The sequence below is a fragment of the Moschus berezovskii genome, chromosome X (genome assembly GCF_049115385.1).
Source record: "Moschus berezovskii isolate FMDL1 chromosome X, NW_MosBer_1.0, whole genome shotgun sequence".
Classification (NCBI taxonomy): Eukaryota; Metazoa; Chordata; class Mammalia; order Artiodactyla; family Moschidae; genus Moschus; species Moschus berezovskii.
In genome coordinates, this window is record NC_142488.1 from 2232232 (window position 1) to 2304320 (window position 72089).

A 72089-nucleotide genomic window follows, 5' to 3' on the forward strand; every position below is an offset into this window, starting at 1 on the left:
GCCAGAATACTGGAGTGGGTAGTCTTTCCCTTCTCCAGGGGATCTTCCCAACCCAGGGATCGAACCCAGGTGTCAGCTTCTTTATCAGCTGAGCCACAAGAGAGGTCCATGTAAACCGAAGCACTTCAAAATAAGGCCAACGTGTATTAAGTGCTGACATGATAAACTGAGTCATCAAATCTCTCTTTATTGTCCTTGGACAGTTAAATCAGAATGTCATGCTTTTAGACACTGGTCGGAAGTGGCGGCTGGCGGTAGAGACTTACAACAGATATGGCCAAGGGTCTGTCTTTTCTTATGACTTCATATATTATTCATTTTGTTACAGGAGTAAAGAAACAACGGGAAACAAAAAGTAGCGGCAATTTTGACGAGATACTGAGATCATAAAAACCGCGAGGCGTGCTATGGAGAACCATTTTATTTCCCACTCACAAGTGCATCTTGGAAAGGTGCTTAAAACCATATGCTGCTGCTGCTAAGTCACTTCAGTCGTGTCTGACTCTGTGTGGCCCCATAGATGGTAGCCCACCAAGTTCCCCATCCCTGGGATTCTCCAGGCAAGAACACTGGAGTGGGTTGCCATTTCCTTCTCCAATGGATGAAAGTGAAAAGTGAAAGTGAAGTCGCTCAGTCGTGTCCGACCCTTAGCGACCCCATGGACTACAGCCTACCAGGCTCCTTTGTCCATGGGAGTTTCCAGGCAAGAGTACTGGAGTGGGGTGCCAAAACCATATGGGCGTATCTAAATTCACAAACGCAAAATTAGATGCTATTTCCACTTCTGTGTTCCATGTGTAGAGGAAAAAAACACTTTGCAGTAACTGTTATCTGCCTGCCACTTCCTATCAATATTCTGGGCTCTTTGAGTTTTTTATTTTTATTTATTTTCAGGCTGAATGGCTTACGGGATCATAGATCCCTGAGCAGGGATCAAACCCAGGGCCTCGGCTTTGGAAGCTCAGCGTCCTAATGACTGGACCACCAGGAATTCCCGTTACTCTGTATTATGTTACACACATGGCACATTACTTTGTTTTTCTTCCAAGTGGTTGAGAAATTACAACTATATGACCACCACAAGAGTCCGTCCTACCCCATGACACACAGAGTGTTTTAAAAATAATTATCCCTGTGAACATATCCCCAAGATCCATTTCTATATTTATATATGTATTTTAACACATTTCAATTAACTTATTCATTAAAAGTTGTTAGAAATTTCCCCTTTCAGTTATATAAAAACTTGAGTCAAAACTTATTGGGGAAGAAAAAAATCTTTAATTACTCTAACATTCAACACAGATTTGAGTTACAATAAATATCTCCTTAGTTATTTAAATTTGCCTGACTTAAAAATACACTGAATGTTGACAAGTTTCTTTCTATATTAAGTCTGTGGATATGGTAACACATGTTTACTTTTTTTAAAAAACTTCTCACCAAAAATTAATAACGTTCATTTATTTTTTAACCTGTTGCTGCATTGTAATAGGACTTCAACTCTGCCTGGAACTTATAGAAGTAGGCAAGTGTAATAAAACCAATGAAAAGGATTTTCCTGAAAATACAACTTACAGAGATTTTAGTGCAAAGCGCAGTCTCTTTCAAAAGTACAACGTGGGAGATTTTAGTAAAGTCATTCAGAACTGTTTCACTATTATCATTGGTTTCAACACATACGGATGGAGGAGCCTGGTAGGCTATAGTCCATGGGGTCGCAAAGAGTCGGACAGGACTGAGTGACCTCACTTTCTTTTCGTTCAACACACACAGTCAAACCAGCCAAAGTTTTCATTTTGTAGGACAAGCACGGAAACATTCCATTAATACAATCGTATCTTTTACCTACTCCTAAAAATCAGAGGAGATGGCTGGATGGCATCACCGACTTGATGGACATAAGTGTGAGCAAATTCTGGGAGTTGGTGATGGAAAGGGAAGCCTGGCATGCTGCAGTCCATAGCGTCACAAAGAGTTGGACATGACTGAGCGACTGAACTGAACTGAAAATAGTAATATTTCCAATATCTTGCATAATGGCCAAGGGATCTTCCAGACCCAGGGATGGAACCCAGGCCTCTTGCATTGCAGGCGGATTCTTTACGTTCTGAACCACAAACAGTAATGTTTCTGACATTTAGCATGCCGGCCAAGGGGATATTCCCCATCCAGGGATGGAACTCGGGTCTCCTGCATTGGAGGCAGATTCTTTAAAATCTGAACCACAAATAGCAATGTTTCTTATATCTAGCATACTGGCATATACACTATATCCACATAAACATGATGACAAAGAAGGTTTTAATTTTTGGTAGCGATTTAGAATCAGTGAACAGGATTCTTTTCATGGACGCATATAAAAGCAGAAGTGATGTTGTATGTATGTGTTTATATGTCTGTGGCAAGGAATTCTGTTCCTAATGGAAACACAGAAACCCTGACTCAGAAATCAGGATCGGATCTTTTCTACTCTGACCTCACTTGCAAATTTACATGTGTTTGATAACACATTTCTTCTTCAGAGTTTCTTGGACACCAAGGAGATCAAACCAGTCAACCCTAAAGGAAACCAACCATGACTGATGCTGAAACTCCAATACTTTGGCCACCTGATGGGAAGAGCTGACTCCTTGGTAAAGACCCTGATGCTGGGAAAGATGGAAGGCAGGAGGAGAAGGGGACGACAGAGAATGAGATGGCTGGATGGCATCACCGACTCGATGGACATGAGTTTGTGCAAGCTCTGGGAGTTGGTGATGGACAGGGAAGCCTGGCATGCTGCAGTCCAAGGGGTCACAAAGAGTCGGACACGACTGAACCACAACATTTCTTCCATTGGAAACTGTAATAAATCTTACCACTTTGCAAAGTGGACAAGCTGCTTTCAGTAGCTGGCATTTAAGGATGGATGGTGATGTAATATTCTTCTTTTTTTTTTTAATTTGGGGAGGGGCCTCAGATTTCCTTTTCTCTCCTACAGCAGGCGTGTATCAAAGAAGCCTTTTATTCCCACAGCCAACTTTTGTTGGCCTTATCTCCTTCTTGCCTACCCTTATCTTTGCTTCACAAACTTTAACTACCAAAATGCAATGTGTTTTCCTTTTTCAATGCTCCTGTTCACTGCTATCTACCTTAAGCTATCATTAAGCTTTCTTGCTTTGGATGAGAGTGGAGCTTTTGAAAGAAAGACGAAAAGAGCCCTATCTTACTTCTTTGCTGTGATCTAACTGGGCGACTCTGATATCTCTCGGCATCTGTGACCTTTCAAACCATATCAGCCACACTCATTTGCAGACAACAATCTGTTCTAGAAATAAGTACGATTCTATCCACGAAAGCTTATACACTGATGCCACACCTTACAATCAGGTTTCACATCATGACCATAGAGCTTGTCAAAGGAGTTCTGTTAGTGTCAATCTCAACTTCTTTTCAGGCAACAACACAGGTGTGGGTTGCCACTTCCTCCTCTGGGGGGATCCTCCCAAGCCAGGGATCGAACCCACGTCTCCTGCATTGGCAAAGGGGTTGTTTACCAGTAAGTCACCAGGGAAGCCCTCTGTGTTGGTTCTTAACTCCATAATGAATGAAAATATAAATGACGTATCTCAGCTTTACCTCCCAAATGGCCCTGAACTATTGCCATGACCATTATCACTCTTCCAATTATTGCTCTTCTTACTTACCAAACCCAGTGTTCCGACTCGCACTGTTCAATAACCAAAATGAAAATGAAGGCTAGACCTGGAATTTGAATGCAGTTAACATTCCCTCTGCATTTCACAACCAGGCTTCTAAACGCTTCGAGTTCTTTAGCCAACACTTGTGTGATTGAAAACAATTGTGAAAACCGTGACCCCCGAGAGTCTTGTGTTTCTATTTCTCATCGGGTTAATCCCAGTGGAAGCATTCTGTGAGTTATCTTTGAATTTTTCTTTTTTTTCTAATATTACTGGCTAATCAGGTTTAACTGTTAAGAGTCATTTAGTTCAGTGTGAAGAGATCTCTTTTATATACATGGTGCGTGCTTAGTCATTTAGTCGTGCCTGACTCTTTGCGACCCCATGGACTGTAGCCCACCAGGCTCCTCTGTCCATGGGATGCTCCAGGCAAGAACACTGGAGTGGGTTGCCATTTCCTCCTCCAGGGGGTCTTCCCAACCTAGGGATCGAACCCAGGTCTCTTGCAGTTCCTGCGTGACAGGTAAATTCTTTTATAGCTGAATCACTCCCAGGGAAGCCCCTATGTCATTTTTTCGTAGTCAATTATTCGTATTTGGATTTAGGTAGATTTTCATTTTTCTTCTACAAGTATCTCGTCTCATTCTGATGAGTTACTCCGTGATAAACCAACCATCTCTTCCTATGTTTAAACCCAACTTAGACACTCATTTTTATACATTGCTGGATTCTACTTAAAATATTTAGCTAAGGATTTTTACATAAAGATTTACTATGGGTTTTCATCTACAGCTGCCTTTTATTGTAATGTCTTTTACATGCTGTGATAGTATAATACTCATCTCCTCAAAAGAGTTAGAGAGCATTTTCTCATCTTCTATTTTCTAGGTGACTTTGCATGCAATTCCATATTTTTATTCCATAAATTTTCATTTCATGTTCCACCTGATAAGCCATTTCTTCTTCAAGTCTTCTTTGGAAACTATTTTTGTTAACTGCAAATTATATTTGTTAAATATACACAGGTTTATATGCTTAATGTTTCCTTCTTGCATGAGATTTAGTAATTTGCTTCATTGATTCTCCAAATTGTCAGATGTATTGGTATTAACTTGTTCATAATAGTCACTAATTATTACATCAATATTTATGAAGTGCTTAACAGTGACCCTATTACATCTATTTGTGTCTTATCTTTTATTTTCCTGACCAGATGGCTAGAAACTATGTAATTCTGTTGAACTTTCCCAAGGACCAGCTTTTGATTTAATTGGTTTCATTCACTGTTTAACAGTTCTGTCTCTCACTGATTTGTTTTTCTTCTGGTCTTTGTAATTTCTTTCCTTCCATTTCCTTGGGATTTAATTTGCTCTCATTTCTAAGGCTTTAAAATCAGAAGCTTAGCTAATTTTCTCTGAGACTCTTCATTTTATTCTCTTTCTAATGCAAGAACCCCAGGCCCAATTTTTCTGCACCTCCCAAATTGCAGTATGTTTTGTTTCATTTTCACTCAGCTCAAAACAGACTCGGCATTACAAATCCCATCTAAAATACACTCACTTTTATGAGAAAAATAAAGTGCAGCTCCCTCATAAAATAAAGGAAGAATAAAATTTACAAAGGGAAAGAAAATGCCACGTGGTTATTTTCTACAGACCACCAGCTCCAATTCTTTTTAAATTTTTAAAAAGGAGTATTTGTTTGTTTGGGGGGGGGCTTCCCTAACGACTCAGGTGGTAAAGAATCTGCCTGCAATGCAGGAGATCCTGGTTCGATTCCTGGGTTGGGAAGATTCACTGGAGAAGGGATAGGCTACCCACTCCAGTATTCCCGGGCTTCTTTGGTGGCTCAGCTAGTAAAGAATCCACCAACAGTGCAGGAGATCTGGGTTCGATCCCTGGGTTGGGAAGATCCCCTGGAGAAGGGAAAGGCACATGGGCTCAGTAGGTATGGCTCCCAGGCTCTAAAACACTGGCTAAGTAGCTGTGGTGCACAGGCTTAGTCGTCCCAGGGCATGTGGGATCCTCCCAGACCAGGGATCAAACCCGTGTCCCCATCAGCAGGTGGATTGTTAACCACTGGATGGCCTGTGAAGTCCCTAGCTCCAAAGCTTGTGAAAGACAAAGGCAAGCGAAGACTAGCTTCCAGTCTCCCAACCAGCAGACAGGCAGTGGGTGAAACATTTTTAACACCCAGGAGCCACTCCCGCCAAGTGTTCAGAAATCCTTTCTAACCGAATGGTTTTACCAGGTTATCTCAATTGCGGATCACACCACAGTGAGATAAATGACAGGCTGGTGTTTCAACGTGTCAACCAGGTCTGAGGTTTGCTACTTGCAAAGAAGAAATATTTCTCCCCTGGGGTCTTTTTCTGCTTCCTTGACCCCCCGCAGGCTAGAGCAGAGTAACCCGTTCCAAGAAGGACAGCGGTGATATTGTCGGACTGGCTTCCCCGTGCTGTGCAAACAAAGGCAAGCAATGGGAAAACACAGGACAGGGACCAGTCAGCATCTCCTTAAAGTCTGCTTTTCCCTAATTTAGGACGCCCTGGGTGGAAGACGGATCTGTGAGTCTATGGGGAGGGCGTTTTCTGCAGGGGCTTTGAGCCATGCTCTACATCTGCATTTATCCTGCAGGATTTTCTTTCTTTTTTTTAAAATCAAAACCTGGAATTTTCATTAATGCACAGGCTGTGATTTTCAAGGATAGTTCAGTGGACATTTCTTCCTAGATCTTTGTATCACATTAATGCATTTTTTTTATTATTACTAAAATTTTTATTGGAGTATAGTTGATTTACAATGTTGTCTGGTTTCGGGTGTACAGCAAAGTGAATCAGTTATACAATTTACCCACTCTTTTCTAGATTCTTTTCTCGCATAGCCCATTACTTAGTACTGAGTGGAGTTCCCCATGCTATACAGTTCAGTTAGTTCAGTTCAGTCGCTCAGTCGTGTCCGACTCTTAGCGACCCCATGAATCACAGCACGCCAGGCCTCCCTGTCCATCACCAACTCCCGGAGTTCACGCAAACCCATGTCCATCGAGTCGGTGATGCAATCCAGCCACCTCATTCTCTGTCGTCCCCGTCTCCTCCTACCCCCAATCGCTCCCAGCATCAGAGTCTTTTTCAGTGAGTCAACTCGTCGCATGAGGTGGCCAAAGTATTGCAGTTTCAGCTTTAGCATCAGTCCTTCCAATGAACACCCAGGATTGATCTCCTCTAGAATGGACTGGTTGGATCTCCTTGCAGTCCAAGGGACTCTCAAGAGTCTTCTCCAACACCACAGTTCAAAAGCATCAATTCTTCGGTGATCAGCTTTCTTCACAGTCCAACTCTCACATCCATACATGACCACGGGAAAAACCATAGCCTTGACTAGATGGACCTTGGTTGGCAAAGTAATGTCTCTGCTTTTTAATATATTATCAAGGTTGGTCATAACTTTCCTTCCAAGGAGTAAGCGTCTTTTAATTTCATGGCTGCAATCAGCATCTGCAGTGATTTTGGAGCCCAAAAAAATAATGTCTGACACGGTTTCCACTGTTTCCCCATCTATTTCCCAAGAAGTGATGGGACCAGATGCCATGATCTTTGTTTTCTGAATGTTGAGCTTCAAGCCAACCTTTTCACTCTCTTCTTTCACTTTCATCAAGAGGCCTTTGAGTTCCTCTTCACTTTCTGCCATAAGGGTGGTGTCATCTGCATATCTGAGGTTATTGATATTTCTCCCGGCAATCTTGATTCCAGCTTGTGCTTCTTCCAGCCCAGCGTTCCTCATGATATACTCTGCGTATAAGTTAAATAAGCAGGGTGACAGTATACAGCCTTGATGTGCTCCTTTTCCTATTTGGAACCAGTCTGTTGTTCCTTGTCCAGTTCTAACAGTTGCTTCCTGACCTGCATACAGGTTTCTCAACAGGCAGGTCAGGTGGTCTGGGATTCCCATCTCTTTCAGAATGTTCCACAGTTCATTGTGATCCACACAGTGAAAGGCTTTGGCATAGTCAATAAAGCAGAAATAGATGTTTTTCTGGAACTCTCTTGCTTTCTCCATGATCCAGCGGATGTTGGCAATTTGATCTCTGGTGCCTCTGCCTTTTCTAAAACCTGCTTGAATATCTGGAAGTTCACGATTCACCTGTTGTTGAAGCCTGGCTTGGAGAATTTTGAGCACGACTTTACTAGCGTGTGAGATGAGTTCAATTGTGCGGTAGTTTGAGCATTCTTTGGCATTGCCTTTCTTTGGGATTGGAACGAAGACTGACCTTTTCCAATCCTGTGGCCACTGCTGAGTTTTCCAAATTTGCTGGCATATTGAGTGCAGCACTTTCACAGCATCATCTTTTAGGATTTGAAATAGCTCAACCTGAATTCCATCACCTCTACTAGCTTTGTTCGTAGTGATGCTTTCTAAGGCCCACTTGACTTCACATTCCAAGATGTCTGGCTCTAGGTCAGTGATCATGCCATCGTGATTATCTTGGTCGTGAAGATCTTTTTTGTACAGTTCTTCTGTGTATTCCTGCCACCTCTTCTTAATATCTTCTGCTTCTGTTAGGTCCATACCATTTCTGTCCTTTATCGAGCCCATCTTTGCATGAAATGTTCCCTTGATATCTCTAATTTTCTTGAAAAAATCTCTTGTTTTTCCTATTCTGTTATTTTCCTCTATTTCTTTGCATTGATCACTGAGGCTATACAGTAGGTCCGTATTAATTATCTATTTTATATAGTAGTGTGTACATGTCAGTCTCCATCTTGCAATTTACCTCTCCCCCAACTTATTTCCAGGTAATCATAAGTTTGTTTTCTATATCACTAACTCTATCTCTGTTTTGTAGATAAGTTCATTTTCACCCTTTTTTTTTTTTTTCAGATTTCACATGTAAAGTTAATACTTTTTAATAGGGCAACAGAAAAGATACCCTAAGTTCAACTTGTAGACATTTAATGAAGTGTTGTTCAGTCACTAAGCAGAGACTGGTTCTCTGAGACCCCGTGGACTGCAGCATCCAGGCTCCCCTGTCCTCCACTATCTCGTGGAGCTTGCTCAAATTCATATCTGTTGAGTTGGTGACGCCATCCAACCATCTCACCCTCTGTCTTCCCCTTTTCCTCCTGCCCTCAATCTTTCCCAGCATCAGGGTTTTTTCTAGTGAGTCAGTTCTTCCCATCAGGTGGCTGAAGTACTGGAGCTTCAGCTTCAGCATCAGTCCCTCCAGTGAACATTCAGGACCGATTTCTTTTAGGATGGACTGGTTGGATCTCCTTGCAGTCCAAGAGACTGTCAAGAGTCTTCTCCAGCACCACCATTCAAAAGCATCAGTTCTTTGGCGCTCAGCCTTCTTTGTGGTCCAACTCTCACATCTGCATGTGACTACAGGGAAAAAAATCACAGCTTTGACCATATGGACCTTTCTCAGCTAACTGATGTCTTTGATTTTTAATATACTGTCTAGGTTTGTCATAGCTTTTCTTCCAAGGAGTAAGCATCTTTTCACTGATTTTGCACTTACTTAAATAAGTGTATTTATTCAATTGGATTTCAGTCCAAATATTTGGACATATTTCAATCCAAATATTTGGATTTTTTCAATTCAAATAAATGTATTAATCTATAAATAGTCCAATGCTGCCAGACTTTCAGCATTAAGAAATAACACCCAAGACGCAGATATCTGAAGACTTGTAATACTTGTTAGATAATAAAGTGATAATTGCCGTGAGTATCACATGTGTGCCGCAGACATCATTTTCAAATTGGCTTAAAATCCCTAAGTCTTTTTTAATGTGTTGTTCTTCATACCTTTAAGGGAATTTATTTTGACTATTTCAGCTTCATTTAGGAATAAATGAGAAATAAAATCGTACTTACATATACAAGCTTCACAACATGCTCAAATGGTATACGTACACATTCTGACATGATTACCACAATTAAGCTAACTAACACATTCAGCACCTCGTTTTGTTACCACTCTTCTCAGTTAAGGGAAATCTTCACTTGATCTTGATCTGATGTCAATTTGTTATTAGGAAGAGACAGATGATGACAAATAGAACCTCCACATAAAAATACACGTTGCTGATAGTTTCCAGACACCCTGTTTCTCTCCACTGAGCGCAGCGTAAAATGATGATTTTCAAGGAGGGGTCATTTGATAACGAGAAACAATAAAGCTCAAAACGTAAGTGCATCTGCGCTTGCGCAAACCGGGTTATGTCTGTTGGAGCATGACACACAAATTGCAAAACTTGGTAGAAAACCATATAGCAATTTTGGGTTAGGTATACAGACCCCCCCAGAGAAGGCAGTTCAAATGGTAAAGAATCTGCTTGCAGTGCAGGAGACCCAGGTTTGATCCCTGGCTCGGAAAGATCCCCTGGAGGAGGGCATGGCAACCCACTCCAGTATTCCTGCCTGGAGAATCCCATGGACAGAGAAGCCTGGTGGGTTACAGTCCACGGGGTGGCCAAGAGTCGGACACAACTTAGCGACTAAAAACACAGACACCCACTTAAACAAATACACGTACATGGAAGATCAAAGAATTAGTATGCACAATAGTGAAAGCTGGAAGCCGTTCAGATCATCAACAGATGAGGCATATACCAATTGTGTTCCATAGCTTCAATGGAATGCAGGTCACACACAGAAAAATGGGTCACTACAAATGTTTTGAAAACACGCGCTGAGTAACATGAGCCAGACACACAAGAGAAAGTCCAGACACACAAGACACAAGGGATAATTGCATTCCTACGGAATGACCTCAAGAAGGAAACCCAGAGGGACAGAAAGCACACTGCTGACTGCCAGGGGCTGCAGAGGTTATTTTTTTGCAGCCATCCGTGGTCTCGGAAGATCCCACATACCATGCAGCAGCTAAGCCTCTGCACCACGATTACTGAGTCCCTTTGCTACAACTCCTGAAGCCCGTGTAGCTCCAGTCTGTGCTCTGCAATGAGAAAAACCACCTCCGTGAGAAGCCCGAAGCCTGCAGAGCGATAGAGAGCCAGCACGACCAGAAATGAACCGGTGATGAAAGGAAAAGAAAGCAGTTCAGTTTTCTCTTGGCCAGCTCCAGGCAGACCCTAGTCAACCATCCCATTTCCTAGGGTTCAGCGGTCCTACAGATAAAGCAGCAAAGTCTCCACACGCTCACCATCAATTGCTAAGTGAGAACAGAATGGGGACGACCTCATGGCTTCTTGACTGCAAGCCGGTAACGTCAGCAACGGGGGAATGTTCTACACGAAGCGGTAGTCTACTCCCAAGAAAGGCACAGCCCTCCGTGTGGAGAGTTTCCCGCTATATTCTGACCTGCCCTGGACTACAACAGCATCCTGAGAACCATGTGTGTGTCTAAGAGCAGAAGGGGGATCTTTTTCATTTCCAATGGCTTGATAACACGGATAGACATGTGATTGTGAAGCCAGCTGCCATTCCATCCAAAGTAAAACGGACTTTGTCTCCTACCCTGTGGGTGGGGATGCACATTAGCGCAGCCACTCTGGACAAGAGTTCGGAGGTTCCTTGAAAATCTAAAAGTAGAACTGCCATATGACTGGGAATATATCCAGACAAAACCATCACTCAAAGAGATCCATGCATCCCCATGTTCACTACAGCACCGTCTACAACACCCAAGACCTGGAAACAACCTAAGTGTCTATCAACAGGTGAACAGATAAAGAAGATGTGGTATATATATACAATGGCATATTGGTTTAGTCACCAAGTTGTGTCCGACTTTTGCAACCCCGCGGACTGTAGCCTGCCAGGCTCTTCTGTCCATGGGATTCTCTAGGCAAGAATATGGGAGGGGTTTCCCATTTCCTTCTCCAGCAATGGAATATCACTCAGTCATAAAAAAAAAAAAAAGAATGAAATAATGCCACTTGCAGGCACCATGGATGGACCTAGACATTGTCATTCGAAGTGAAGTAAACGAGTCAGATAAGATCAATTTGACATGATATCACTTATACGTGGAAACTGCAAAGAAATGAGTCAGTGAACTCATAAAATAGAAGCCGATTCTCAGACTTACAGAATGAATTCATGGTTGCTGAAGGGGAAGGATGTGGGAAGGGATAGTCAGGGAGTCTGGGATGGACATGGACACACTGCTGTGTTTAACATGGAGAACCAGCAAGGACCTGCTGGACAGCACAGGGAACTCTGCTTAATGTCACGTGGCAGCCTGGATGGGAGGGGAGTTTGGCGAACAATGGTTACATGTATATGTATAGGCCTGAGTCCCTTTGCTGTCCACCTGAAACCATCACGACATTGTTAACTGACTATATCACAATACAAAATAAAATTTTAAAAAATTTAACTTTTAAAAAAGGAGTTTGTGTTATAACATTGTGGTGTGATGTTCTCTGAATTGGATTTTATCAAAATATGCTGCAGACTCTCAGACATTTCAAGATCAAAGTGTCTGAGAAAGAATATTGATTTAATGCAAACAAAAGCACTAGTGAAATAAAGCCCAGTGGAGTTAGGCACAAATCATGAATCACTTCATCAGAAAGATTCTCAAGTGTTTTTCTGTTACATGTTTTAATAAGAATTCCTCCTTTATCTTAACTAATCTAGCTCTACCCCCAACAATTAACCTAATCGGGGAACTATTTGAAGTAATATCAACGTTTTCATGTAGGGTTCACTCTCATAAATAGGAAAAGAAACTAACACTAAAAACTATGCAAAAATAGTGCAATTTCAAATCTTCCTAAATTCCATTTTAATTAAAAACTCTCGATTTTGAAATTTTTATTTACGATTAAACCATTTGAATGCTTTCTCTTGATGAACTTCTCCAAATGTCTCTTCATTAAGCCTGTTTGCACTGGTTTTCAGATTTTAAAGTGCTCGTTTTATTGAGGCTCTGAACATTGTGTACTGTGAAAACATTTAATGGTTCTTCAGGCTGCTCCTAAAGCTACTGAAAAATGGGGAGGCACACGCACGGTGGCAGGATCCTAGGAGATCATAAAGCCTACATTTAATGCTGGAAGATTAAGCTCCATTTTAACATTTCCTCTAATCTACTTTTCTAATTTATGATAAATAATTTCTCCCAGTTAATTGGCACCGCAGTCTCTAAGCAAGCTATAAAGCAAATTTTCTGTGGGTCCAGAAGGTTCAGAAACACTGTACATGCAAACTGCTATGCCTAAGATAAATAAGATACAAATTAGAACACAGCCAATAATTTATAATAACTTTAAATGGACTATAAGCTACAGGATACTGAATCACTGTGTTGTTGGGATATCAAATTCTAAATCACCTCCAATGTTTAAAAAGTCCACAAAGTCACAACTGCAGACGCTGTCAGGCATCCATATGAAACAGGGTGATGCTTAGCCTTTCGGAAAAGAATGTGGATACTGAGGCAGGTCTGGTTTGGAGACCAGAGTCTGGGAGCAGGTTTTGGAAGAAGGAGTTGAATGCACAGCGTTAGCAAAGATGTTACCAGGATGGATGGGTGAGATAAGGTAAATGTTAGGATTCAGAAGGAGCCGGAGCTATTCCAACATTTTGGGGCTTCCAAGGTGGCCCTAGTGGTAAAGAACCCAGAGGGCAATATAGGAGATGAAGGAGACGCAGTTTTGATCCCTGGGTCGGGAAGATGCCCTGGAGGAGGGCATGGCACCCCACTCCAGCATTCTTGCCTGAAGAATCCCATGGATGGAGGAGCCTGGCGGGGCTACATTCCATGGGGTCTCAAAGAGTCAGACACGACTGAACGACTAATCCAAGACTAACTTTGGTAAAGAATCTTTCTGCAATGCACGAGATGTGGGTGCGATCCCTGGGTCGGGAAGATCCCCTGGAGGAGGAAATGGCAACCCACTAGAGTATTCCTGCCTGGAGAATCCCAGGGACAGAGGAGCCTGGCGGGCTACAGTCCATGAGGTTGCAAAGAGTCGGACATGACTGAGCATGTGCGCGCGCGCGCACACACACACACACACACACACACACAGACAACATCTTGAGAAGGATAAAGGGAAACCAGAAGCAGGTTCAACTACAAAGAAATCAGGTAACAACACGTTGAGACAGGCTTGTGCATGTGTTCATTGTACTCTTGTGAGGACGTGAAATCCAGGATAAAATTTCTGTAGAACTGGGAAGTCTGGGGTTGGCATGGTTTGGACTTGCTATGAAAGGCGATCTTGTGTGACGGGTGATCCTGTGTGTAAAATGCAAGCTATGACCTGGGGACGTTCATAGAAGGAGCGCAAGGACAGAAAGAAACCAAGGAGGAAAGACTAAAAGAGCAATTACCCAAGGAAAAGAAAAATGATCCCGACAAGGGACTTCTCTTGTTTTGTGGGTAGAAACATAAGTTGGTACAGCAGCTACGTAGGGCAGTATGGAGGTTCCTGATAAAACTGAAATATAACTACCATATGACTGACCCAGAGGGGCTGCCCAGGTGGCGCTAGTGGTAAAGAACCCACCTGCCAAGGCAGGAGACCCAAGAGATGTGGCTTCATTCCCTGGGTCAGGAAGGTCTCCTGGAGGAGGGCCTGGCACGTCACTCCAGTATGCTTGCCTGGAGTATCCCATGGACAGAGGAGCCTGGAGGGATACAGTCCACGGGATTGTAAAGAGTTGGACATGACGGAATGACAGCAAGTAGACTCTTGGGCATACACGTGGAGAAAATCGTAATTCAAAAAGACCCATGCACCCCGGTGTTCACCGATGAACTATTTACAGTAGCCAAGACACGGAAGCAACTTCAATGTCCTTCAACAGATGAATGGATAAAGAAGATGCAGTCCATACAGACAATGGAATATTACTCAGCCATGAAAAAGAAAGAATGACATCAGCAGCCACATGGACGGACCCAGAGTTTATCAGACCAAGTAAGTCAGAGAAAGACAAAAATATATGCCATCACTTAGATGTAGAATCTAAAGTCTGACACAAAGGAACTTATTCACAAAACAGAAAGAGACTCTCAGACATTAGAAAGAGAGCCGGCATTGCCAAGAGACAAAAGAGAAGCAGGACGGATGAAGTTGCAGACTGCAGTTAGCAGAAGCCAACTATTAAATGTAGAATGGAGAAGCAATAAGGTCCTACTGAACAGCACAGGGAACTATATGCAATGTCCTGTGACGAACCACAGCGGGGAAGAATATTAAAACAGGAATATGCGTATCTGTGCGTAACGGAGTCCCTTTGCTGTACGGCAGAACTGAACGTTCACAGTGTAAATCAACTATAATGCAGTAAATTAACTTAAAAAAAAAAAAGAAAAAAATTCCCACCAAGGAAAGAGTGAGGCTCATTTGACCCACGGGCTTTTGTTGAATCCTCTGTAGTACAGTTTATTGCTTTTTCTCTCAAGTCTGATTTCCATTGAAAATTCTTAAACGTAGTGAAAGCAGCGTGGTCGTTTCACCCTCAATCTTTGGCAAATGACCCTGCTTGTCAAGCAGAGACGTTCAACCTAAGTCCTTGATTCTCAACAGTTAACTCAGGAGGCCTTCATTAATTTAACTGATGAGTGTTAAACGTTTCAGTCTCGAAGTCAACGTAAAAATGCAAATTACATCCTAGAAAATGATCTGGCAATTATGCCGAATCATATAACACACATTAGTATCATTTAACTCGTATATTATGAGCGAAGAATTTGCAGTAGGGGAAAAATATATGTGTTATGGACCCAATCTATCGTGTTCATGCAAGAATCTCCTGCAGTTGATTTTTCACTGGGTCAGAGAAAACAGCGTTCATTGCAGGATGGAAAGCCTCTGTCAGTTTAATGTATCTGAGACCCTGTCTTCAAAGCAAAATTTTAGGGAGACTACTTAAGCGAAGAGTTGACTCACTGGAAAAGACTGATGATGGGAGGGATTGGGGGCGGGAGGAGAAGGGGACGACAGAGAATGAGATGGCTGGATGGCATCACTGACTCGATGGACATGAGTTTGAGTGAACTCCGGGAGTTGGTGATGGACAGGGAGGCCTGGTGTGCTGTGATTCATGGGGTCGCAAAGAGTCGGACACGACTGAGCGACTGAACTGAACTGAACTTAAGCTTAAACTGTACTTTGCGTGTGTGCAAGTGACTTAGTGGCTCAGTTGTGTCTGATTCTCTGCAACCCTGTGGACTGTAGCCCACCAGGCTCCTCTGTCCAGGGGATTCTACAGACAAGAATACTGGAGTGGGTTGCCATGCCCTCCTCCAGGGGATCTCCCCAACCCAGGATGGAACCCAGGTCTTCTGCACTGCAGGCAGACCCTTTACCATCTGAGTCACCAGGGAAGCCCCAAATGATAATACGAGAGGTGAATAACAAAGCTTATTTTATGGAGAAAGAAGTCAATCAGTTGGGCTTCCCAAGCATCCAAGGGGTCAAAATCCAGCCGCCATGGTGCGGGACACAAGAGACATGGGTTTGATGCCTTTCCAGTCCACCTGAAACTACAGCATTGAGTCGGTGATTCTATCCAAGCATCTCATGCTCTGTTGTCTCCTACTTTTCCCTTCAATCCTTCGCCACATCAGGGTCTTTTCCAATGAGTCGACTCTTCATGTCAGGTGGCCAAAGTACTGGACCTTAAGCATCAGTCCTCCCAATATAATAAACACCCAGGACTGACTTCCTTTAGGATGGACTAATTTGATCTCCTTACAGTCCAGGGACCTCTCAAGAGTCTTCTCCAACACCACAGTTCAAAAGCATCAATTCTCCGGTGCCTAGCCTTCCTTATGGTTCAACTCTCACATCTGTACACGACTGCTGGAAAAACCAAAGCTTTGACTAGATGGAATTTTGTCGGTTAAGTAGTGTCGCTGCTTTTTAATATGCTGTCTAGGTTGGTCATAGCTTTTCTTCCAAGGGGCAAACTATCTCTTAATTTCATGGCTGCAGTCACCATCTGCAGTGACTTTGGAGCCCAAGAAAAATAAAGTCAATCACTGTTTCCCCATCTATTTGCCATGAAGTGATGGGACCAGATGTCGTGACCTTAATTTTATGAATGTTGAGTTTTGAGCCAGTTTTCTTGTGGTATGTGTGTGTGTTAGTCGCCAAGTCATGTCTGACTCTTTGCGACCCCATGGACTGTAGCCCGCCAGGCTCCTCTGTCCATGGGATTCTCGAGGCCACAATACTGGAGTGGGTTGCCATGCCCTCTTCCAGGGGACTTTCCCAGCTCGGGGATTGAACCCTGGTCTCCTGCATTGCAGCCAGGTTCTTTACCATCTTAGACACCAAAGATAATAATTCCCTAATGTGAGTCTACATATTTTATGTAATTCTGATGCCTCAAAATAAATGGTAAATATACGCTTTCTAGGGGGATGACAAGCCTCTGTGAGGTCAGAGAATTCAAGATCAGGCGTCTCATCTTCAGAGTAAACACGAAGCTTCAATATCTCTGTTTCCAGCAGGTTGCCTGCCTTACTCCTTCTGACTCCACTTTATCATGTACAAATGCTGCCAGTGGTGGCGGAGTGTCTGAAGATATAAAACCTTCAGGAAGAAAACATATTTCAGTCCCTTATTAATGTTCCAAGGTCTGCGTATTTTTCATACCTGACGCATTTTGAATGTTATGAAATGCAGGCATGAAAGATGGTAGACAAATATTTCTCAGGCTATACATCACATTTGGTGGTTCCCGGTGGAAAACGAGCAGTATTTTTTAGAAAGCTGATGATGTCAGTCTGCAGACATCTTTATGAAAGTCAAAGTGTTAGCCGCTCAGTTGTGTCTGACTCTCTGTGACCCCATGGACTATAGCCCTCCAGGCTCCTCTGTCCATGGGATTCTCCAGGCCAGAATACTGGAGTGGGTTGCCATGCCCTTCTCCAGCGGATCTTCCGCACCCAGGGATCGAACCCAGGTCTCCCACATCGCAGGCAGATTCTTTTCCATCTGAGCCACCAGGGAAGCCCAGACACTTATAAACCTACTTTTAATTATATTATTCTTTGGGTGGCACTGATCCATGTGTGCAGACTTTGCCCAAAGGAAATCTGACCCAGAGTTTACTTAATGAAGCTGAATTTTTTTTTTTTTTTTTTTTTGCATTTGCTATGCTGGGAATTCTAGACAAGGAAACCTGTAGGTGATTTCTGCTAACAGATACGTGGCGAGGGCAATGGCAGCCCACTCCAGTCCTCTTGCCTGGAAAATCCCATGGGCGGAGGAGCCTGGTGGGCTGCAGTCCATGGGGTCGCTAAGAGTCAGACACGACTGAGCGACTTCACTTTCACTTTTCACTTTCATGCACTGGAGAAGGAAATGGCAACCCACTTCAGTGTTCTTTCCTGGAGAATCCCAGGGACGGGGGAGCCTGGTGGGCTGCCGTCTATGGGGTCGCACAGAGTCGGACACGACTGAAGCGACTTAGCAGCAGCAGCACCAGCAGATACACAGATGACTTTGAGGCGGTCTTTAACCGTGTTTGTTGGGCTTCAAAGGAGTAGCGTCTCACTGAGAAACAGAAATAATGACCATGCTGCAGAATGTATGCATTTATTCAACATGAAATTCATCTCCTTTATAAATCTATAAGAAAGAACTTCCCTGGTGGTCTAGTGGCTGAGAATCTGCCTGGCCATGCAGGGGATGGGGGTTTGATTCCCTGTCGGGGAACTAAAATCCTACGTGCCCTGGGAAAACGAAGCCAGCATCACAACGAAAGGTCATGCATGACATGTGCGGATGCCAACTGCCTCCACTAAGACTTCTTTACAAAGTCAAATATACAAATTTTTTTAGAAAACAATCTGTATAAAAACGAGAAACACACAAGTATGCAGACATATCCCTATGACAACCTTTTCCCACCCCAGTAGACGAGAACTTTCAAAGGGGCAAGTTTTTGCATTCCATGAACTATTTGCTCAAAAACGATTTAAAACAGAGTGAACAGTCATTCTATGACATTTTTAGATACAATATAAAAGTTTATAAAATGTTTAATCGTCTATGATTAGAAAAAAGTTTTCCAGGATGAGCTTAAATGTCAAAGTGGTTAAAAGTCCGCAACCAAAGCAAGCGGCAAATGCAGAAAAAAAATGCAACGTGACTATAAATGCAGGAGATGACCTTGTATCATGAAAACAAGAAGGCTGATACTGCAACTTACGGAAACAGAGAGTAATTCATTGGTTTATAGGAAATGGGAAGAATGATTTACAATGTTCAGAATGAATAAATTGTCTCTGTGATCACAATTTGAAACCAGTTAGTGTCCACATCACATCTATTTTTAGGATGTGATGAATATTTGTGTTGCATTTTGATGCATTATAGAACAGTTACTCTTTCTTTTTTATGCTCAATAAAGTTGAAATTACCAGACAATTTGCATAAAGTATATGCATTATCTGATCAACAACTCTTCCTAACAGTTTTCACGACTGCACTGTATTGGATTTATAGCAAGCATGAAAATTCAAAATGGGGAGTACGACAAATGTAAACTGTCCCACAGCCGTGATCACAAACAGTTAGTCAAAATGCAAGTCAAAAGTACCCACGCTCAAGACTGTGCATGTTGGGAATAAACCAGTTCTGTCAAAAGTCGCATGGTTAAGAAAGAAAAGAGACCCCATAAATAGTAACCCATATGCATTTTACTTAAAATGAAAAACTCACCATAAATATCTGTATCTTTTTCATATTGGAAAATAGCTATTTCCTAGTTTATGATAAAAATTGTAGCCAAGATAAACTCAATGAGTCAGACACGGCTGAAGTGACTTAGCAGCAGCAGCAGATTTCCAACACAGCTTTCCATTTCTCCCTTACCCGCACTTAGAAATGAAACAGGTGAAAATGCTGGAGAGGGTATGGAAAAATGGGAGCCCTCTCACATTGTCGGAGGCAACGTAAACTGGTGCAGCCAGTATGCAGAACAGTATGGAAGTTCCTCACAAAGCTAAAAGTAGAATTACCGGAGACTCCAGCAATCCCATTCTAGGGTATATATTCGAGACAAAAGCATAATTGGAAAATACATGCACCCCAGTGTTCATCGTAGCACTATTTAAAATAGTCAAGATATGGAGGAAACTTAAGTGTCCAGTGACAAAAGAATGGCTCAAGATGTGGTACAATGGAATATTACTCAGCCATGAAAAAGGAAGCAATACCGCCATTTGTAGCAACATGGATGAGCCTAGAGATGATCATAAGAAGTGAAGCAAGTCAGAGACAGAAGGACAAATACGGTACGATATCACATATACGTGGAACCTGAACTATGACCAAAATTGAATGGATGTACAGAACAGAAATAAAGTCGCCATCAGAGAAGAGATCTGTGGTTGCTAAGGAGGCAGGGGGAAGATGGGGCTGGGAGTTTGGGGTTAGCAGATACAAACAATTATAAACAGGGTGGATAAACAGGGTCCTACTGTAGAGGACAGGCAGCTATATTCAATAGCCTGGGATAAACCATCAGGGAAAATAACATGGAAAAGAATATTTCTATGACTGACTCACTGTGCTGTAACACAGAAACTCTGTGCTTAGCTGCTCAGTCATGTCCAACGTTTTTTTTTACCCATAGCTCTTCTGTCCATAGGATTCTCCAGGCAAGAATACTGGAGTGTGTTGCCATCCCCTGCTCCAAAGAATTTTCCAGACCCAGCGACTTAACTCAGGTCTCCTGCATTGCAGGTGGGTTCTTTACCATCTGAGCCACCAGGGAAGCCATTGTAAATAAACTATACTGCAAGTGAACAAAAAAAAATTTTTTTTTAAAAACTTACTAATTGAACTTCATCATAATAAGCAAAGCTGTTCAAAGTTATATTTTCAGAAAAAAAAAAAAACAACCCTTAGTAACAACAACAACAAAAAATGTGGAGGTAGAAATAAAATATCACTTAATTGACTTTGTTTTCTGTGAAGGTAAAGCAACAAAAATTTCCTTACGGTGCGTTGAAGAAGCTGAAGATCCCAAGTTGATAAGGAGCCTGTTCACTATACTGGGCACTTGTGCTGGATTATTTAATATTTTGACATCATTTTACTCAATACATAAAAACTATGAATCAAAGACATTAATTAGCTCTGAGTCTTCAGAGCTAGCAGTCACAATGGTCCTCTGATTTCAGTAGGATCTTCCAAGTATTTCAGTCATTCTGTAATGAAACATGAACTCTCTGAACTTCTCATTCAAAAGAAAAAAAATACCGAAAGGCTCCCTATTTCCAGAGGCTCAAGCTGGTTTTAGAAAAGGCAGAGGAACCAGAGATCAAATTGCCAACATCCTATGGATCATGGAAAAAGCAGGAGAGTTTCAGAAAAACATCTATTTCTGCTTCATTGACTATGCCAAAGCCTTTGACTGTGGATCATGATAAACTGTGGAAAATTCTGAAAGAGATAGGAATCCCAGACCACCTGACCTGCCTCTTGAGAAACCTGTATACAGGTCAGGAAGCAACAGTTAGAGCTAAACATGGAACAAGAGACCGGTTCCAAATAGGAAAAGGAGTGCGTCAAGGTTGTATATTGTCACCCTGCTTATTTATCTTCTATGCAGAGTACATCATGAGGAACGCTGGGCTGGAAGAAGCACAAGCTGGAATCAAGATTGCCAGGAGAAATATCAATAACCTCAGATACGCAGATGACACAACCCTTATGGCAGAAAGTGAAGAGGAACTCAAAAGCCTCTTGATGAAAGTGAAAGAGGAAAGTGAAAAGGTTGGCTTGAAGCTCAACATTCAGAAAACAAAGATCATGGCATCTGGTCCCATCACTTCATGGGAAATAGATGGGAAAACAGTGGGAACAGTGGCTGACTTTATTTTTTTGGGCTCCAAAATCACTGCGGATGCTGATTGCAGCCAGGAAATTAAAAGACATTTACTCCTTGGAAGGAAAGTTATGACCAACCTAGATAGCATATTAAAAAACAGAGACATTACTTTGCCAACCAAGGTCCGTCTAGTCAAGCCTATGGTTTTTCCCGTGGTCATGTATGGATGTGAGAGTTGGACTGTGAAGAAAGCTGATCGCCGAAGAATTGATGCTTTTGAACTGTGGTGTTGGAGAAGACTCTTGAGAGTCCCTTGGACTGCAAGGAGATCCAACCAGTCCATTCTAAAGATCAGTCCTGGGTGTTCATTGGAAGGACTGATGCTGAAGCTGAAACTCCAATCATTTGGCCACCTTATGCAAAGAACGGACTCATCGGAAAAGACCCTGATGCTGGGAGGGATTGAGGGCGGGAGGAGAAGGGTACGACAGAGGATGAGATAGTGGGATGGCATCACCGACTCGATGGACACGAGTTTGAGTGAACCCCAGGAGTTGGTGATGGACTGGGAGGCCTGGTGTGCTGTGATTCATGGGGTCGCAAAGAGCTGAACGTGACTTAGTGCCTGAACAAAAACAACCACAAATACAAAAGACTTGACTTACACACCACTGCACTGGTTTCCTTGGTCATATCGGTAACAGTATGAAAACTCCTTCACCAAGTTGCAAATAATGCAACCTGTTTCTGTTTAAATACTTTAAAATGTCATCACTCTGCTGTATTCCTGCCAGGTAGTCTGAACTGGTAGAAACCAACCATACTGTGTTTTGTAAGAATGAGTGATTCAACTCACTTCTGGGTTTCATTTTCTCAAAGCCTTCTTTCAAAACAGTATATGATCTTGAGGGGGTAAGCAAAAATAAATTGAGGTCCCCTGATGACTGGGGCAAGCTTTCCTTCTTTATAAAGAGGATTATGTTTCACTGTTGGTGGCTTATAACAAAACTCACTTCTTCAAAGCTGCGTCTATTGATGTCGAAACAACTGTTCTCATACAAGACAGACTGTGAACATCTGAATAAATGCCAAGAGTTCAGATCAGACGCCTTTAAAGGCAAGATGGGTTTTCTGCCCGTGTTGTATCTCAGCGTCTCACACAATGCAATCTTCGAAGATCCACCTCTTTCATAATTAAATCGCGCCCTTAAAACTTCCTAGTCTTCATCTAATTTCAGAGCAGTTTTAGCAAAAGCACACATCTGATCACAAAGAACACTTCAACATAGACTTATTGACTGAGAGAGCAACTTATGGTTCCCAGGGGGAAGGATGGGGGAAGGGACAGTCAGGGAGTCTGGGATGGACATGGACACACTGCTGTGTTTAACATGGAGAACCAGCAAGGACCTGCAGTCCAGCACAGGGACCTCTGCTCAATCCTCTGTAACAACCTTATGGTCCCCAGGGGGAAGGATGGGGAAGGGAGAGTCAGGGAGTCTGGGATGGACATGGACACACTGCTGTATTTAACATGGAGAACCAGCAAGGACCTGCTGGACAGCACAGGGAACTCTGCTCAGTCCTCGGTAATAACCTTATGATTCCCAGGGGGAAGGATGGGGGAAGGGATGGTCAGGGTGTCTGGGATGGACATGGACACACTGCTGTATTTAACATGGACAACCAGCAAGGACCTGCCGGACAGCACAGGGAACTCTGCTCAATCCTCTGTAATAACCTTATGGTTCCCAGGGGGAAGGATGTGTGAACGGATAGTCAGGGCGTCTGGGATGGACATGGACACACTGCTGTATTTAACATGGAGAACCAGCAAGGACCTGCTGGACAGCACAGGGAACTCTGCTCAATATCATGTGGCAGCCTGGATGGGAGGGGAGTTTGCGGGAGAAGGGATAGATGTATATGTATGGCTGAGTCCCTTTGCTGTCCACTCAGAACTATCACAACAACAAAAAGTTCAATAAAATAATCGTAAAAAAAATCACAAATAATCATGGGAAACAGAACACTTTCAATGGTACATCAAACATGAAAATTTCTTTAAGAGTTATAACTTGAGTTCAGCACTAATAGTATTAATCATGTTTCAAGTACCGTGCTTTCTCTGGGGCAGCATTTTCATCCTGGGGAGTTATCAGCTAAATACTTTACAGGAGATGAACCATTCTCGAGAATATTCCCAGGTGAGTTTGCTCTGGGGGCCCAGATTCTTATGTTAGTGTCTAATAAAAGCTCTCAGAGATTCTTTATCCACGGTAGGTGTCTATCGTTGCGTAAGCAGACAGATGGGTAGAGTCCAGTCCAAGGAGGGCATCCTTGTACATCATTTCATGACATTCTCTCCTGCACTTTTCTCTGTGTGTCTGCCTGCCTGTGGGCTTCTCCGGTGGCTCACCTGGTAAAGAATCTACCTTCCATTCGGGAGACCTGGGTTTGATCCCCGAGTTGAGAAGATCCCCTGGAGAAGGGAAAGGCTACCCACTCCAGTATTCTGGCCGTTAGAATCCCATGGACTCTATAGTCCACGGGTTTGCAAAGAGTTGGACACGACTGAGCCACTTTGACTGCCTGAGTGTGGACCTCCCCGAGATGGAAGCATTACTGTGGTGCAGACCCAGATGCCAACATGTCTCATGTTTGTTCCCAGTCTCTCAGGGAAAGCAGGCTTATTACAAGGAGGGCTATTTTTAAGAGCCTCACTTGCAAATAAAGAGATGCTTAAGTAATCTTAAGCACTGACTTTATGTGTGTGTGCTAGCTGCTGAGTCGTGTCTGACTCTTTGTGACCCCGTGGACTGTAACCCACCAGGCTCCTCTGTCCATGAAATTCTCCAGGCAAGGATATTGGCATGGGTAGCCAGTTCCTGCTCCTGACTTTCTCTTCTAAAAGGCTCTAAATATGACACTAATTGACTTTATAGGCAGATAATAGAGGACGCATAGAAATGTACAGAGGTAATAGATGGAGGACAGGCAGAAGACAGACACGGATGTTTAAGATCATCTAGCGTTTACGTTTGTGCGTGACCTGAAGGTCCAAGCACCCGTTTTTTCAGAAGAAACTAGTCTGTTCCTCTGCACATTGTTATTTCATAAACATCTAAAGCCCTACATTTCTTCCACATCCAGCTGCCTTTGCAGCCTCTTCTTAAGAACCGCTCTGGCTTCTGAAGTGCTCCTTTTAATTTCACACAAGCACACACATACTCACACATCACTCATTCTCCCCACTGAAGCCGTAGCATCAACAGATGCAGGCACACGGACAGACGCTTAGCAGGACACGTTTCTCCACGTCCCAGACTCCAGAGGGGGCAGCGACACGCAATCCAGGTCTGCGTTCCAGCTCAGCAGACAAAAAAGAAAATAAGCGTGTGCCCAAAGCAAAAGGTAGGAGGCATGCCCTTCCCCAGGTGCAGAAACTCTGCACCGTGTACTGGGAAAGCAGCCTCTCTGGGAGAAGGAAAGTTCGCAAGCGAGTGCATCCATCATGTAATAAAGAAGTGGCACACATACACCAAGGAATATTACTCAGCCAGCAAAAAGAATGAAGTGGTGCCAGTTGCAGCAACATGGTGGACCTCGAGATGATCATACTAACTGAACTGAGTCAGAAAGAGCAATGCAAATACTATATGATACCGCTGATACGTGGAATCTAATACATGGCACAAAGGAACTCATCTATGAGATAGAAAACAGACCCACAGACGTAGGGGACAGACTTGTGATTGCGGTGGGGAGGGACGGGGTGGGAGTCTGGGATTAGTAGAGGCAGACTAGTGTATATACAGGATGGATCAATGACAGTGTTCCCCTGTAAAGTACAGGGAACTATCTTCAATATCCTGCGATGAAACCATCACGGAAGATAACAGGAAAAAGAGTTATATATATAAAACTGAATCACTTAGCTGTACAGCAGAAAGTAACACAACCTTGTAAATCAACTATACATCAATTTCTGCTGCTGCTGCTGCTAAATCACTTCAGTTGTGTCCGACTCTGTGTGACCCCATAGACGGCAGCCCACCAGGCTCCCCCGTCCCTGGGATTCTCCAGGCAAGAACACTGGAGTGGGTTGCCCTTTCCTTCTCCAACGCATGAAAGTGAAAAGTGAAAGTGAAGTCGCTCAGTCGTGTCTGACTCTTAGCGACCCCATGGAGTGCAGCCTACCAGGCTCCTCCATCCATGGGATCACCGACTCGATGGGACATGAGTTTGAGCAAGCTCCGGGAGTTGGTGAAGGACTTGGAAGCCTGGCGCGCTGCGGTCCACGGGATCACAAAGAATCAGACACAACGGAGGGACTGAGCTAAACTGAAAACGTGAAAAGATACCAAAACATCCATCATGGCTAGCCGGCGATGGTGGAGGGGCCGTCTCTAGATGGCCATAGAAACCGTGCACCCATGAGGTTTGAAGAGTTTAATGTAAAGCGGTCTTAAAATAATCAGATGGCTTCCCCCTTGATTCCAAGTTTTCAGAGAAGCAGAGAGGAGACGAGAGCTCCTAGGAGAAGCCAGGATTTATGGCTTTCAGAGTAAAGCTCATACAGGCTGAAGACTGACAGCCTTGAAGGACAGACCACGCACTCTGCAGTCTCTAGCTACTGAGCCCTGTCCCTCGTGGACAGAGGAGAGAAACACGGCAGCAAGGCGGTGGGCAACTTCTGTGTCCAGTTTCTATCAGAACGTAGGTATTTTTCAGTCTTCTTTGCTTTTCTCTTTCATCACCAATCTCTTTTTATCCCTTCAATTTTCTGCAGCCCCCCTGTTAGATATATTTACATACACTGTAAATGTATACATTTACATAATTACATGTGTATACATTTTCATAATTGAGACTACTTTAAATGCTCTGTAGCAGACTTTTTCACTTGAAAATCACGTCACACAACACTCCTTTAATTGATTCCTTGTTGTTCAGTTGCTCAGTTGTGTCCAACTCTTTGCGACCCCGCAGACTGCAGCATGCCAGGCTTCCCTGTCCTTCGCTGTCTCCCCGACTTTGCTCAAATTCATGTCCGTTGAGATTTATAATTGGACACTGAGATTATCTGCAGCAGGTCTGCATTCAAAATGCTGTGAACCTTCTATCATAAAGAACACTCAGCTCTTGGGCACATTTCTAACGATGCACTCCTAGGCATGGAATAAGAATTTTACCAAAATAACCATTTCTGCATCCCTTCATTATCATGAATTTCTCTCAAAAATATTGGTGATAGCAACACATATTACATTCACAGTGATACAGTGTTTGGATTCACCTTTTTGTTTGCAAATATAGCAACTAACATTATCAATGGTTAAACTTAAAAATGTATTTTATTTTTAAAGCATCTGTGATGGATTCTCCGGTTCATCAGACAGGAAGAGACAGCATTTGATACATATACCAGCATTGCAAAACACGACTATATTTTTGAACCAGTAGCTGTACAAAACAAAATTATTTTCACCATGTTGACAAGGGTAAACCTAACAGGCACCTGAAGGTAGAAGGAAGCTGCTGATGTTATTAATTAATGTCAAGTTTGACCTTAAGTCCTGAGTCTCAGGGTGATCAACATGAAATTTGGGGACTTTAACCATCTCCCCACCTTGGGCGTGAATCTCTATGGAACAGCTCTTAAGGTTTAAAACTATGTCTCCAACTTTATTTCTTATAAAGGATCAAATTGGTGTTTGTTTCATAGCAGCTGGTCTGTGTAAAATTTTCATGTTTTATTTTCAGTGAGGACACAATACCATTTATATATATTTTTTCTCCTTTTACCAGTGACCTATCTCCAGTGAAACATCCTAAGCCACAGTCATCTTGCTAAACATCAGCCCTGCTCTACCCAATCCAATTTAATCCCAGACATAAATCCCTGTACCAGTTAAAACGTTGGTTATGTATCATTGCACACATTTCTTTTACATACAGACATAAAACGTACAGTGCTGAATATTCATTGGACGGACGGATGCTGAAGTTCCAATACTTAAGCTACCTGATGTAAAGAACTGACTTATAGGAAAAGACCCTGATGCTGGGAAGGATTGAAGGCAGGAGGAGAAGGGGGCAACAGAGAATGAGATGGTTGGATGGTATCACCGACTTGATGGACGTGAGTTTGAGCAATGCAGGGAGTTGGTGATGGACAGGGAGGCCTGGAGTGCTGCAGTCCACTGGGTCGCAAAGAGTTGGACACGACTCAACAACAACATCATCAGGACACGTCTGATCTAGTGGTGAGATGAGTGGTGTACTATTAATTGTCTAGAGCAGAGATTCCTAACAGATGCAGCTTTGGTCCCAGAGCCTGGAGTACATTTAGCAACGTAGGTGTGCAGTTTAGGTTGTTCCAACTGGGGATGCTACTGGCCTCAGGGAGGGAAGAGACCAGAGATGCTGCTAAATATACCCAACTGTGTGCATCCCCCCAACACAGCACAGAATTATCCAGCATCAAACGCCACCACTGTTAAAGCCCAGAAACCCTGCTTTAGCACTAAAGCTAAATAAGACATGTGCAAAACGCACTTATAAACACCATAGGTCCATGAGCCTCTGTAAAGAGGGGCAAAGGTCTGGGAAATTTCGAAAGACGGGGAGGGTGAGTATATAGACAGGAAATCGAACTGTAGTTGCATCTTCTTACCTCTGGGTCCTCAAATGAGCAGTCTGCGTTTCACGAAAAGAGGAGCATTGAAGGTAAAGAAAACCGGATTCGGGGGTCCTGAGGTTCAGTGGGCCGGGCTTACCTTTGCAGGAGCACGCGGCCAGCGGTGCGCGGTCGTGGGTGGACACCAACCTCCCGGCAGAGTCGATAGATGGATGGAACCTTGTGATCAATGCGAAGCTACGCGTATAACAGGGCATTGCATGAGCCCCCGGAAAGCGAATACCCACCAGCAGGCAGACAGTGAACCCTGGGCATATTCCAGCGTTTCCCTAGGCAACGTCCTGTTTGTAAGGACAGCAGTGGAGTTAGCACACTGTCTAACAAACAGGGGCTCCGTAAGAACCTAGAGGGGACAGGTGGGGAGGGAGATGGGGGGACATCTATGGCTGATTCACGTTGATGTTTGTCAGGAAACCACGAAATTCTGTAAAGCAATTATCCTTCAATTAAAAAAAATACATAAAATCAGATTAAAACAACAACAGTGTTCTAGGCTGAAAGTTATGACCGACCTACACCACATATTGAAAAGCAGAGACATTACTTTGTCAACAAAGGTCCTTCTAGTCAAGGCTATGGTTTTCCCAGTGGTCATGTATGGATGTGAGAGTTGGAGTATAAAGAAAGCTGAGCGCCGAAGAATCGATGCTTTTGAACTGTGGTGCTGAAGACTCTTGAGAGTCCCTTGGACTGCAAGGAGATCCAACCAGTCCATTTTAAAGGAGATCAGTCCTGGATATTCATTGGAAGGACTGCTGCTGAAGCTGAAACTGCAATACTTTGGCTACCTGCTGGGAAGAGTGGACTCATTTGAAAAGACCCTGATGCTGGGAAAGATTGAGGGCAGGACGAGAAGGGGATGACAGAGGATGGCATCACCGACTCAATGGACACGGGTTTGGGTGGACTCCAGGAGTTGGTGATGGACAGGGAGGCCTGGCGTGCTGCGGTTCATGGGGTCGCAAAGAGTTGGACACGACTGAGCGACTGAACTGAACTGAACTAGAGGCAGTGACATCTTTCAAGCGGTGCCCCTTGTCCAAGGCGGGGCACAGAGTCCACCCCAGTGGTCTAATGGCTAAGACTCTGTGCTCTCAATGGCAAGGGACCCGGAGCTCGATCCTTGGTCGGAGAACCATGATCCCATATGCCCCAAAGGAGACCCAGTGCAGCCAAATAAATATATATTTTCCCGAAAGACCAAGAGTGCAGTCCAGTGGTTAGACGGCAAAGAAGCAGGTTTTCATGTTTCACTTTTCCCTGACAACGTGGGTAGAATAGCTCTTTTGCACAAGCATGGTTGAATCTATGCAGATTTCCTTCCTTCGCCGTGGGTATACCTTTCGAATTGTCAAGTCTGATTGCTATGGGCTCAGTGGTCAAGAATCTGCCTGAAATGCAGGGATCATGGGGTTTGATCCCTGGGCTGGGAAGATTCCCCTGGAGAAGGGAATGGCAAACCACTGCAGTAATCCTGCCTGGAGAAGCCCATGGGCAGAGTAGTCTAGAATCCCACAGACATGACTGAGCGATTAATACTGTCATTTGTTTTTTCTTCAAGTATAAAACTGAGCTGCTCAGCGTGTCCATGCATACAGACACACACACACACACAGACACAAATGTTATGCCAAAGCAATGCTCTTCAAATTAACTAGGCACATTTGAAAGAGAGACCAATACATCATATATGATATCATTTAAATGTGGAGACTGAAAAAAAAAATGATGCAAACGAACTTTTATTTACAAAACAGAAGCAGACTTGGAGACCTAGGAAATAAACTTATGGTTACCAAAGAGGGGTGCCTGGGACAAAATAGGAGTTTTGGGTTGACACATACAGACAGCTACATTTGAAACAGATAACCAACAAAGATCTGCCATAAGCACTGGAATTACATTCAATGACCTATAATGGTATGGGATATAAAACAAAGAATATGTATATTTTGCTTTTGTGTCGTCAATTCGGTTGTGTCCATCTCTTTGCCACCCCACGGACTGTAGCCATCAGGCTCCTCTGACCATGAGACTCTCCAGGCAGGAATACTGGAGTGGGTTGCCGTTTCCTTCTCCAGGGCATTTTCACAACCCCTAGGGATCAGAACTGAGTCTCCTGCATTGCAGGCAGATTCTTGACCATCTGAGCCACCAGGAAAGCCCCAAGGACTGCTATTACCATCTATGAGATCATCTCATTTTCTGCCCGAAATGCGCTGCAAGGACGCGTTCCTTGCAAAGCCAACACTTCAAAGACAATAAATCCTGCAAATCTTTGTCACGGACACAGCTTACACTCAGCCGATATAGATGCTCACTTGCTTGGAACAGGTCGGATCAAAAAAAAAAAAAAAATTAACCCAAACCCTACCTGTCTCCTCAAACCTCAGGTTGTCGACACAAGACACTTTCTCCTAGTTTCATATGTAGATTTATACACAAAACCCAGAATGTATTTTGCTTAAGTAGCTGATACGCTTAAGTGATTCTGAGCCGAATGCTTTCAATACTGCAGTGAAGAGCTTTGTAAAGTTACCCTTTAACTTTGTCTCATACAGATGCCTGCTTATTAAGCCCTGTTCCCTAGCTTCCAATGGGTCCAAAAGTGACTGTTTACACGAGGAAACAGGGCTCCTCGCTTAGGCAGTAAACACAGGGCCTGCTCCGCCCTGTGACTTCCAGTTCTTTGCCGCTGCTGCTAAGTAATAAGACATACTGTACATAAAACACCTAACATGCCTTTCTGTTGCTCTTTTTCCAAAAAAGAATTTGCTCTGTTGCTAGGTCGTGTCCGACTCTTAGCGACCCCGTGGACTGCAGCGCGCCAGGCTTCCCTGTCTTTCACTGTCTCCCAGAGTTGGCTCAACTCCATGCCCAGTGAGTCTCTAGATTTTCATAATGTTATAGGCTGCTGGGAGATGGTCACAACTCAGTGGATGCAATGAAAGCATTTTGCTGTGTGTGTTACACATCCAAGAGGAGGGATGGAGGAGCCCTCAGGCCCGATTTAAACAGGTGTCTGCTACATGCATACCAGATTCTGGAATTGAGCTTTGAAGGTTTCCTGACACAGCTGATCTGCTTTGGAAAAAAAAAAATGAAGTAGAGTTGTTTACACTATTTCAGGTGAACAACACAGTGTTTCGGTTATATATATATATACTTTTTCTGATTCTTTTCCATTTTAGTTTATTACAGTAGGTTGAGTACAGTTCTCTTTGCTATGCTGCTGCTGCTACTGCTGCTAAGTCACTTCAGTCGTGTCCGACTCTGTGCGACCCCATAGACGGCAGCCCACCAGGCTCCCCCGTCCCTGGGCTTCTCCAGGCAAGAGCACTGGAGTGGGTTGCCATTTCCTTCTCCAATGCATGAAAGTAAAAAGTGAAAGTGAAGCCGCTCAGTCGTGTCTGACTCTTAGCGACCCCATGGACTATAGCCCACCAGGCTCCTCCATCCATGGGATTTTCCAGGCAAGAGGACTGGAGTGGGGTGCCATTGCCTTCTCCAGGAGGTCCTTATTTTTTATACGGTAGGATCTATCTGCTCATCCCAGACTCATCCCCCACTGGTAAGCAATGTCTTACCAGTGTCTGTGAGTCTGTTTCTGTTTTGGTATAGTCTCTAGGTTTTTTTTGCAAGTGATTCAGTTGTGTGTGTGTATATATATATACACACACACACACAGATAATTGAGTCACTTAAAAAACTTTAAAATACATACATACATACCTACATTTAAAAATACTTCAAAATACATGCATATATTTAGTCACATAAAATACTTTAAAATACATACATACATACACTTATTCATATAAATACATATATACCTATAGGTTTATACCTATATTCATTGGAAGGACTGATGCTGAAGCTCCAATGCTTTGGCCACCTGATGTGAAGAGTTAACTCATTGCAAAAGACCCTGATGCTGGGAAAGTTTGGGGGCAGGAGGAGAAGGGGATGACAGAGGACGAGATGGCTGGATGGCATCATCGACTTGATGGACATGAGTTTGAGCAAGTTTCAGGAGTTGGTGATGGACAGGGAGGCCCGGCGTGCTGCAGTCCATGGGGTCGGAAAGAGTCAGACATGACTGAGGGACTGAAATGAACTGATATACCTATATAATTACACATACACACACACACACCTTTCCACAAAGTCCAGCCCAGATGAATTTGACCAAATATTTTCAAATACAGGAAGTTCATAAACTCCTCCTAAAAGGAGAAAAGGAAAAAACTCTCTGCAAATTCATTCCGGGAGGACCACACTGCCTGGATACCAGGGCCAGGCGACACCACAAGAAAACTAGTCAAATGCCTCATGAACATACACATAAAAATGCTCTATAAAGTCTTAGACATCAAACACACATGTGCTCAGTCATCTCCAGCTCTTTGCAACCCTGTGGACTGCAGCCCACCAGGCTCCTCTGTCCATGGGATTCTCCAGGCACGGATTCTCGAGTGGGTTGCCATGCCCTCGTCCAGGGGATCTTCCCGACCCAGGGATCAAATCTGGGTCTCCTGCACTGGCTGGTAAGATTCCCCACCACTGAGTCACCAGGGAAGCCCCAAATCCCAAATGGCATGGTTCTCTGTGTGTCAAGTACACACATCCTCCACTGTACTTTAAATCATCCCTAGATTACTTACAGGCCAGCCACTCCAGTACTCTTGCCTAGAAAATCGCATGGATGGAGGAGCCTGGTAGCCTGCAGTCTGTGGGGTCACTAAGGGTCGGACATGACTGACCGACTTCACTTTCACTTTTCACTTTCACACATTGGAGAAGGCAATGGCAAGCCACTCCAGTATTCTTGCCTGGAAAATCCCATGGACGGAGGAGCCTGGTGGGTTGCAGTCCGTGGGGTCGCTAAGGGTCGGACACGACTGAGCGACTTCACTTTCACTTTTCACTTTCACACATTGGAGAAGGAATGGCAACCCACTCCAGTGTTCTTGCCTGGAGAATCCCAGGGATGGGGGGAGCCTGGTGGGCTTCCGTCTATGGGGTCACACAGAGTCGGACACGACTGAAGTGACTTAGCAGCAGCAGCAGATTACTTATAGCACCTCATATAACATAAATACCATGCATATAGCTTTAAAGACAATGTAAATGATGATTAAATAGTTGCCACTCTGTGGCAATTTCAAGTGTTGCTTTTTAGAGTGTTCAACTTTTCTCCCCCAAGTATTTTCAATCTGTGGTTGACGGCTCAGTGCAGTCTAAGCATAATGGCGCACCCTGCTGCTTTATATGAATACTTGGATGCTTCCTAGGACACATACTTGCTTCCTTCTACCATTTATATATTTTCTCATGTTCAGCATCCCTTGACACCCTCATTCACACTTTATTCTTCGCGAAGTTAAACTGCAGATTGGAAATAACTCAGTAAATCATTAAGAGTATTGTTTATTATCACCTGCGATGCCAAAAACAGACGCTCTGGATTTCATGGTTTCTGAGTTTCCCTCCATCTCCTTCTCTGTCTGCAGCTGCTTCCCTGCTCCCCACCCGACCTTTGCGTGGCCTTCTCTTGCCTCTCACCAACCAGCTTCCAGGTTTCTCTTTTGTCTCCTCTGCTTTAAGTTACTCTAAGAAACTTTAAATTACTCTTAAGTTACTCTAAGCTACTCCAAGGTAAGTTACTCCAAGTTACTCTAAGTAACTTAAGCAACTCTAAGTTACTCTAACTGTAAATAACTCTAAGTTACTCTAAGTTATTTTAAGAGTTAGTTAAGTTACTAGAATTTACTCCAAGTTACTTTAAGAGTTACTCCAAGTTACTCTAAGAGTTACTCTATGTAACTTTAAGTTACTCTAAGTTACTCTAGCAACTTTAAGTTTCTCTAAGTTAACTCCAAGTTATACTAAGTAACTAACTTGCTCTAAGTCAAAGAAACTTTCAGTTCAGTTCAGTTCAGTCGCTCAGTCGTGTCCGACTCTCCGTGACCCCATGAATCACAGCACGCCAGGCCTCGCTGTCCATCACCAACTCCCGGAGTTCACTCAAACTCACGTCCACAGAGTCGGTGATGCTATCCAGCCATCTCATTCTCTGTCGTCCCCGTCTCCTCCCGCCCCCAACCTTTCCCAGAATCAGAGTCTTTTCCAGTGAGTCAACTCTTTGCATGAGGTGGCCAAAGTATTGCAGTTTCAGCTTTAGCATCAGTCCTTCCAATCAACACCCAGGATTGATCTTTAGAATGGACTGGTTGGATCTCCTTGCAGTCCAAGGGACTCTCAAGAGTCTTCTCCAGCACTGCAATTCAAAAGCATCAATTCTTCGGCAATCAGCTTTCTTCACAGTTAAGTTACTCAAAGCTACTCCAAGTAACTTTAAGTTACTCCAAGCTACTGTAAGTAACTTTGAATTACTCCAAGTAACTTTAAGTTACTCCAAGCTACTGTAAGTTACTCTAAGTTACTCTAATTTACTTTCAGTTACTCTAAATTACTCTAAGTTACTCTAAGAGTTAGTCTAACTTTAAATTACTCTAAGTTACTTGTATTTTTTTTTAAACACAGTCAACAGTGGTTTTTATAGGTTCCAGACCGCAACATGAAATACAAAGAAACAGATTCCCTCACAGAGGTAGCTTTTGGAGATGCCAGTTTTGTAGCATCTAAAAGTCGCATCAATACTGTAGGAAACACTGTCTGAGTCTGCATTTAATGTTTTTAGAAGAAACTGCTAGATATAGTTCTCAAAAATGTTCTCATTAGCGGATAGTGAGACGGGAAAAAAAAAACACCTTCAAACCGAAAACAGAAATACTTGCATCTCTACTGCTGATTAACTATCTTCAGCAATTACATAGGACAATAAAATTCAATGTAGGCCACTAATAAGTCTAGGTAGAATTTAATTGGGAGACAAGCTAAATTTCAGATTATTGTTGCCATCTACAGTATGGCCTCTTTGTGTGCTTTATCGTGCCCATCTTTGCATGAAATGTTCCCTCGGTATCTCCAAACAGTATGTGAGCTCAAAAACGGTCCTTTTGTTCCAGTTTAAATGCAGTACGGCTTCTATTATTTTTTCTTTTTAAGAGCAGAAAAATAAACAAGCATAGATTTATATATGCCCAGAACAAAAGACTCACATATTGGCAAATGTTACTTCTTAGAAATTTAAGATTTATTCTCATAACTACTTATAATTGTATTATGGTCAGCAATTTTTATGAAGGAGGTATAATATAGAAAAATAAATGACACTGTGAAGTTGAATTTGTAGCTTTCTCATCTGTCGGACAGGACTGAGCGACTGAACTGAACTGAACTGAACTATCTGTTTTCTAAAAATGTTTCCCAGGGTACTTTTCTGGTGGTCTACAGGTTAAGACTAAGTGCTTCCATTGTAAAGGGTGTGGGGTCAACTCCTGGTCAGGGAACTAAGATTCCACTTGTTATGGGCCTTTGTGGTCAAAAAGAAAGTTTTCCAAGTGATCATATGACATTTTTTTTTGGGGGGGGGTGTAGTTTTGACCCAGTTTCTCTGTCAAATTAGTGAAGACTTTCAGAAGTATAAGTGTGTAGAATCAAACGATATCAATAGGTGTTACATTTATTTGTTAGAAATAACACTGCTTCTCCAATAAAGAGTATCAATTTGCTCTGTTCCTAAATAGATACCAGGCCATCAGACATGAACATTCAGAGGCATTTTTTTCTGTTCCCCAGTGTCTTCACACTTTTCCAAGCTTAGCGCAAGGAGGACTCTTCCTTCCAAAACTGGGAGACCCCTGGCATTAACGCTTTTTGGTTGCTGTGTAGTCACTAAGTCATGTCCAGCTCTTTGCGACAGCGTGGACTGCAGTTCAGCAGGCTTCCATGTTCTTTACCATCTTTACCAGAGTTGGCTCAAAGACAGTTCCTTGCAGCTCTGAATTTACATTCTGGTGTCCCTGATACTTAAGAAGCTAAGAGGCGGAAGACGGACACGTGGGTGGATTCTTCCTTGTCCTAAGGCTGGCAAAGTGTGAAGGCACTTAGGAACAGGAAATTGCTATCCTGGCACACTTGGAGAATATCAATGTCTTTAAAATCTGTTACCACGTTAAAAAATGATAGCTTTTCTTGAAAAAACAAACAAACAAACATAATACAAAAGGATGCCTGTGCCCTGAACTTCATAGCAGCACCGTTTACAATAGCCAGGACATGGAAGCAACCTAAATGTCCATCAACGAAGGAATAGAAAAACCGGAGATATGTGTACACAATGGAATGTTACTCGTCCATGAAAGGATTGAAATAATGCCCTTTGCAGCAACACGGATGGACTGAAAGATTCTAAGATACCACTGAGATATTTAGATTGGCCACTCAGATTAGATACTTAGATTATCCACTGAGATATTTCAATTATCATACTGAGATTCTATTCATGTGTGGAGTCTAACTGCTCCTTCAAAAAAAAAGAAAACATTTTTATTTTTAAAAAAGAAATAAGTGAACTTATTGACAAAGCAGGAGCAGACTTCCAGATATTGAAAACAAGCTTCTACTTACCAAAGGGGAAAGAGATAAATTTGAAGTTTGGGATGAACACAGACATACTACTGTGAACGAAACAGATAAACAACAAGGGCTGATCGTATGACACAGCTAACTCTACTCAATATTCTGTGATAACTTCTGATGAAAGAATCTAAAAAGGAATAAATGTATGTATAGCTGAATCTCACTGCTGTACGCCCGAGATTAAGACAATATTGCAGCTCAGCTAGACACCAATAAAATAAAAAACGAAAAACGCATTACAACAAACGTTAACCTTTCCCTACACAGGGTTCCTGCGACATATGATGAGGCCTTTTCTGCGTTTGAAAATCTGTCAGTATCGATATAACCTACTCATTCAACCCATGCAAGCAGAAAGCCACGGGATTCTATCAAGAGACACGGAAAATGTACCTGAAACTAGTTAGGCGGCTCAAAGCAGAAAGGTACCAAGAAGATAATCCAAAACAAACAAACAAAAAATCAACGCACATAACATAAGCATCTTCTAAAATCAATACCAGGATCAGATTTAAAAGCCAGACCGATGTACCTTCTCTTTCCATTATACCAAACGACTTTGTAAAAAGATTTCTCCAAAATGCAATGAGGGGAGTAAATGAAAATGTGTTATCAGTATTGGAAAAGAACAAACAAAATGGGACTCTTTCGCTCATGGCATGAATGTGTACCTAAGAGGGGGTATTAAAATCCTATTAAGAGGAAAAAGGCAATTTGGTTACAATGCAGAACAGGAAATAAATTAAAAAAAAATTTTTTTTTAGCTTTTGTCCTATAGTAGCAATAAAAGCCTAGAAAGAAATATGGACAGATTCTGTTCATAATCCAATAAGTATACAAAATATTTGCAGTGCATTTAATAAAGAAAGGTGCTGTAAAGAAACAGATCAAACCTCGTTAAAGGAAACAAAGCAAAAATTTGGTCAACGAAAGCACATGCTATCTTTTCATAAGCTTTAATTTCATCTTATGTAAACACCAATACAGATTCAAAGGCTTTAAAAGCAAACCATCTGATGGGCGATGCGGGGTTGATTCCTGGGTCGGGACGATCCCCTGGAGAAGAGAATGGCAGCCCACTGCAGTGTTACTGCCTGGAGAATGCCACGGACAGAGGAGCCTGGCGGGGCTGCAGTCCATGGGGTCGCAAGGAGTTGGACGTGACTGAGCGACTTCGATTTCCCTTTTCTGTGGTTTGGGTAGGGAGTGAGTGGGGAGAGAGATAGATGATGAGGCAGAGAGAGAGGCTGAGAGGCAGAGAGATGAGAGAGATGCACAGCGGGGGGACGAGAGAGCCTCCTGGGGCTTCCTGTAAGGACTTCTGTGGCATCAAGCCCCGGCCTCTCTGACCCTCTCACTTGCCAGATGAGCATCCCAGGGTCTCCCCTGGGGGACTCTGCCTTCCCAGGTCGCAGGGCCCTGGGTGCAGCGCCTGATCAGGGAGCCAGACCCCACACGCCGCCACAAAGACTGTGTGGGCAGCAGCTGAAGACTCCGCGTGCCTCGACTGCAAGGTCGACAATCGCGTGAGCAGCAAGAAAGACTTGCTGCAGCCAAATAAACGTTACAGAAGAAAACCATGAACACTGGGGCTTAGGGCTTCCTCCTAAGAATCTGGGGCAGGGGCTAGAGGGGGGTGCACGTGTATTCAGTCCGTGGCAGCAAACCACGTTCAAGACATGATGACCAATTTTCCTTACGTAGAGACACCATTAAGCCTTTCCCTCGGATGTACATGCAAAGGGTACCCACCAGGGCAGGCGCAAATGTCCAAGATGGACAACGAAGAGCCCATATGATGAAAACACATATTTATGATGTTGGTGTCAATTGTGTTATTATTTTTTGTTTTACTTTTATCGGTCCTCTAAATCCAGATGGGATTATAGTCAGAAGTAGAGTTGAAAATACAAATGTTTCAAAAAAAAAAAAAAAATGTCAGCATAAAGAGGGAAGGCTTCCCCGGTGAGTGAGCGGTAAAGAATCCGCCTGCAATGCAGGAGACATGAGTTCGATCCCTGGGACTGGAAGATCCCTTGGAAGAGGGCATGGCAACCCGCTCCAGTCTTTTTGCCTGGAGAATCCTACGTACAGAGGAGCCTGGTGGGGCTATAGTCCGTGGGGTCACAATAGAGTCAGAACCAACTTAGCTACTGGAAAACAGTGCCAACAGCCAGCCTCATCAGGAAACTAAGATGGTGTCTCCTCATTTTGAGGTGTCAGGTTTGAGAATTTCCTTTAGCTATCACTTAACACATCAGCAATGTATCACTAACTCCCTATGAGTTGATTAAAAAAAAAAAAAGTTTGATTAAAAATGTAATTACTGGGATGGATGAAGAGCTATTTGCAGCTGAATGAGCACTTCTAGATAAAAAAAAAAAAGAACCCACTGCTTTTTAAAAGAAAGCGGAGCCTTTCATCCGAGCAGTGATGAAGTGAGCTGTTCAAGAGAAAAATAAAAGAACTCCAGATTAAGAGCAAGAGTGGCCTGATCTGGTTTCTTGAGAAACTCCAGCCTCAAAATGAACACAGCCAATGCCCTTCGGCGATAAAACCTTGTCTTTCTTTCCTCAAGCATCTACTATTCGACAACATCAAGAGGATCTCTCTCCCAGATCTAAGTGCTCACCAGTGAAATCTCTTTGAACAAGGCAAGACAAATCACCATCTATTTAATGCGTTTTCATCAAGTGGGTTTTTTTTCTTTTCTTTTTTTGGTGCCCTAAATTCTAACTGCCGGAGGAACAAAGGCAAATTCCAGCACTGGTTTCTTACATGTGATTTTTTCCGGGGTGTGGTTAACTGGAATTGTGGCCCATCAGGTTTACGGACTGGTGAATGATATCCAATTGCTGATGCAACCTGTACTTTAGATGGGAAAGGACAGCAAGCTTTTCCTGCATTTGTGTGGCTGTTGTTTGATCTCACCACTTTTGACGGACCGTGGTTGACACGCAAAGACAGCACTGCTGTGTCTCCAGGTTCCACCCCTCTGCCCCCTCTGCACGTTTCCAAATGGACACCGGGGAGCTTTCAGACTTCTAATCTACCTGCAGGACATGGGCGTTCAATCCCTGGGCTGGGAAGATCCCCTGGAGAAGGAAATGGCAACCCACTCCAGTCTTCATGTCTGGAGAATCCCATGGACAGAGGGACCCTGGCGGGCTATGGACCAGGGGGTCGCAGAGACTTGGACACGATTGAAGCAAGTGACTGTGCACGCATGTAAAACTTGCCTGGGAGACTTCCCCTGGAGCTCCAGGGGCTCAGTATCTGCCCGCCCCCGCAGAGGACAAGGTTTAATCCCTGGTCGGGGAAGGTTGCACCTGCTGCAGGGCAACTAACCCCATTCGCCACAACCACTGAGCCTGTGCTCTGCCACAAGGGAAGCCCCCGCAGTGAGAGGCCCGTGGATTGGAGAGCAGCCAATGCTCACGCAGCTGGAGGAAAGTCCGTGCAAACCAACCAAGACTCAGCGTCGCCACAAGTTAATTTAAAAGGTGAAAACGTGCCAGGATTCTCAGAATCCACACCCGCCTCATTTCCTTAACCACGACGGCTACTTAGGGCGCAGTCTGCCTTGTCAATCTCCCTGGTACCCCGATGCTGGGAAAGATTGAGGGCAGGAGGAGAAGGGGACAGCCGAGGATGAAATGGTTGCATGGCATCACTGATGTGATGGACATGAGATTGAGCAAACTGTGGGAGATGGGGAAGGGCAGGGAGGCCTGGCATGCTGCAGTCCGTGCCAAGAATCAGACACGACTGAGCGATTAAACAAACACCTCTTCTTCAAGGAGATAACCACCGTTGGGTCCAGACCATCATCTCTGGGCTGAGAGAGACGCTTCCTTCTAACAGCTCCTGAATGGAGGGGGACAGTGCTAACAGATCAAGCTCTATCTCCAGCCTTCCTGGCTCTTAAGGGCAGGGCTCTGAACATCATTTTAAAATCGGCTGAGGGGGTCAGTTCTCTGGTGGTCCAGGGGGGATAACATTCTGTGGTTCCAACTGCCAAGGGTGGGGGTTCCATCCCTGGTTGGGGAGCTAAGATTCTGCAGGCTGGCAAGGTGCAGCCCCCAAAACAGTTAAAACAATGAAGTGAGAGGGTTCCTTCTTCAAAGACCAGTACGGAAAACAGATAAAACTGGACTCTGAGCAAGGTCTGCTGGGCAGACCTCTGTTCTCACTCATATTCTTATCATCTAGGTCACTCACCACCCATGATAATTTGTTGCCATCTATGGTGTGATGTGGGCCTCCCTGGTGGCTCAGCTGGTAAGGAATCCGCCTGCAATGCAGGAGACCTGGGTTCCATCCCTGGGTTGGAAAGATCCGCTGGAGAAGGAAAAGGCTACCCACACCTGTATTCTGGCCTGGAGAATTCCACGGACTGTATCGTCCATGGGGCCGCAAAGAGTCAGACACGACTGAGCGACTTTCACTCACTCACTTGTGGTGTGATAGGGTTTGTCATAGACCAACACTGAGGCTTAGAAATAAGCAGTCGTTACATTTTCTAGCGGCCATGTGAAAACATATTAAAAACGAACATGTGGAACTAACTTTAAAGTATGTTATTTAACTGACCATATAGTCTTCAAGGGCTTCCCAAATACCACTTTAACAAGTTCACATAAAAGGGTTAATGAAATAGTCTGTTTCTTTTTCATAGTATTTCAGAATAGGATTCTCTGAAATAATATCAGAAAAGAACTCATGTAAAATGCTATTTCTCCATCACTGGTAAAAATATGTTGATCATTGCATGCATACACATTAAGTAGCCCCATCCTGTCTTGACTCTCTGTGACCCCATGGACTGTAGCCCTCCAGGCTCCTCTGTCCAAGGGATTTTCCAGGTATGAATACTGGAGTGGGTTGCCACGCCCTTCCTTAGCGGGTCTTCCCGACCCAGGGATTGACCCCATGACTCTTGCAGTTGCAGGCAGACTCTTCACCGTTAGCCACCGGGGAAGTAATGATAATGTTTATCATTAGAGTTTTAAATATTACATTATGAAACTAATTCTAAAGCACCTTTATTTCTCAGGTGATCAATCAAATATTCAGGAGAGACTAAAAACCTAGGAGGAGGAAGTAACATTTTTAATCACACTGACGGATCTTTCTTTAAAAACAGAATATACAATTTTTCATTTAACAGTTAAGTTGTGACGTAGTTTTCCCACGAGGATTTGAAGAAAGAAGGTGTAGAGAATATTGTGAATTTTAATTTCTGATATCAGAGGAGAGTTCACTGTGGAGCTTTCTGCAAATGCAGATAAATAAAATGAAATTCAAAGCATCCATGGATACATCACTGAACAAGCAACTGCTGTTAAGTTGTTTCTGTATCTTTGTAGGCTTCTTTCAGTGGATATATGAATTTTTTAAAAAGTATTTAAAAAAAACAGATATGGGGCTTCCCTGGTGGCTCAGTGGGTAAGAATATACCTGCCAATGCAGGAGACACGGGTTCAGTCCCTGGTCCAGGAAGATCCCACATGCAGGGGAGCGACGAAGCTTGTGGGCCACAACCTCTGAAGTCCATGTGCCATTAAAGCCCGTGCCTTGCAACAAGAAAAGCACTGGGTCCCAAGTGATGGCAGCAGTCTCTATCCTGCCCCCGTGTTCACTGACTCAGCACGGAAAACAAATCAAGCTAAGTCCACTATAAGAATGCTTGCAATGCATTTCATGTAACCTTTTTCTGCAATCCTGTTTTTTCAGATGATTAATGCCTGGCTTAGTGAGTGCAGGGGAGAAGATGGCAACGCACTCCAGTATTCCTGTCTGGAGAATTCCATGGACAGAGGAGCCTGGTGGGCTGGAGCCCATGGAATCGCAAGAGTCAAGACTGAACGACTGACAGCTAAGTGAGTGCGGGAATTGTCAGCCGAGCACTGTGTTTGCTAACTAACCAACTTGAGGAAGTTAAAAGTCCATCCTAAAGGAAATCAACCTGAATGTTCATTGGAAGGACTGAGGCTGAAGCTGAAGCTCCAATCCTTTGGCCACCCGATGCAAAGAGCTGACTCATTGGAAAAGACCCTGATGCTGGGAAAGATTGAGGGCAGGAGGAGAAGGGGACGACAGAGGATGAGATGGTTGGATGGCAGCACCGACTCGATGGACTTGAGTTTGAGCAGGCTCTGGGAAATGATGAAGGACACGTAAGCTTTGTTGTTCTGAGAGCCGCCAGAAGATGGTGGAGGACATCTGCCTGATGTCAGGCTTCTCATCTTATAACTCATTTCTGACTGAAGCTGTTTTATAGTGAAGCGGAAGTTGCTCAGTCACCTCTGATTCTTTGCTACCCCATGGGCTGTAGGCCGCCAGGCTCCTCTCTCCACGGGGATTCTCCAGGCAAGAATACTGGAGTGACTCGCCATGTCGTCTTCCAGGGGATCTTCCCAACTCAGAGATTGAACCCAGGTCTCCCACATTGCAGACAGATTCTTTACTGTCTGAGCCAGTAGGGAAGCCCAGCTGTTTTATGACTCTGGCTTTATAAAGGACAGAAGAGAAAAAAAACCTTTCTGCAAACCATGAGTTGACATTTGAAGCTAACTGTATTAAGCTGAAAGCCACAAAGTGCCCATTTCCGAGTTGCAAGTTGTCATCTGTTCAAATTCTAATGTGGCTTTGAAGCTTTAAGTATGACTTTCTGTCATTTCATTCACATTCAAATGTGATCCTGTTGGGACTTCCTGGTGATCCAATGGCTAAGACTCCATGCTCCCAATGCAGGAGCCCCAGTTTTGATCCCTGGTCAGGGAACAATATCTCAGATGCCATAACTAAGAGCTAGCATGGGCCTCCCTCACACCTCACCTGGTATTTTCCCGCAATGCAGGAGACCCTGGTTTGACTCCTGGGTCAGGAAGATCCCCTGGAGAAGGGAAAGGCTACCCACTGTAGTATTCTTGGGCTTCCCTGGTGACTCAGCTGGTAAAGAATCCACCTGCAATGAGGGAGACCTGCATTTGATCCCTGGGTTGGGAAGACCCCCTGGACGAGGGCACGGCAACCCACTCCAGTATTCTTACCTGGAGAATCCCATGGACAGAGGAGCCTGCTGGGCTACAGTCCATGGGGTTGCAAAGAGTCGGACACGACTGAGCAACTAAACACAGCATGGCACAACTAAACAACCCAAACGCCACAGCTAAGAGCTAGCTAGCATGCCAGAAGTAAAGATCCCACATGCCACAAGCAAGACCCAAGCAGCCAAATGAATAAATAATAATAAAAAAAAACTATGATCCAACTGAACACAGAGAATGGCCTCAGAGAAGAAATTCTGCTACCTATTAAACGGAAAAATCTAACATTCTTCACACACGGTATACACATGCTGTTGGGGGAAGAAGGCGTGGGCACGGGGATTTCCAAGACTTGTTTTGGTTGCACACGCCAAGTAGGCTGCGAGCTCTTCTTGATAAAAAGAAGTAGTGTTTTAAGAAAAAAAAGTCCCGGGGGACTTCCCTGGTGGCCCAGTGGTTAAGACTTTGCCTTCCAATGCAGGCGGTGTCGGTTCGATCGCTGGTCAGGAGGTGAAGATCCCACGTGCCTCTAGGGCAAAACAACCAAACCACAGAACCGAAGCAGTATCGTAAGAAATTCAATAAAGACTTTCAGCAATGGTCCCCCCAAAAATAAAATCCACAAACAAACTGTTTAAGGGAAAAGAAAAGTGTTATTGAGTCTCTGCAGTGGACAGAACTCACCGACTTCACTTGAGACCAGTGGTCAATCCAGGATCAGGAATCTAGAGATGAACAAGAGTGACATTCACCTAGCAGAAGGCCATGTGCATCTGTCAAAGTCATGGGGGAGGTCTGTCTGGGGTGAGCGCCTTCCATCCAATTGTGCCTTCGGGTCTAATGTGTAACTCAACAGGAAACAGAGTGGAGAGGCACCTCCTGACTCCAGAAGATACAGTCAGATTCCCTCTGTATCCAGGTGGGTTGTTCTAGTAAAGGTGTATGTGTGTGTGTGTGTAGGGTGGTGAGTGTGTGAAGTTGCTTCCGTCATTCGTGTTTGACTCCTTGTGACCCCGTGGACTGTACGCCTCCAGGCTCCTCTGTCCGTGGGATTCTCCAGGCAAGAATACTGGAGTGGGTTGCCATGCTCTCCTTCAGGGGATCTTCCCCACCCACGGATCGAAGCCGAGTCTCCTGCATTACAGGCAGATTCTTTACCATCTGAGCCACCAGGGAAGCCCAAGAATATTGGAGTGGGTAGCCTATCCCTTCTCCAGGGGAACTTTCCAGCCCAGGAATCGAACTGGGGTCTTCTACATTGTAGGTGGATTGTTTACCACCTGAGCTACCCAGGAAACCCATATTTATGTTTATATTTAAAATATATGTATATATGAATGGATCCATATATGTATGGATTCATATATATGTATGGATGTGAAGTGATGTATGTATGGATGTGAGAGTTGGACCATAAAGAAAGCTGAGCACTGAAGAATTGATGCTTTTGAACTGTGGTGCTGGAGAAGACTCTTGAGAGTCCCTTGGACTGCAAGGAGATCCAACCAGTCCATCCTAAAGGAGATCAGTCCTGATGTTCATTGGAAGGACTGATGCTAAAGCTGAAACTCCAATACTGTGGCCACCTGATGAGAAGAGCTGACTCACTGGATAAGACCCTGATGCTGGGAAAGTCTGAAGGCAGGAGGAGAAGGGGACGACAGAGGATGAGATGGTTGGATGGCATCACCGACTCAATGGACATGAGTTTGGGTAAATTCCAGGAGTGGGTGATGGACAGGGAGGCCTGGCGTGCTGCAGTCCATGGGGTTGCAAAGAGTCGGACATGACTGACCAACTGAACTGAACTATTTGTACACGCACACACACAAGCCAGTCATTTTGCTGTACAGAAAAATCCTGGTATGACCTCAAAAATGTATACGACATCTAATGCAAACACAGTGTGAGAGATTCTCAAGATACTGTTGACCAAAGATTCTTGACACATTATTAACACATCTTTTGTTACCCAAACATTGTTGACTGAATGCAGATCGACACCTTTATGTAGCTGAGACATTAACATCACTGTGAGAAGGTGTTTGAGTTTAAAACTGATCAAGTTTAGAATTGATACCATATGTAATGCTGTTAATATCCACATTTTGCTCCACTTGAGTTTTGTTCTGACTTTGTGCATATTAAAAACATAAAATTATCAAAAAATGAGGCGCCGTGAAACTTTGAGCGGAGAAGAATTTCTGGGTGATTTTTCTTACACTTTCTCTGCCTGGCTGAGTGACAAATATACTGGTGTCTCAGAAGATGATAGCTCTTCAGAAGATAGTTCTGATTCAGATGATGTGAATGTGTGTTCAACAAAAAGACGGAAACCGTTGGTGATGGACTCTGATATGGAAACTGAAGAAGAAACACAGGTTGATGGGGAAGGCTGTACAGGTGTGGCAGCTATAATTTCTGAATGGGGTGACAAGTGTTACTGAAATAACAATGAATTTTTGGCCAGCCAAAATAGAAAACTGCCTGCCATAGGCTTTAGTTTCTGCAAAAACACCCTAGTCTATAATGAGTTGACAGACATAAATGCCCTGTGAAAACGAACAAATATGACTGCATTCCACTGAGGAAATATGCGTGTAAATAATGTGATTTTATGATTTCAGAAAAGTGAGCTTCATTTTCATGAAGCGTGATAATAAAACTGCTGCCAGGGAGGAAAGTGAAGTGAAAGTCACTCAGTCGTGTCCGAAAGTTAAGTCACTCAGTTGTGTCCGACTGTGTGCTACCCCACGGACTATAGACTCCATGGAATTCTCCAGGCCACAATACTGGAGTGGGTAGCCTTTCCCTTCACCTGGGGAAATCTTCCCAACCCAGGGATAGATCCCAGGTCTCCCGCATTGCAGGTGGATTCTTTACCAGCTGAGCCACCAGGGAAGCCCAAGAATCCTGGAGTAGATATCCTATCCCTTCTCCATCGGATCTTCCTGACCCATGAATTGAACTGGTGTCTCCTGCATTGCAGCGGATTCTTTACCAAGAGAGCTATCAGGGAATCCCCCAAGCAGGAAGTGGTCTTTTACTTTTGGAGATGGAATACTCATGTGTGCTGGGGATGAGCTGCTATGACGTCTTTACTTGGCTTGCTTACGATAATGTTTCTGTAACACGCCATACCACATCCACATGTTTACACATGAATAGTCGATTTCTAGCCTGGAAGTGGTTCTCCCTCCAGTGGGCATTTTTTATTCTCTGTAGACATTTTTCTACGGGGCAGGGGCCCCATTCTACAGGTTTCCAAGTTGCCAGAGGCCACCAAGCATGGTGACCCCTCTACAATGTCCAGGACAGCCCCACAGAACAGATTCAACCTTTATCTTATCTACCCATCCATCCACCTGTCCATCAATCATCCCTCATCTTATATCAACATCATCTGTCTGTCTATGGCAGTAGTTTGCAACCAGGCATAATGTTACTTCCCTAGACACGCTGGGTGATGCCTACGGGCATTTTTATTGTCACAGCTGGGAGGACCTATTGGTACCTGGTGGACAGACTAGGGACGCTGATCCATAGCCCACAGCGCACATGACACCCCACGTAGCCCCACATATGACAGCAAAGACTGTAGCACTCGAATTAACTGTCTGTCTGGCGATTTATGTATTTATCTACATAGCTATGGATCTGTCTCTATCATTATTATAATCCTATTATCATTTGTCTCTTATCTATCACCTGGGAGCTCATATGTAAAGAGTCTGCCTGAAACATAGGCAGGAGTCACATATGGATGTGAGAGTTGGGCCATAAAGAAAGCTGAGCACCAAAGAATGGATGCTTTTGAATGGTGGTGTGATTGCAGCCATGAAATTAAAAGACGCTTACTCCTTGGAAGGAAAGTTATGACCAACGTAGACAGCATATTAAAAAGCAGAGACGTTACTTTGCCAACCAAGGTCCATCTAGTCAAGGCTATGGTTTTTCCCGTGGTCATGTATGGATGTGAGAGTTGGACTGATTGCCAAAGAATTGGTGCTTTTGAACTGTGGTGTTGGAGAAGACTCTTGAGAGCCCCTTGGACTGCAAGGAGAGCCAACCAGCCCATTCTAAAGGAGATCAGGCCTGGGTGTTCATTGGAAGGACTGATGCTGAAGCTGGAACTGCAATACTTTGGCCCCTGATGCGAAGAGCTGACTCATTGGAAAAGACACTGATGCTGGGAAAGATTTAAGGCGGGAGGAGACAGGGACGACAGAGGTTGGATGGCATCACTGACTCGAAGGACGTGAGTTTAAGAAAGCTCCAGGAGTTGGTTGTGGACAGGGAAGCCTGACGAGCTGCAGTCCATGGGGTCGCAAAGAGTTGGACACAACTGAGTGACTGAACTGATGCCCCTATGTATATAACTGTCTGTATTATCTATTATAATTCTATTCTCATTTATCTGTTATCTGTCACCTGGGAGCTCAGATGGCAACAAGTCTGCCTCCAGTACCGGAGACACACGTTTGATCTCCGGGTCAGAAGATCCCCTGGAGAAGGGAATGGCTACCCACTCCAGTATGCTTCCTAGAGAATTCCATGGGCTGAGGAGCCTGGCGGGCTACAGTCGTGGGGTTGCAGAAACTCAGACATGGCTCAGTGACTAACACTTTTACTATCGTCTATGTATCTATGATCTATCTGATAATCAATCCACATACACCAGTATGTATGTAGTAGCAACCATGGGAGAATGTTAACTTACTCTTGAAACGATATGATGCCTATTCAATGGAGTATTCTTTTTCAGTTTACCCAGCTTTTAACATTTAAGCCATTAACAACGCAATACTTGGCTCCAGGAAAAAAAAACAAGACACAGCAGTTATAAAGCAACCTGGGTGACCACTGAGAAACGAATGGGTAAAGGTGTAATGACAGACAAACTGATAAAGAATGGAATACTGCTCAGCCATAAAAAAGAATACCATTCGCAGCAACATGGGTGGCCCGAGACATGGTCACACTAAGTGAAGTCAGAAAGTGAACGACAAATATCGTAGGCTGTGTCTTAGATGCGGAATCAAAAACATGACATTAATGAACTTATGTACAAAACAGAAGCAGACCCACAGACACAGACAATAGACTTGTGCTTGCCAAGGGTGGGGGTGGGGGTGTTGAGGAGGTATGGAGTGGAAGTTTGTGATTCAGTTCAGTTCAGTTCAGTCGCTCAGTCATGTCCGACTCTTTGCGACCCCATGAATCACAGCACGCCAGGCCTCCCTGTCCATCACCAACTCCCGGAGTTCACTCAGACTCATGTCCACAGAGTCGGTGATGCCATCCAGCCGTCTCATTCTCTGTCGTCCCCGTCTCCTCCCACCCCCAATCCCTCCCAGCATCAGAGTCTTTTCCAGTGAGTCAACTCGTCGCATGAGGTGGCCAAAGGACTGGAGTTTCAGCTTTAGCATCAGTCCTTCCAATGAACACCCAGGACTGATCTCCTTTAGAATGGACTGGTTGGATCTCCTTGCAGTCCAAGGGACTCTCAAGAGTCTTCTCCAGCACCACAGTTCAAAAGCATCAATTCTTCGGTGATCAGCTTTCTTCACAGTCCAGCTCTCACATCCATACATGACACTGGAAAAACCATAGCCTTGACTAGACGGACCTTTGTTGGCAAAGTAATGTCTCTGCTTTTTAATATGCTATCTAGGTTGGTTACAACTTTCCTTCCAAGGAGTAAGCGTCCTTTAATTTCATGGCTGCAATCAGCATCTGCAGTGATTTTGGAGCCCCCAAAAATAAAGTCTGACACTGTTTCCACTGTTTATCCATCTATTTCCCAGATGCCATGATCTTTGTTTTCTGAATGTTGAGCTTCAAGCCAACCTTTTCACTCTCCTCTTTCACTTTCATCAAGAGGCTTTGAGTTCCTCTTCACTTTCTGCCATAAGGGTGGTGTCATCTGCATATCTGAGGTTATTGGTATTTCTCCTGGCAATCTTGATTCTAGCTTGTGCTTCTTCCAGCCCAGCATTCCTCATGATGTACTCTGCATAGAAGATAAATAAGCAGGATGACAGTATACAGCCTTGATGTACTCCTTTTCCTATTTAGAACCAGTCTATTGTTCCATGTCCAGTTCTGACTGTTGCTTCCTGACCTGCATACAGGTTTCTCAAGAGGCAGGTCAGGTGGTCTGGTATTCCCATCTCTTCCAGAATTTTCCACAGCTTATTGTGATCCACACAGTCAAAGGCTTTGGCATAGTCAATGAAGCAGAAATAGATGTTTTTCTGGAACTCTCTTGATTTCTCCATGATCCAGCGGATGTTGGCAATTTGATCTCTGGTGCCTCTGCCTTTTCTAAAACCTGCTTGAACATCTGGAAGTTCACGGTTTACGTATTGCTAAAACCTGGCTTGGAGAATTTTGAGCATGACTTTACTAGCATGTGAGATGAGTGTAATTGTGCGGTAGTTTGAGCATTCTTTGGCATTGCCTTTCTTTGGGATTGGAATGAAGACTGACCTCTTCCAGTCCTGTGGCCACTGCTGAGTTTTCCAAATTTGCTGGCATATTGAGTGCAGCACTTTCACAGCATCATCTTTCAAGATTTGAAATAGCTCATGTGGAATTCCATCACCTCCACTAGCTTTGTTTGTAGTGATGTTTTCTAAGGCACGCTTGACTTCACATTCCAAGATGTCTGGCTCTGGGTCAGTGATCACGTTATAGTGACTATCTTGGTCGTGAAGATCTTTTTTGTACAGTTCTTCTGTGTATTCTTGCCACCTCTTCTTAATATCTTCTGCTTCTGTTAGGTCCATACCATTTCTGTCCTTTATCGAGCCCATCTTTGCATGAAATGTTCCCTTGATATCTCTAATTTTCTTGAAGAGATCTCGTTATTCCTATTCTGTTGTTTTCCTCTATTTCTTTGCATTGACACTGAGGAAGCCTTTCTTATCTCATTGCTATTCTTTGGAACTCTGCATTCAGATGCGTATATCTTTCCTTTTCTCCTTTGCTTTTCACTTCTCTTTTCACAGCTATTTGTAAGGCCTCATCAGACATCCATTTTGTTTTTTTGCAGATTGCAAATTATGACATATAGGATGCGTAAAACATCAAGGTCCTACGGTAGAGCACAGGGAACTGTATTCCATACCCTGTGATTCAACCATCACAGAAAAGAATATGAAAAACAATGTGTCTATGTGTATAACTGAATCACTTTGCAGTACAGCAGAAAGTAACACAACACTCAAAAAATCAACACTAAATTTTAAAAAAGAAACACTCATAAAAAATATATGCCATGATGACAGAGTGTAAATCCAGACAGTGGGAATAAGTGTCCGTTCTCTCAGGAAAATCAGATTATTTGGGATAGCTGGCATGCTGAGCAAATAGGAAGCACCCCAGAAGCTGTGGATCTGGGGCAAACACCATTCAATAATCACAAAATAAAATAACTGCCACGTTGGTTTCTGCAAGTCAGAACGTAGAACAAAGGTCCTGGAAGAACTCCATACATATTTCAATCAAAGTGCGCCAGAAATAGGACTGTAGGAATGCTACCAGGCTTCACCTTGAAGAGACTTGGAGCAATACGGAGCAGGAAAAGAAATAACTGGTATTGGCTGGACTTTGGAAAAGCAATCTCTGCTTTTCTTTTTTTTTTTTTTTTTTAGCACAGCTGAACCCAGTGGAATATATCCCAATAGTTCTAGGAAACAGAAGAATACAGGAAAGATTTTTCTTACAAAAATAAATTACAAAAGATCTAAACGTATTCAGAACCATAATTTAAAGCATAGATGAAAACCTGTTTCTGCTAGTACAGAAGAGAAGAAGTCGCAATTTAGAACAATTCTGTAAGTTATATTGCTAAGCTGATAATTGGATACCCTTAAGAGAAGGGTCCTGAAACATCTGAGAGAAGTGCCTCAAGTTCCCAAGATTAGGGACCCTCCCTGGTGGTCCAGTGGTTAACAATCTGCCTTCCAGTGCAGAGGGCCTAGGTTCGATCCCTAGGTGGGCAACGAAGACCCCATATGATGCAGAGTACCTAAGACCCCACGCCAGGACTACTGAGCCTGTGCTTTGGAGTCCCCATGTCACAACCAGAGAGGAACCAGTGTACCCCAAGTAAGACCCAGCGCAGTCAAATAAGTAAATTAAAATAAATTAAAAACTAATTTACCAAGAGAGTGAAGCTGGAGATATTTCCAACATATTACTCTAGACCAGCGATTGAACTTCCTGTTTATTTGGGTTTTCAAGGACTCTGTGTAAACTCTGATTGGGCAGCAATGTTTCCTGGCTTATACGGCTAATGTACATATTCGTATACTTATGCCATTTGGGAGTAAAAAATTGAACTGTGCAACGTTTTATTAAAAAATGGACATAAGCGAAAAATCATGATTTGAATAAGGAGTCTAGCGCAGTGGCTCAGCAGTAAAGAATCCACCTGCAAAGCAGGAGATCCAGATTTGATACCTGGGTGGGGAAGATCCCCTTGAGGAGGGCATGGCAACCCACTCCAGAATTTTTGACTGGAGAATCCCATGGACGGAGGAGCCTGGTGGGCTACAGTCCATGGGGTCGCAAAGAGTCGGGCACTGAAGCGACTTAGCACCCAACACACAATGAGAAATCGTGAACACCTGCAGATACGTGCACAGCTGTCATACCAAGCAAAGGACACTGTCACCACTCAAAAAAGAAAAAAAAAAAAAATCACCCTCTACTCAATGTCCTTGTTCTCAGAAGTAACCACAGGTGTTCAACACTCTGCGTTAGCTTTGCCCTATTTTTTTTTAAGGCTCAAACTGATCTTTATTAGTCAAAACAAAAACCATTACAATCAACACATTTTTTACTAACAAGAAATAAAGTTGGTTTATTCCTATAGCATAAAAAAATCTGTTGTTTTGGGATTCGATGAACTTTTGGAAAGAATTTTCTGCATCCGGCAGGCTGTGGAATTTGCCCTGTCTTGAAACGTGTATGAACAGAAACATACAGTAAACATTATGTTTTTGTGTTGGAATTCATCCACTTTGTATCTACAGACCAGTTTTCCTTCAAAGTACTGAAAAGTATTCGACCCTGTGAAAAATATTACAATCTGGTTGTCCGTTTTCCCGCTGAAGGACATGTGGGTGTTTTGAGGCCATTGAGAAAAAAAATGTTTATTGAATTCATGAACAATCAGTTTCTTTAAACTTGCTTATTTCTATCTGAAAACTTTTTATATGGACTGTTTTTTTTAAAGTTTTCAATGAATTATGTGACAGTATTGTTACTGTTTTATGTTTTGGGTTTTTGGCCACGAGGCATGCAGGGTCATGGCTCACTGACCAGGGATTGCCCTGGAACGTGAGCACTCAACCACTGGTCCAACAGACGAGTCCTGAAACTTTCTAATTTTGAAATGGAGACACACGACCAGCTGTGAAATGGATACAGAGTCGCTTGTATCGTACCCCGCTTATCAAAGGATAATATCTCCTTGCTATAGTACAGTATCAATACCAGGACCTACAAATTGATACAATACTCTGTTAACTAGACTACAGATCTTATTCAAATGTCACCACTTTCTACATTATAAAGCATTGTGTTTATGGGTGGGGGGTGGCTCCCCAGCTGGCTCAGTGGTAAAGAATCTGCCTGCCAATGCAGGAGAAGTGAGTTCGATCCCTGAGCCAGGAAGATTCCTGGAGGAGGGCATGGCAACCCACTCCAGGATTCTTGCCTGCAGAATCCCATGGACAGGACCCTGGTGGGCTACAGTCCATGGGGTCGCGCAGAGTCAGACATGACTGAAGGGTCTGAGCACACATACGGACATGTGTGTTTATGTAGGACAATCAACTTAGGATTCTGTTTGCTATCGCCATGAGTAATATTTCTTTTATCATGTTTTCCTCTTATTTTCCATTAAACTTGCTCTTTTTCTTTTTGCTAGCTAGCTGAAAAGTTAGAGGACTTTATATATTTTTATATTTCTCTGTAAACATTTAAAGAAACATTTTACTCCATGTCCTGCTTTGCTCACAAGCAATAGATTTTAACCCGTTTTAATTTCAATTTATTTCAGTTTAAATACCTTTAAAATTTCCCCAAGGACCTTCTCTTTTGATCAAAATGAACTCAGAAGTGTGTTAGCTCCTAAATATGTGCACAGTGTCTACAAATGCAATGTTCATCAGCTTCTCATTTAATCCCACTGGGATCTATAATTAGGATGAAATGCAAGAAAATGTTTGATTCAACCTAACAAACAAAAAACCCAGTAGAAGCAAAGAATGCTATTTAAAACTTGAAGAGAGATTAGGACAGAAATATAGAGAACATATATTCCAATTTTTGAAAAACGCCTGGCAAACGTTCAGGTGATAGTCTTATCAAGACTTTGAAAAACGTTGACCTTAATAATAGTGTAAGTTAATTATAATGCAGCAGTTTGTGGATGATCTCCAGAAAGTGATGTGTTCTTTTTTTTTTTTTTTTTTTACAGCTTGTTATCAAGCTGCTGGAAAGTCCTTAGGATTGCAGAGAAAAGGTATTTTTCCCTGCTTTCCCCCATTTCACAAGACTATCCACGGCTTGCATCAATCCATAAAAGGCATGATCACTCCATAAAGTTTTAGCCTGGCTGGAGCAATATTTTACCTTCTTGAGAAAGCTGAAATGACCAGCCAAATTACAATGAAAATCAACAAAGGGTAGAATCCTGGCTTTCATTTCTCAAAGGCGGGAGAGTAAAGTGCTTGTTTCACCGCTCGTTAAATCTGGTTCATAGCTGCGTGACATGAAGGAAAAAGGAGTTTAGTAGCATCTGGTGAGAACAGAGCGTAGCTGGGGCCTTGCGTGTCATTCCAGTTTCACATTTCAAGATGAACATGGAGAAACCGTCCAGTCAAAGCTAGAGTCCTTCCAGCAGTCATGTACGGACGTGAGAGTTGGACCATAAAGAAGATTGAGCGCTGAAGCACTGATGCTTTCCAACTGTGATGCTGGAGAAGACTCTCGAGAGTCCCTTGGACAGCAAAGAGATCCAACCAGTCCATCCTAAAGGAAATCAGTCCTGAATACTCATTGGAGGGACTGATGCTGAAGCTCCAATCATTTGGCCACCTGATGCAAAGAACTGAGTCATCAGAAAAGGCCCCGATGCTGGGAAAGATAGAGGGTGGGAGGAGAAGGGGACGACAGAGGATGAGACGGTTGGATGGCATCACCGACTTGATGGACATGAGTTTGAGCAGCCTGTGGGAGTTGGTGAAGCACAGGGAAGCCTGGAGTGTGCTGCAGTTTATGCAAAGAGTCAAACATCACCTGGTCCCCGAACAACAGGAAGGAATAACTACTGCAAGCCCATCTAAAAGCCACCAAAGGTTTTAAAACGACTGGTGGCTGTGTTGACAGAGAAACAGAGAAATTCCATCTAAGGACAGACTGTGTGGTTGTGCAAACTGTCCTTGAGGAGAGGGAACAGTTTGGGGAGGCTGGTTGCTAGAGCCAGTTTCTAAGGCAGATCCCTGTAGCATCCAGTTCCCCTCCAGCTGCGACCCAGGAAGATTAAAGCAAATACCGTCTATGAACACAGGTATTTGGAAAATCTAGAATAATGGTTGGAGAAGGAAATGGCAGCCCACTCCAGTGTTCTTGCCTGGAGAATCCCAGGGAGGGCGGAGCCTGCTGGGCTGCCGTCTATGGGGTCGCACAGAGTCGGACACGACTGAAGCGCCTTGGTAGCAGCAGCAGCAGAATAACGGTACACATGAACCTATTTGCAGGGCAGGAGTAGAGACGAAGGCACAGAGAATGGACTTGTGGGCCCAGTGGGAGAAGGAGAGGGTGGGGCGAATTGAGAGCGTAGCACTGACCTATACACACCACCCGGTGTGAAAATGTGGCTCTGAGCTGCTATTTCCTTCTGCGGCTGGACGGTTCTCCTGTGACCCCGATGCAGTTCCTCTTTCAGCCTTTGGCACGAAAACCTTATACAAGAAAGACGCAAACCTACCATGAAAACATCAGCGCCACAGGCTCTGAGTCTGTGGAAGGTTTTTGCATCCTCGCCCCACGCCTGCTTGGTTTTAGAGGCAGCAACAGGGCAGCTGAAATCAAACCCAGGGTTAGAGACAGTGTCCGTCTGCAACAGTCCCTGAAAGGCGGCAAGGTTTTCCATTTTGGGGCCGGGGCCTTGTAAATATAAGCAACTTGTGCTGTGGTTAGTCACTCAGTCATGTCCGACTCTTTGAGACCCCACGGACTGTAGCCTGCCAGGCTCCTCTGTCCATGGGATTCTCCAGGCAACAATACTGGAGTGGGTTGCCATGCCCTCCTCCAGCGGGTCTTCCCAACCCAGGGATCGAAGCCAGGTAATCCTGCATTGTAGGTGGATTCTTTAACGTCTGAGCCACCAGGAAGCTGCTCAGAGAAACTGGGACACTCGAATAAATGCAGCTGTGCTGAGGAGTCAATTGTGATGTCAGCATCAATGAGCCCTTTTATTTCTTCCTGTACGTAATAATGTGTGTCTCACTAAATCTTTGAGGTTCAAGGTGAAACTGGCCAAATACCCCACTTAGTTTGACTGCGGACACTTACTGCTGTACTCTACGTGGAGCAGGAAACGGCAACCCACTGCAGTGTTTTTGCCTGGAAAATATCATGGACAGAGGAGCCTGGTGGGCTACCGTCCAAAGGGTTGCAAAGAGTTGGACTGAGCAGCAAACATGTATCAATATTCAAAACACTAGGGCATTTTGTCAATTATGAAAAAATTGCGGTCGTTACTTGTAATGAATGGAAAAATGCTCCTCGGCAAAAATATCATGAAATCTGAGTTGGGACTCATGGCATATGTAATGTTAGGGCATGAATGACTATGATACAGGCAGTGTTAGAAGTGTTAGTCACTCATTCATGGCTGACCGTGTGATTCCACAGACTGGAGCCCGCCAGGCTCCTCTGTCCATGGGATTCTCCAGGCAAGAATACTGGAGTGGGTTGCCATTTCCTTCTCCAGGGGATCTTCCCGACCCAGGGATCGAACCTCAGTCTGCTGCATTGCGGGCAGATTCTTTACCATCTGAGTCACCAAGGCTCGTATTAAGATACAGCGTATATCTAAAATATATGTATTACAATGGGGAAGTAAATGGCAACCCACTCCAGTATTCTTGCCTTGGAAATTCCATGGACAGAGGAACCTGGCGAGCTACAGTGCACAGAGGGGCCAAGAGTCAGACACCGCTGAGCAACTAAATCCCTGCCACAGTATTACTGTGATGCAACGCAGACCTAAAGAGATTCAAGTCATCTTCCTTGTCTAAAATTGGATCAAGAATACTAGCGTCACTCCAGGCAAGAATTGATTGTTTGTTTTCATATGAAATAGAACGTTTGCTGCTCAGTCGTGTCCAACTCTTCGCCACCCTTTGGACGGTAGCCCACCAGGCTCCTCTGCCCATAATATTTTTCAGGTGAAAATACTGGAGTGGGTTGCCGTTTCGTTCTTCGTGGTACACGTATAGTGAAGCAGTACGTGTCCACAGTGAAGGTAAACGAGGTATCTGGCAGTCCAGTTTCACCTTGATAAGTCTGACACAGTTACTCTTTCCTGTATATATACAAGAACCACTCATTATCATGGGCTTACTCAGTTGAGTCAGTAATAAAGAATCTGCCTGCAATGCAGAAGAGGCAGGTTCCATCCCTGGGTCGTGAAGATCCCCTGGAGAAGGGAATGGCGACCCACTCCAGAATTTTTGCCTGGAGAATCCCATGGACAGAGGAGGCTGATGGGCTGCGGTCCAAAGGGTCACAAAGAGTTGACCACGCTTGAAGCGACTTAGCATGCACACACACACACACACACACACACACACACGCACGCACGCACACATTCATTATCATGCTAATAGTAGTATTCCAATTTGTAGATGAGGAACTTGAATCTCACAGCGTAATGTTTTCATCTAGCTAGTAAGCGATATCTCAGTGCGGGAGTTCTTACCAAGAATTCTGTGCTTTGGTGAGAATTACATACTGAATTGCATATTAAACGACAGAGTTAATGATACATTTTGAAAATTCATTACACTGACAATGAAAGGATGCTTTTGAACTGTGGTGTTGGAGAAGACTCTTGAAGAGTCCCTTGGACGGCAAGGAGATCCAACCAGTCCATACTAAGGGAAATCAGTCCTGAATATTCATTTGGAGGACTGCTGTTGAAGCTGAAACTCCAATCCTTTGGCCTCCTGATGCGAAGAGCTGATTCATTTGAAAAGATCCTGATGCTGGATTGAAGGCAGGAGGAGAAGGGGATGACAGAGGATGAGATGGTTGGATGGCATCATCAGTCCGATGGACATGAGTTTGAGCAAGCTCCAAAGTTGGTCATGGACAGGGAGGCCTGGCATGCTGCAGTCCATGGGGTCGCAAAGAGTCAGACATGACTGAGAGACTGAACTGAACTGACTGCTAACTAAGGATCTTGCGGCCATTAGAACTTCTCCATGGGAACTATACTTTTTAAAAACTGGTACTCTTAGACAACGTGATTTAAGAAGCTAATCCAGGGCTCCCCTGGTGGCTCAGGGGTAAAGAATCTTCCCGAAAATCCTGCAACTAGAGAGTAGCTCCCATGTAGCAACAAAGATCCAGTGTTAAGAAAAGCTAATTCAATCAATGCTAACAATTAAAAAAAAAAAAAAAAGATGCAATCCTCTTTCTACTGTCTATGGAAGGGAATTCCACTTTCTTCCCAAGTTAAGACACCAACAACTCAAAGACTTTACCAAAGGAAAAGACTGGAATTGAGTCCATGACTATTTGCCCTCCAGTGGACACGGCCTGCTTTCAGGCGTGCGGAAGTCTTAGGTTCTACCTGAGTCATTTTCAGCCACAAAGCAATTATTGGCCAGTGTTCAAGGGTCCAGTTTTCTGACAAAGTTCAGAAATAGGCAGTCATTTTCCTCTTTATATTCAATTTATTTTCAGTGCCATTTTACTATGTAGGATTCACTGGTAGCTCAGAGGGTAAAGAATCTTCCAGCAATGGTGGAGACCGCGATTTGATCCCTGGGGTCAGGAAGATCCCTTGGAGAAGGAAATGGCAACCCACTCCAGTATTGTTGCCTGGGAAACCCCAAGGACACAGGAGCCTGGTGGACTACGGTCCATGGGGTCGCAAGAGTTGGACATGACTTTGAGACTAAACCACCACCACCACCAGTATTCTTGCCTGAGAAATCTCATGGACAGAGGAGCCTGGTGGGCTACAGTCCACAGGGTCCCAAGAGTCCGACACGACTGAGCAACTTTCACTCCAAGCACTGTCATAGATGGTAGACAGGTAATGCAATCTTTACAAGGAGCTTAAAGTTAACCTCTTATAAAAGCAAACTGAACAAACTGGAACATCGCATGGTCATGATCTTTAATACTGTGTCTCATAAGTCCACGGCCATCTAGTCCCAAGTACCATGCAAGGCAGGGTTTAAGGAAAGTGTCCTACAGAGTAATGCCAAAGGGCAGTGATATTCCAAAACACAAGTCGAGTCTTCCAAAAATCACGTCACCACTCCCAGACCACATTTCTTCTGACAACCGTGTTTTTCTCTTCTGTCTCACTTGCGTTCTCTGCCTGCTTCCTTGCATCTCTCAAAGACTCTCTTTCTCTCTCGATCTTTCTCAAATAGAGCACTTAGCGACATTCTCTGGGATCGCTGGCCTCATTCTTTACAGACTCTGCCCAGAACACCTACCCATCAATCACGGAAAGGGGAGCTTGGCACTTCCCTGGTGGTTCAGCGGCTAAGATTGTACACTCCCAATACAGGGGGCCCAGGTTTGCTCCCTTGTCGGAGAACCACCCTGCAACTAAAGATTCTACATGCTGCAACGAAGGCCCAGCTCAGCCAAATAAACTCCCAAAGAGTTGGACGCGACTGAAATGACTTAGCATGCACGGATGCAAACACCACGTCGCAATTCAGTCTCTGGCATTTAGTGGGCTTCTACTGGACCACCATGCAAGTTCCTTTAACATGCAACTGTGTTCCCTTTCACGTTTGACTGGATGAAGCAAAGCCCACACACTCTCCACAAGTCCTTCATATTTACTGACTGTCCCCTTTGTGACCCTGGACCCTCTTCAGAACACCACGTTACATTTAGTCCCCACTTCTCCTGAGGCTCCTCTTGGCTGTAACAATTTCTCAGAGCTTCCTTTGTTTTGGGAGATCTTGAGACTAAAGGTGGACTGGGCAAATATTTGGTAGAATGTCTGTTCCTACTGGGATGCTTGAGGTTCTTCTCATGACTAGATTGGGTTGTAGCTTTTTTTATTTTTTTTTTGGAAGGAAGACTCAAAGGCACTGCGGTCTATCAAGGGAAGATGTGACCTATAGGTCTTACACTGGGGATGCTGACAGGCTATGTGACTGAGGTCCTAGCTCTTAAGTTACTTTCTCACTGCTTTCCTTGTTTTACCCACTGGGAGAGACTCACTCACCACAGGCTGTCAGTAAGGAGTTAGAAATTCTATACCACATCCTCAAGTGGGGAGTCGTTACATAATTTACTGGGAATTCTTCTGTGCCTGTGTGTTTGAGCTTCACTAATTATATGATGAGATGAGATGGTTGGATGGCATCACCGACTCGATGGACATGAGTTTGGGTAAACTCCGGGAGTTGGTGATGGACAGGGAGGGCTGGCGTGCTGCAGTCCATGGGGTCGCAAAAAGTCGGACACGACTGAGCAACTGAATGACAATCATATGTTTATCTGTCTTAAACTTGGGTAACAACTACTGCCATACGTTAACTCAGAAAATTTATTTAGTACACGCCTGCATTCCTTATTCCATTCACATTGTCTGATCTCTGTGGAAGAGATAAGACATTTAAAACCAGAGTTCTAGAGACTTCCCTGGAGATTCGAGGGTTAGGACTTTGCTTTTCAGTAGATGGCGGATTGAGGTTGATCCCTGGTTGGGGAGCTGAGATCACACAAGGCTAGAGGCCAGAAAACCAGAACACAAGACAGGAGCAACTTGGTAACAGATTCAATACAGACTTTAAAAAGGGTTCACATCAAAAGAAAAAAGATCTTAAAAAAAAAACAATATGTGTATGCTGAGTTGCTCAGTCATGTCAAACTCTTTGCAATTCCATGGACCATAGCCTTCCAGGCTCCTCTGTCCATGGGATTCTCCAGGCAAGAACACTGGAGTGGGTTGCCATGCCCTCCTCCAGGGGATCTTCCCCATCCAGGGATCGAATATATGTCTCCTGTGTCTCCTGCATTGACAGGTGGGTTCTTTACCACTAGCGACACCAGGGAAGCCCTGATACTCACTAGAAATTCTGAAGACACTCTAATAACAGCACCAAGCATCCCGAAACCATACAAGATTAGAGGGGAGGGGAGATATGATTCTTGGCTAGATGGTAAACATATGTGAGACCCACAGTTACTAGAGGGACCATCCCATCAGTGTCCCAAGCAATTGTGTCTTTTACAAAGTATCAGTTATGTTTGCACCCTCTGTGTGCTCTTGCTTTTTGGGAACACCATGTTTAGAATCACCAGATCTCACACACACACAAAATCATCATAAAAATCAGTAAACTTTGAAACTGTTCACAACAGGGGCGTGATCTACAAAGTCAGAAATGCGCCCTGTCAATAATCAGAAAGAATCCTACTAATAAACTGGAAAATCTAGACTGTGTGGCAATCTTGCATTTTTTTTTTTTTTTGGCTAATCGTATACACCTCTTGGATTCAGGAAATCAGTCCTAAATATTGATGGGAAGGACTGATGCTGAAGCTGAAGCTCCAATCCTTCGGCCATCTGATGCGATGAAGACCCAACACAGGCAAAATTAATATAAATTACTTAGAAAAGAAGCAATGACGTGTACATTAGCACCAAAACCATGAAATACTTAAGGGTGAATCTAGAAAAATAAGTGCAACAAGATGTGTGTGAGGGAAACTTCAAGATTAGACATGAACAAAACCAATGAGCTAAATACATGGACAGATGTCCCATGTTTGTGGGCAGAATGTCTCAATACTGCCAAGATGTCGGTTCTTTCCACCTTAATCTACAGACCTAAAGCCATCCCAGGCAAAATGTCAACAAGGTCTATTTATGGACATAATTTTGTTGTTGTTCAGTCACTAACTTGTGTCCAAACCTTTGCGACCCCATGGACTGCAGCACGCCAGGCTTCCCTGTCCATCACCATCTCCCAGAGCTTGCTCAAACTCATGTCCACGGAGTCGGTGATGCCATCCAACCAGCTCATCCTCTGTCATCCCCTTCTCCTCCTGCGCTCAATCTTTCCCAGCACCAGGGTCTTTTCCAAGGAGTCAGCTCTTCACCTCAGGTGGCCAAAAGATTGGAGCTTCAGCTTCAGAATCAGTCCTTCCAAAGAACACCCAGGAGTGATCTCCTTTAGGATGGACTGGTTGGATCTCCTTGCAGTCCAAGGGACTCTTAAGAGTCTTCTCCAACACCATGGTTCGAAAGCATTGTTGATGATGCTAAAGTTTATATGACTGAGAAATAAAATTTATCCACATTTCCCCAGACTTTCTCCCAGATAATTCCAAATCCAGAATTGGATTTGACTTTTTTTCTTTCCTTCTTTTCCTTCCTTCCCCTGCCTTTTTCCCTCTAAATGAGCAACATCTTGTCTCTTTTTTGGGGGCACAAAACCCTCTTTCCCTAAATATATCCATGGATTTCTCTGATACTTATCCAGAGTCTGCCTCCCAGGACTCACATACTCACAGAGAACTCCTGTCTGTCTTGTAATAACACTTAAACATCTACAAATCTCTACACCAGGGGTTGGGAAACTATTTCTATAAAGGATCAGGTATTAACAGGTAAGTTTTACAGGTAAGGCTGTCTCTGTCAACTTTTTGAAACTTTTTAGCACTTTTTGAGGTCAAACTTATCATAAAATTCACCCATTCTCAGGTATGGTTCAGTGCTTGTTTTTAGTTAATCTATATTGCTGTCCAGTCTTCACTATTTAAGCCCAGCTTAGAACATTGCAGTTCAGTTCAGTTCAGTCACTCAGTCGTGTCCGACTCTCCGTGACCCCATGAATCGCAGCACGCCAGGCCTCCCTGTCCATCACCAACTCCCGGAGTTCACTCAAAACTCATGTCCATCGAGTCGGAGATGCCATCCAGCCATCTCATTCTCTGTCATCCCCTTTTCCTCCCGCCCCCAATCCCTCCCAGCATCAGAGTCTTACATCCCTTTAAAAAGTCCTCTTGTGCTCCAAAACAGGCAACTGTACTTTCATCTCAGGCAACTGCTACTTATCAGGAAAAAGAAAAATGCTTTTGCCTACATATCAAATGAATGGAATCATACAGTATATAGGCTTTTCTTTTTGCTTAGCATACTGTTTCTGTGGGTCATTCAGCTGTAACATGCCCCTGTGACTCGCTCCTTTCTTTGTGGAATAGGATTCATTTAGATGGATATACCACAGTGCATCTGTCTATTCATGCAGAGATGGACATTTGGGATTGTTTCCAGGTTCTAGCTGTCAGGAAGAATGCTTTAAACATTGGTCAAAAATTTCAATGGGCAGTTAGGAGACGAATAAGTTCCAGGGAACTGATACCCAGTGTGGGGGTGAGGGTTATGAACACTGTATTATATTACTTGAAAACTACTACAGAGTCGCTGTTGTTCACCTGCCAGGCTTCCCTGTCCTTCACCATCTCCCGGGGCTATCTTTAAAAACAATAAATGGAAGTGGTGGAGGGCTTAGGTAATGCTATGATGCAAATCGTCTTGCAACAGCTAAATGAATCAAATCATTAAACTGTGCAACTTAACCTTGCACAATGTGGCAGGTCAGACATATCACAGAAGTTAACGCTCATGTTCCAATGCAAACATCCACGGACAATGCCTGTATGAATGAGTGTGGCTCTGTTCCAATAAAACTTTATTTGCAAAAGGAAGGCGGGGGCCGTATTTGTCCAAAGGGTTGTAACTGTCTTGCCCCTAGCTGTTACCCACATTCTTGAGTGCCTGCAAATAGGAAGCCTTACAGCCATGCCGTATGCATTTATCTGTTAAACGCATGCTTGAGTTCGCTCAGTTGGGTCCGACTCTTTGCGACCCCATGGACTGTAGCCCACCAGGCTCCTCTGTCCATGGGGATCCTTCAGGCAAGAATACTTGAGTGGGTTGCCATTCCCTTCTCCAGGGGATCTTCCCAACCCAGAGATCGAACCCAGGTCTCCCTCATTACAGGGAGGTTCTTTACTGTCTGAGCTATCAGGGAAGCCCCAATAACTGAATAAGTCATACTCATTAAGCCCAAGAAATAGAACTATGCCTAATTATCAGAATTTGATTCAACATTCATGACGGCAGTATTCTGAAGATAAAACAATCGACAACGTGGTAATAGCTTCTTTTTGAGCTATATTTTTTTCACAAAGATTTAGAGTCATTCAATACGAGTCAGTTGGTGAATTATGTCTCTCTCTCCAATGTAAAGGTTTTCTTCTTTTAGTTCCGTGGCTAAGTTGTGTCAGGCTCTTTGCAACCCCATGGACTGTGGCAGGCGAACTCTTAAATTTTCCACAGTTACTCTAAGGCATTCTAGAAAATAATTTGCATGTTCAGAACATCGTCAGAAAAGAAGTACTGTTAAAACTATCTTGATGTTTACAAGGAATAGATAACTCGAATGCCAGTGGGTTTAAATGACATTTTCCCAGGAACTTATGTGATGATGAAGGCAATGAATTTAACGATAAACTGTCATTATAAACATTCCCTTCATCTCTAATATGGTTAATTTAGGGATGTTCTACAGCGACATATTCCCAAGCCAAAACAATTTCTTTTTAAGAATATATTCCAAATGCCAGATGCATAATTCTTTTTCGGAAATATACTCCCGACAAAGCAATGGAATGCTCTTGCCATTCCGAATAGCTTTTGAAACCCCAGCTCAGACCTTAAAAGGACTGACTCGTGGCTCAGATAAACGCAATAAAACTGAATTGAATTAACAAAATGATACCCAGAAGGGAAAATAAGGCTGCCTGAGAATAAGTATATGTTACACAGTGGGTGATTCTTGGTCAAGAAGTGTAATTTATACTCTGTATCAACTTGCTTTTATGGTGTTTTTTAAAGTTCAAGGTTACAGGCAGATCTCCATATAAGCAGCCCAAATTCTCCACCCTTTCTAATCCATGCTATCGTGCTAATAATTCATGGCAATATTGGGAATGAAGGTCTTTATTTTGAGGTATAAATGGGTTGATGACATAATTTAGCAGTCATTCGGGGACACGTCTGTGGGTGGAAGGAATGAGTAATAACTGTATGGAGCACTTACCGTAATTTAGGATTTGCAAGAATGAAGGTTTACTATTAAATAAAACCAACCTGTCCCCAGTTTAGAAAGCTATGAATATGATAATAAACTGGTATTACATAAAATAACATGTACATGCTCAGTCGTTTCTCTTTGTCAACTCATGGACTGTAGCTCGCCAAGTTTCTGTGTCCCTGGGATTTTTCAGGCAAGAGTGCTGGAGTGGTTTGCCATTTCCTTCTCCAGGGGAATCTTCCCAACCTAGGGATCAAACCTGGGTTGTGTCAATTGCATTGCAGGTGAATTCTCTACCCACTGAGCCATTGGGGAAGCCCACAGAAAATAATGCCTCCAGCATTAGCGCCGAGAAATTTAGGGAAAAGAAACAAAACTAAAACGAGCGTTTGGGGAAGAATGGATACATGTGTAGGTATGGTTGAGTCCCTTCAGTGATCAGCTGAAACCATCACAACGTTGCTAATTGGCTGTTGTTGTTTAGTCTCTCAGTCGTGTCTGAGTCTTTGTGACCCCGTGGATTGGAGCCCACCAGGCTACTCTGCCCATGGGATTCTCCTGGTGAGAATACTGGAGCGGGTTGCCGTTTCCTCCTCCAGGGATTGAACCTGCATCTCCAGCATTGCTGGGGTGTTCTTTACCACTGAGACAGCTGGCTTCCCACTACTCAGCTATCCCCCAACACAAAATAAAAAATTAAAAAGAGAATAAGACACCCGAACTCCGGGAGTTGGTGATGGACAGGGAGGCCTGGCGTGCTGTGCTTCATGGGGTCGCAGAGAGTCGGACACGACTGAGCGACTGAACTGAACTGAACTGAAGGGTTGTCTATCAACTGTTCAGAGATAATAAAACAAATGTGTTTATAAACTGAGTCAACAAACCAAAAGAAAGAAAATCACTGATTAGCTTCAAAGTGCCAGGAGAATTGCCAAGCCCACTCCTGGGCATATATGCGGAGAAAAACATGACCTGAAAGCATGAATGCACACCAGTGTTCACTGCAGCACTGTTTACAATACCCAACATATGGAAGCAACTTCAACATCCATCAGCTGAGCAATGGATAAAGATGTGGTACATGGACACAATGGAATATCAGTTCAGTTCAGTCGATCAGTCATGTCCGACTCTCTGCGACCCCATGAATCACAGCATGCTAGGCCTCCCTGTCCATCACCAACTCCCGGAGTTCACTCAAACTCATGTCCACAGAGTTGGTGATGCCATTCAGCCATCTCATTCTCTGTCGTCCCCTTCTCCTTCCGCCCCCAATCTTTCCCACCATCAGAGTCTTTTCCAGTGAATCAACTTGTCGCATGAGGTGGCCAAAGTATTGGAGTTTCAGCTTTAGCATCAGTCCTTCCAATGAACACCCAGGATTGATCTCCTTTAGAATGGACTGGTTGGATCTCCCTGCAGTCCAAGGGACTCTCAAGAGTCTTCTCCAACACCACAGTTCAAAAGCATCAATTCTTCGGCAATCAGCTTTCTTCACAGTCCAACTCTCACATCCATACATGACCACGGGAAAAACCATAGCCTTGACTAGATGGACCTTGGTTGGCAAAGTAATGTCTCTGCTTCTCAATATACTATCTAGGTTGGTCTTAACTTTCCTTCCAAGGAGTAAGCGTCTTTTAATTTCATGGCTGCAATCAGTATCCGCAGTGATTTTGGAGCCCAAAAAAATACCACTCAGCCACAAAAACGAAATAATGTCATCTGAAGCTACACAGATGGACCCAGAGATGGTCACACCAACTGACATCAGTCAGAAAGACTAATGTCATTGAATACCACTTATATGTGGAATCTAATTAAATGATACACACGGACTTATTTACCAAACAGAAATAGAGTCACAGACATAGAAAACAAATGTTTGGTTACCAGGGGGATAGGGGTGGGGAGGGGAGGATAAATTGGGAGACTGGGGTTGGCACACACATACTGCTGAGTTGCTTCAGTCATGCCCGATTCTTTGCGACCCCATGGACTGCAGTGCGCCAGGCTTCCCTGTCCATCACCAATTCCCGGAGTTTACTCAAACTCATGTCCATCGAGTCAGTGATGCCATCCAACCATCTCACCCTCTGTCATCCCCTTCTCCTCCTGCCCTCAATCTTCCCCAACATCAGGGTCTTTTCCAATAACTTCAAATCTACATGTGTCCTTCTTAATGTACAAGCATTATTTGGCATTAGTATATATGGGCAACTAACTTGATGTCAGATATGGGCTTGGATGTTAATATTCAACACAATGCAGGCAAATAAGAACCTGGACCGTTGAGCTGACATTTTTCTTCCAGGCTGGCAGTTCTTACCAGAGCTACTTAATTGGAATTGCTAACCTAACTATTATTGCTATTGTTGTTTAGTCACTCAGTCATGTCTGACTCTTTGCAACCGCGTGGGCTGTAGCCCACCAGGCTCCTCTGTGCATGGGATTGTCCAGGCAAGGATACTGGAGCAGGTTGCCACTCTCTTCTCCATTGCCACCACTATACTGTACAAGACAGATAACTAGTAAGGACCTCCTCTACAGCGCAGGGAACTCTACTGTATATACTCTGTAATGACCCATATGGGCAATGAATCTGGAAAAGAGGGAATAAATGTATATAGATACATAAAACTGATTCACTTTGCTGCATACCTGAAACTAACATAATGTTGTAAATCAACTATACTCCAATAAATATTTAAAAAAAAAAATAAGACATGCCTTTTGGAAGGAGAAAAATTACAGTATAAGAGCTACCAGAGTTGTGCTGTGGAGAAGGCAATGGCAACCCACTCCACTATTCTTGCCTGGAGAATTCCAGGGACAGAGGAGCCTGGTGGGCTGCAGTCTATGGGGTCGCACAGAGTCAGACACGACTGAAGCGACTTAGCAGCAGCAGTAGCAGCAGAGTTGTGCTGTCTCGTACCATGAGGACAGCATTTATTAGAATGACCCGCAGAGAAAACACGGTGTGCAAACACGGGTTTCAAGTGCATTCGTGAGCTGAAGAGCACTCCGTGGCAAGAATAACCGTGCCCGTCTTTATTTGAACAGTGACGACTGCTCTTTGAGACGGACATAATCCGCCCCCTTCCATCTGTTCCTCTCGAATGGCCGGATTCATCACTTCCTGAAGAAAAGCCACAGAGAAGATATCTCTTCAATGAATCCTCAGTTCAAAAATTAAAAAAAGAAAAATCACAAAGAAAACCGTTGATAAATTTTAAATGGCTTGGGGCTTCCTTTGACAAGTGTGGAATTTTCTTTCTTCGTGGATCAGATCATTCCTCTGCTGAGGCAGCGTGATTCAGCCTGTATGGGGTACAGAAATGTATTTCTATACAATAGTCTCCTGTCAGGATGGGGAATGGTGTCCAATTTCACAGGATTTCTAGTTTCCGCTAAGAAGGTTCTGGAAAGAGCTCATGGGCAGTGACCTCAATCTAATATGATCTCAACAGCTGGCCTGGCCATCAGTCACCTGCATCTGATAAGAGCAGTCCGCCAGAGGAGGATGATCAGAGAGAAGGCAGCGATAAAGAAATGAAATGTCCGAGTCACTCTAGAGGGGAGAATCAATTGCCCAAGACAACGTCATCTCATAGTTGATCTGGACTTCATTTACGTTACTCAGTTGGACTTGACATTCCTATATAAGAAGAGAAGATGAAATACCCCTGCTTTTTTTATTGCCTCATATGTTTTTCTATCATGTATGCAACCTGAGTAAATCTTCCTACCAAGTGGCAGGCTTCATATTATTTCTACCATGTACAGTATCTTAGGCTTCCGTTTATACTATCATCACTTCACAATGTCTCGCGTGATAGTGCCATGTGTTATCTCAATTTAAAAGACAGTGTATGTGCAGCTCAGATGACTCAATATCAAAAAACAGCTCTGTTAAAAATTGGGGATTTCCCTCAGAGCTCGGTTGGTAAAGAATCCACCTGCAATGCAGGAGACCCCGCCTTGATTCCTGGGTCGGGAAGAGCCACTGGAGAAGGGACAGGCTACCCACTGCAGTATTCCTGGGTTTCCCTGGTGGTGGGCAAAAGACCTAAATAGATGTGTCCCCAGAAAGACATGCAGATGGACAACAGGTGCATGAAAAGATGCTTCCCGTCACTAGTTATTAGAGAAACGCACATCAAAGCAACAATGAGGTTATCAACTCCCACAGGTCAGAATGGCCCTCGTCAAAAAATCTACAAACAATAAATGCTGGAGAGGCTGTGAAGAAAGGGAACCCTCCTACACTGTTGGTGGGAAAGTGAACTGAGGCTGCCGCTATGAAGAACAGCATGGAGGCTCCTTTAGAATCCGAGCTAGCGTATGATTCAACAATCCACTCCTGTACATATGTCCAGACAATAACATCAACCAGAGCGATACAGGCACCCCAGTGTTCATAGCAGCACTATTCACAATAGCCAGGACGTGGAAACAACCCAACTCTCTACTGACCGATGAATGCCCAAAGAAGCTGCGCTATATGTACACAGTGGAATTCTACTCGGCCGTGAACAAGAGTGAAACAATGCCATCTGCAGCAGCATGAACTTTGAGACTGTCACTCTGAGTGAAGTCAGTCAGACAGACAGACAAGTTTATAATATGACCTATACGTGAAATCTAAAAAAATACTAACGATGAATCTAAATGCAACCTTGCACTTTTAGAGCATTGATTTGCAGTATATATAACAGACAATCGATACGTAATGTAGAATATAGAAACACACTTGTCTGTAGTTTTCAAGAGCTAATATAAATGTCTCCATAGGAAATTAGGCAAAGTACATGAAGAGGCTTTTTTAAACAGAGAAGACAGAATTTTTAATAATGTGACAAGATCCTCCAAGTCATTATTAAATCAGGAAATTGCAAATTAAAATGAAAGCGAATTAGAATCCTTTGTCAAGGGGTAACATCTCGCAGCTCTCATATTGGCAAATCAGTGGGGTGTCGAAAATGAACGGTGACATCTGATGAGAGTGTGCGTCTTCAGTTCAGTTCAGTCGCTCAGTCGTGTCCGACTCTTTGCGACCCCATGAATCACAGCACGCCAGGCCTCCCTGTCCATCACCAACTCCCGGAGTTCACTCAAACTCGTGTCCACAGAGTCGGTGATGCCATCCAGCCATCTCATTCTCTGTCGTCCCCGTCTCCTCCCGCCCCCAACCTTTCCTAGCATCAGAGTCTTTTCCAGTGAGTCAACTCGTCGCATGAGGTGGCCAAAGTATTGGAGTTTCAGCTTTAGCATCAGTCCTTCCAATGAACACCCAAGATTGATCTCCTTTAGAATGGACTGGTTGGATCTCCTTGCAGTCCAAGGGACTCTGAAGAGTCTTTTCCAACACACACCCTTAAACATCTACCTCAGTGTTTAGTATATTCCTTGAGACCATCTAGCACTTTGCTCTCAAGCGAAACTAGACAGGATATATGTTGTACCACCGTATGAAAAAACAAACACAAAAAACCCAAAAAACCAAGTATATCAGGAACATGGCATTCCCAGGTGACCTAGCTGGCAATGAATAAAAATAATAAATTTTTAAAAATTGTAAGATGCACGTATGCAATGCTGGACTCTGATGAGAAACTGACTTGAAGCACGTGGCTTGTCTTGGAAATAAAAAGGAAAATTTTATTCTCTGTTTATCTGAAATAACTGAGGTGTCCGTGAGTGCAAGCTTGTACTCCTTGTTACACACAGGCCAATAAATTCAGAGCTTATTGTAAGAGTTTTTCTGTTGTTTTTTTTTAATTGTCTCTTTCAATGATTCCAAGAACTCTGCCTATATCTTGCCACACCGAAGTGATCATGATCTTAAATGTGAACAATCCAGCATTTTAAAATAATTGTGCTAAAGATGAATATATTCATAATAAAAGCTTATTAAGAGTCTCTGCTTTAAAAATCTATAAAGAATGTATCCTATTATGCATATAGCTTTCTAACTTAATTATACATTTTAAGTACTGATGAGATTTCATGTAGATATAGGTAAATACAGTTTATATTTTAATAATGTTCATTAAACGTCATATTATGGGAATATATCATATAACATAACCTTGTATTTGTGGGTGTTTTTAATTCCTTTTTGGGTTTATTTCGTGTGTGTGTGTGTGTGTGTGTGTGTGTGTGTATGTGTGAGTGCTCAGTTGTGTCAGACTCTTTGTGACCCAATGGGCTGCAGCCTGCCAGGCCCCTCTGTCCAAGGAATTCTCCAGGCAAGAAATACTGGAGTGGGTTGCCATATCCTCCTCCAGGGGATCTTCACAACCCAGGGATCGAAATGGCATCTCCTGCTTGGCAGGCAGATCCTTTTTTACCATCTGAGCCACCAAGTCAGAAAGAGAAAAGCAAATGTGATGTATTAATGCATGTATGTGGAGTCTGAAAACAGTGTAGATGATCTTGTTTGCAAAGCAGAAGTAGATGCACAGGCTTAGAAAACAAATGTGTGGACACACTTGGACTGCAAGGAGATCAAACCAGTGAATCCTAAAGGAAATCAGCTCCTGAATATTCATTGGAAGGACTGATGCTGAAGCTCAAGCTCTGATGCTTTGCCCACCTGATGCGAAGAGCTGACTCGTTTGAAAAGACCCTGAAGCTGGGAAAGATTGAAGGCGGGAGAAGGGGATGACAGAGGATGAGATGATTGGATGGCATCACCGACCTGATGGACATGAATTTGAGTGAACTCCGGGAGTTGGTGAAGGACAGGGAAGCCTGGTGTGCTGCGGTCCATGGGGTTGCACAGAATTGGATACAACTCAATGAGTGAACCGACTGTGTGGACGCCGCTGGGGGAAGGGGAGTAGGTTTGATTGGGAGATTGGGACCGACATATACACGCTATCATATTGCTGTTGTTTAGTTGCTAAGTTGTGTCCGACTCTAGA